Source organism: Macaca fascicularis, chromosome X (genome assembly GCF_037993035.2).
Source record: "Macaca fascicularis isolate 582-1 chromosome X, T2T-MFA8v1.1".
Taxonomy (NCBI): Eukaryota; Metazoa; Chordata; class Mammalia; order Primates; family Cercopithecidae; genus Macaca; species Macaca fascicularis.
This window is the reverse complement of record NC_088395.1, coordinates 74,513,317-74,573,056: the sequence shown is the minus strand read 5'-3', so window position 1 is coordinate 74,573,056 and position 59,740 is coordinate 74,513,317. Positions and strand designations below refer to the sequence as shown.

At 36.9% G+C, this 59,740-nt stretch overlaps 1 pseudogene; it reads right to left on the bottom strand.

The window, feature by feature from the left end:
* Window positions 1-33,278: 33,278 nt before the first annotated feature.
* Window positions 33,279-55,486, bottom strand: LOC102114863 (protein argonaute-3-like; annotated as a pseudogene).
* Window positions 55,487-59,740: the final 4,254 nt, after the last annotated feature.

Genomic DNA, 59,740 nt, shown 5'->3' with positions numbered 1-59,740 from the left:
TAATGGTTCAGCCACTTTAGAAAGCAGTTTGGAAATTTTTTCAAAATATAAACATATGCTTAACATACAACCCAGCAATTGCATTTCTGGGCATTTTTCTCAAAGAAATGCAAATTTACATGCACACAAAAGCTTGTATATAAATGTTTATCACAGCATAAGACCCCAAAAGTGGAAAACCAGATATCTTAAGTTAAACAAATGGTGGTACATCCATACTATGAAATACTACTCAGCAATAAAAAAGCATTAAAAAGGAAAGAACTATTAATACATGCAACAACTTGGATGAATCTCCAGGAATTTATTTTGAGTGAAATAACCAATTCCAAAAGGTCACATAGTGTATAATTTTATTTGCATAATATTCTGGAAATTGTAAAATTATAGAAATTGAGAACAGATTAGTGGTTACCCAGGGTTTTAGAAATATTGACCTCATAAATGTGTTGGTGAGCATTCCCTCCTCTTCTATTTTCTGGAAGAGATTATGTAGAATTGATGTTAATTTTTTAAAATGTGTTAGAATTTCCCAGTGAAACCATCTGATCCTGGATATTCTTTTTTTGGGAATTTTTACATTATTAATTCAACTTCTTTAATAGTTGTAAGGCTATTGAACTGATCTATTCCATATTGACTGAGTGGTGGTAGTTTGTGTTTTACAAGGGATTAGTCCTTTTCATCTAAGTTTAAAATTTCTGTGCATAGAAAAATCTGTCTTTTATTGTGCTTTTGATGTCTACCATGCCTTTAGTGATATCTCCTGTTTAATTCCAGATATTGGTAGTTGTGACTTCCTTTTTTTCTTTGTCAGTTTTGCTGTTAATAGGTGACTATCAATTGAATTGACCTTTTTAAGAGAACTAGATTTTTGTTTCACTGATTTTTCTCTATCTTTTTTTCTGTTTTCAATTCTTTCTTTATTCCTTTCTCTTGCTTTGGGTTTATTTTCTCTTCTTTTTCTAATTTCTTAATGTGGGAGCTTAGATTATTGATTTGAGAATTTTCATTTTTTTTTCTAACACCTACAGGCATTTAGTCCTATACTTTCCCCTCTCAGTCCTGCTTTAGTTGTGTCTCATAAATTTTGATATGTTATGTTGTATTTTAATTTTCATTAATTAAGTTTAATATACTTTAAAAAATTCCCTTAAGACTTCCTCTTTGATCTACAAATTATCTATAATAGTGTTGTTTGGCTTCTAACTGGATATTTTCTTATTATCTTTCTGTTATTAATTTCTAACTTGCTTTGATTTTGAACAGAGAACAAAATATATTAGTCCCCTTTAAATATTGACATTTGTTCTATGGCTTTGGTTATGGTCTGTCTTGGTAAATGTTTCATAAACACTTTAAATAATGTATATTCTGCTTTTGTTTTGTGGAGTGTTCTATATATGTTGATTACATCCTATTGGCTGATGATGCTGAGTTTTTCTATATTTTTGCTGATTTTCTTTCAAGTTGTCACATCTAATTTCCCCAATGTCTTCTTGTAGTTATTTTATAGTTTGAAGTCTTCAACCTAAATCTTTAATCCATTTTTATTTGAGTTTTGTATATGCCAAGAGATAATTGTCTAGTTTCATTCTTCTGTATATGGATATCCACTTTTCTCAGCACCATTTATTGAAGAGACTGTCTTTTTCCCTGTGTATGTTCTTTGAACCTTTGCTAAAAATGAGTCGACTATAGGTGTGTGGATGTGTTTCTGCATTCTCTATTCTGTTCCATTGGTCTATGTGTCTGTTTTTATGCCAGTACCATGCTGTTTTGATTACTATAGCTCTGTAGTATAATTTGAAGCCAAGTAATGTGATTCCTCCTGTTTTGTTCTCTTCACTCAGAATAGCATTGGCTACTCTGTGTCTTTTGTTGTTCCATATAAATTTTAGAATTTTTTTTTTCTATTTCTGTGAAGAATGTCATTGGTATTTTGATAGGGATATCACTGAATCTGTAGATAGCTTTGAGTAGTATGGACATTGTTTTTTTTTATTCTTTGATGTCCTCTTCAGTTTTTTTCATCAGTGTTTCATAGTTTTCATTGTAGTGATTTGTCACTTTTTTGGATAAGTTAATTTCTAGGTAATTAATTTTATTTGTGGTTATTGTAAATTGGATTACTTTAAAAAATTTCCTTTTCTGATTGTTCACTTTGGGCATATAGAAATGCTCCTGGTTTTTGTATGTTGATTTTGTATTCTACAACTTTACTGAATTTGTTTATCAGTTCTAGCAGTTTGTTAGTGGAGTCTTTAGATTTTTCCAAATATAAGATAATATTATCTGCAAAAAAGAATAATTTGACTTCTTTCTTTCCAGTTTGGATGCCCTTTATATCTTTCTCTTGTCTGCTTGCTCTAACTAGAACTTCCAGTACTATTTTGAATAACAGTGGTGAATGTGGGCATCTTTGCCTTGTTTCAGATCTCAGAGGAAAGACTTTCAGTTTCTCCACATTTGACCTGTGGGTCTGTCAGATATGGCTTTTATTATTAGGAGGTATATTCCATCTATACCCACATTTTTGAAGGTTTTTGCCATAAAGAGATGTTAAATTTTATCAAATGCTTTTTCAGCATTGATTGAAAGAATCATTTGGATTTTGTCCCTCATTCTGTTGATATAATGTATCATATTGATTGATTTGTGTTTGTTAAACCATCCTTGCATCCCAGGAATAAATCTCAGTTGGTCATGATGAATGATTTGTTAAATGTGTTGTTGAATTAGCTTTGCTAGCATTTTGTTGAGGTTTTTCGCATCAATGTTTATCAGAAATATTGGCCTGTATTTTTCTCTTTTTGATGTGTCTTTGTCTGGTTTTGGTGTCAGGGCAATACAGGCTCATAAAATCAGTGTGGAAGTATTTCATCCTCCTATATGTTTTGAAATAGATTGAGTATGATTGGTGTTAATTCTTTTATAAATGTTTGGTAGAATTCAGCAGTAAAGTCATTGGGTCCCAGGCTTTTCTTTATGGGACACTTTTTTAAAATGACTTTTATTCTGTTATTCATTGGTGTGTTCAGGTCTTGGATTTCAATCTTGGCAGGTTGTATGTGTCTCAGAATTTGTTTATTTCTTCTATATTTTCTAATATATTGGCATATAGTTTTTCATAGTAGCTACTAATGATCCTTTGAATTTCTGGAGTATCAGTTGTACTGTCTCCCTTTTTATCTCTGATTTCATTTATTTGTATCTTCTCTCATTTTTTCTTAGTCTGGCTAAGATTTGTCAATTTTGTTTAACTTTTAAAAACACAACTTTTTGTTTCATTGATCTTTTGTTCTTTTTTTATTTCAATTTTATTTATTTCTGTTCTGATCATTATACTTTTTTTTCTTCTAATTTTGGGTTTAATTAATTCTTGCTTTTCTAGTTCTTTGATGTGTATCATTAGGTCATTTATTTGAAGTTTTTCTTCTTTTTTGATGTAGGCACTTATAGCTATAAACTTCTCTATTAGTAATGCTTTTGCTGTGTTCCATAGCTTTTAGTATGTTGTGATTCCATTATTAGTTGTTTCAAGAAATTTTACAATGTCTTTCTTAATTTCTTTAGTGACCCATTGTCATTCAGGAGAATGCTATTGAATTTCCATATATTTGTATAGTTTCCAAAATTCCTCTCTTTATTGATTTCTAGTTTCATTCTATTGTGGATGGAGAAAATACTTAATATCATTTCATTCTTAAAAATATTTTAAGGTTTGTTTTGTGACCTAATATATGGTCTAGCTCTGAGAATGATGAATGTGCTGAGGAAAACAATATGTATTCTGAACCTGTTGGATGAAATGTTCTGTAAATTTCTATTAGGCCTATTTGTTCTATAAGAGGCAAATTTTCTTTGTTTTTCATCATCTGATAATATTTTACCCTCAATTACAGAATTATATTTTTCCTGAAAGTAGAATTCTTGTTTGACAGTTTTCTTTTAGCACTTCAAAAATGTGTGTCACTTTCTTTTGCCTTCCATTATTTCTGATGAGAGACTGCTGTCATTTATATTAAGTTTTTTTTAAAAGATAAAGTGTAATTGCTTTCTTACTTCTTTCAATATTTTCTTCATCTTTAATATTCAGATGTTTGATTATGGTATGTATTGGCATAGTTTTTTGTGGCTTATGCAGTTATGAGTATGCTCATCTTATTTATTTGGGAGGTATATGTCTTTTGCTAAATTTTTGAAAATTTTAGTAACTGTTTATTTAAATAATTTTAGCTTCTTATTCTTTCTCCTCTCCGTCTGAGGCTGAAATAATATATAACCTGTTTTTTTTTCTTTTTAGTTATACAGATCTCTAAGATTCCATTCATTTTTCAGTCTATTTTCTGTCTGCTGTTAAAATTTAATAATTTCTATTGCTTTATTTTCAAGTTCATGGATTCTTTTCTCTAATTTCTCTCTTCTTCTGTAAAGCTCATCCAATACATTTCTCATTTCAGTTATTGTATTTTGCAGTCCCTGTTCTTGTTTCTGTTTTTCTTTATATCTTCTATATTTTTGATATGGCATTCTTGTTTTTTAAATTTGTTTCAAACATGTTTGCAGTTACTTTAAGCATGCTTATAATACCTGTTTTAAAATCTTTGTTAGAAGGATTCCAACATTTGTGTCATGTCAGTGTTTGTGTCTATTGATTGTCTTTTCACATTCAAGTTGAGATTTTCATGTTTCTTGGCATGGTGGGTGATTTTCAATTATATCCTGGACACTTTGAGCATTATGTTATGAATCTCTGGATCTTATTTAAATTTTGTATTTTAGAAGATTTTCACTGATACCACCCCAGCAGGGCAAATGAGTGCCCCTTATTACTGCCAGGTGGGCATGGAACTCTAGAATCCCCACTCAACCTTCATTGATATTCAATTTTTAGTGAAGAAACTATTTTTTTTTTTTTTTTGCTGCTTGGTAGACGTGGGATTTAGACTCCTCGCTGTGCCTCCAGTGGCATCACTCTGACCGGGAGGTAGAGGGTTGTCTAAAAATTGTTTCCTACATGGCCTCCACTGAGATTGGGGTGGATTGGGGGACCTCTTTACAACTAAATGAGGTTGAAAGTTACCATCATGGGTGGTGAAATTTCTGACTCTCCACTAGGCACTACCTCAGTAGGAAACGGGAGGTGCACCTTGTATTGTTAGGTAGGGGTGGAAATTCAGTTTCCCCATGCAATCTCCACTGACAACAAGAGTTGGGCATTGTTAACATCCATTGGAAATCAACGTTGCACTTTCCCATTTAGCATTCTGTGACATCACCTTTGTGATGTGAGGCAGGGTCCCTCTCTTCAGCTAAGAGAGATAGGAAGTCCAAGCTTCCCACATGTTTTTTAATGGTGAAAGTGAGATGGGGCTACATGTTTTTTGATACTCTTTGGCTGGAGTAAGAGGTTATTATCTCAAAGTTTTCTGTCTTGATTGGCTGCCCCTTTTCCTTGTCCATTGGATAGAGAGAACTGGCTTTTTTTGCAGCTTCTTGTTTTTGTTTTGTCAGTCATTTTTTGTTTTGTTTGTCATTTCTGGTTTGTCAGTTTCTCCAGCACTCAGTTCTGGATATATGAAGCAAAAGGAAATCCAAGGGACTCTTTGCAATGTTAGCCACAGATTCTTGAGGTCCCTAGCATCTCTGCCTTCTTTGCTCAGTTGTTCATGGTCCTCTCTCTTGGTTTTATATATAATGTTTAATTAAGCTATACTTAAATAAGGAATAGAGACAAGTGCATCTATTCCATCTTGCTCAAAAGTGGAAGTCAAAACTGTGTGCAGATTTTGCATATGGATAGACAAATAGGCCAGTAGAATAGAACAATAAGTCTAAAAATACATAAAAATTAATTGTAAGTGCACTGTGTATCTAAATATGCGAAGTAAAATGATAAAATGTGTATAAGAAAATGAAGAAGAATATCTTAATGATTTATGTATAGGACATTATAAAGCTTTAGATATAAAAATTAATAAATTGAATCATGTTTCAATTAAGACATCAATAAGAGAGTGAAAAAGAAAGACGGGGTGAGATAAAATATTTGCCATAAATACAATTGGCAATAATATATTCGGAATATATAAAAACATCTCTTACAAATTAATAAGGAAAAAATAGACCATTTGAAAGAAAAATGGGCAAAGCCTTAAGGCAGTTCAGAAAAGAGGATATCCAGATGGCCAATAGACATATAAAAAGTGTTCAATTTCCTTAGTCAAGAGTTAAATGCAAATTAAAACTACAAAGTGTTCTCCAACCATAATGAAATCAAACTAAAAACCAATTACAAAAAGACAAGAGGAAAATCACCAAATACTTGGAAATTAACAACACACGTAAAATAATACATGGGTCACAGAGGAAATCTGAATGGAAATATTAAAAATACTTAGAACTTAATGAAAATGAAAATATAACATTTTTTGTGGTATGCAATCTGTGTGATGCAGCTAAAGCAGTGCCACAAGAAAACTTTATAACACCAAATGCTTATGCCGGAAAAGAGGAAAGGTCTCAAACCAATAACTAGATTTTCCACTTCATGGAACTTAAAAGCAAACAGTAAAATAAACTCAAGGCGAGAAGAAGAAAGGAAATAATAAAGATGAGCACAGAAATTAATAAAATGGAAAATAAAAAACACAAGAGAAAATCAGTGAAACAAAAAGTTACTTTTTTGAAAAGATCAACAATGCTGACAAACTGTAGTAAGACAAAGACAATGAATAGGAAAGGTATAACTTACCAATATCAGAAATGAAATGGGATATAATTCCAGATACTGTAGCCATTAAAGGGATAATAAGGGATATGACAAAGAAGTCTATAACCACAAATTTGACAAATTAGATGGGATGAACCAATTTTTCATAAACCACAAACTACCAAAACCCAATATGACATATATAATCTGAATAGTCCTAAAGAAATTGTCTTCAAAATTTAAAAGGATATGAAAAAAAAAAAAGAAATCTCTACATTCAAGTGGTCTCACTCAATACTATACCAAATATTTAAAGAATAACTTGAACCAACTTTACATGGGATGTGGAAAGCATTGTTTTTGACCCATTGTAGTTTATGACAGAGCAGAGAAAATAAATCTTAAGCAAATAATTATAAGTATAGTGAGTATTAGGAATTATCTGTACACTCCCATGGCACATTGTACTTCTACATAGTCATCCTTCTATACAACAGAGGAATCAAACCTTTTTTTTTTGAATAGTGATGGGAGCAGAATTGGGCTAGAGAGGAAGTATAGGGAAGATGTTCTTAAGGAATGATGTTTAAGTGTTATCTTAAAGATAAGTAAGAGTTGGTCAGATAAAGAATGAGGGGAGAATATTCCAATGAGTGAGAACATAATGTTCACAGCTGTGGCATATATGAGGGCATGGCATGGAGTAAGAATTGAGAGAGGTCAAATGTGGCTGGAGTGACAAAAGAGAGGATGTGAGTAGAAATAGATAAACCTTGGAAGCTAAACATGACACTGTAGGTTAAGATTTGGGATGTTATCTAATGAGTATTTGGAAGCCATTGAAGCAGAGAAGAGATAAAATCAAATGCTCATTTTAAAAGATCATTTGGCTAACATGTGGAGAAGGATTGTAGGGACATATGAACTGATATAAGAAATAGTTGAGGATGCTATTTCATTAGGCCAGACTAGAGGTGATAGTGGATTGGCCTAGATTCCCAACTGAATATATGGAGAGAGGAATATGGAAGAAATATATTTTCAAGATAGAATAGTTGGACTTACTGATAGGTTGTCTCTGGTGGGTTGTCTTTGCATGACAAAGTAGTGTTGCCATCAACGACATCATCCCCAGTATATGTATAATGCCTGGGACAGCACCTGGTACATAGGAGGTGCTCTGGAAATGTGAGCGCCCTTTTCCTTTAGTAATGTAATAAAAAAAAGCAAAAAACCAAATTCCAGCCCTCTCGTTCTCTGGACAGCAGTTGCTTCATTGAAGGGAATCTTGGGAAACGATCAACCCCTGAGGTCGAATTTTTACTACCCTTTTTCCTTTCCTTGGGAATGAAAATTGTCTCATAAAGGCTACAACTGGGTATAGCGAATCCTTTCTCTGAGAAGGTATAGGCCTTCCTGATGGGGATTATTGTCCTGAAGCAGGTGGCAAGTTGATGATCAGCCTTGGATGAAACCTCCAGAAAACTGTGACATTTTCATAACTTGGGTCAAAGGAGGTGGCCCTAGAATCCAGTCCTGACTTCCCCTATGGTCTTCTCAGCTCCAGAGCCCCCATGGCTGGTAAGGGATATTTGGCCAGTGGCTTTACCTATGCCAGGGCAAACCACCACTCTTTTCTTAAGTGATTGTCCTTTCAATGTCTGGACTTTAGGTCACCCAATTATAACATGAAAGTTTGGGAATAGAATACTTCCAAATTCTGACGGTATGTGATTCTAGATAAAGAGAAGTAGTCAAGTGGACGATATAAGATAAACAAAGTCACTTAGCTACTAAAAAAATTATCTTTGACAGTAAAGAGAGTGGAGGGCAGATGAGTGCAGAAGATTGAGATCTTTCTTAAATGACAGCATGCATAAAGCACATGGCACAATCCTGGCAAGCAAATGTAAGCAAAGCCTTGCACCCACCAGTAGACTCCCAGGCTTTATCCGAGTGCACCTCAAATATATGTTTGGGCTCTGACTATAGTGCCCATCCTGATGCTTTACAATTGATTTATCATCTCTGGCTAGTCTGAAAGCTTTTCTCACTTAACTGATGGCTAATTTTCTCATTAAGAGAATACACAAAAAATGCAATTGTGAAAATCTCAAAAATTTCTTCTAGACAACCAAAAAGAAAAATGTAAGTCTAACTCATCACATAAACAGCATCATTTAATGAGAAGAGGGAGAGACCTTGTGGGTGGGAGCTTGTTAAAACATATTTGAGTTTGATATAAGAAAGCACATTGCAGCTACCTGTTTTATTCCGTTTGTGCTGCTATGACAAAATACCTGGGACTGGGTGATTTATAAAAAACAGAAATTTATTTTCTCACATTCTGGAGGCTGAGAGTCCAAGATCAAGGCACCATAATGTTCAATTGTCTGATGAGGGCTGCTGTCTGCTTCCAAGATGGCATCTTATTGCTGTATTCTCCAGAAGGGAGAAACACTGTGTCCTCACTTGGGGAAGGTGGAAAGGTAAGAGGGACAAATACTGCATGAAGCCTCTTTTATAAGGGCCTTAATCTCATTCATGAGAAAGAAGCCCTCATGGGCTAATTACATCTTCTTTTGTTTGTTTGTTTGAGATGGAGTCTCGCTCTGTTGCCAAGGCTGGAGTGCAGTGGCACGATCTCAGCTCACTGCAACCTCCACCTCCTACGTTCAAGCAATTTTCCTGCCTCAGCCTCCCGAGTAGCTGGGATTACAGGCACATGCCACCACACCTGGCTAATTGCTATATTTTTAGTAGAGACGGGTTTTCACCGTGTTGCCCAGGCTGGTCCCTAACTCTTGACCTCAGATGATTCTCCTGCCTCGGCCTCCCAAAGTGCTGGGATTACAGGCATGAGCCACCATGCCTGGCCAACCTCTTGCAGGCCCCCATCTCTTAGTGCCATCACATTAGTAACACCTAACTTTTGAAGAGGACACATATAAATCATAACACTTCCTCAGTGTGAGAATGGGACCCATCACCACAGGTAGCCACAGAAAGAATTTTGGAAGGTACGTTTATATATATTTTATGGTACTTTCTTGCTTTGCAGGTTATATTTGTTAGGAAGCTTTAAGTTGCAAGGAAAATAAATGTCTGGATTAGTTTAGGTCAGTTCTTGTTATGTAGAGGTGCTTTGGGGTATGTGGAGGGTGTGGTAGTGAGGAAGAATTGTGTAACCTCAAAGAGAAAGAGACTAATAACTTAGCATCATTCAAGGTATAATCACAGTCCCAGTGATCCAGGTATCCATTTGATACCCCTAAAGAATATGTTATTTTCTCCCTACTGTCTTCTCTATGTACATGTCATGATTATACTTCCAAATTGAGAAGGAGAGTCTGATTGGTTTAGTTCATCACTGGGCTTCACATAGGGTTTGTCACATATGATTCTGACTCCTTCTTATTCAGTTCTTTGATCAGAGGAATCTTGAGGCCCAAGGGTATCTTCAAGAATGTCCACAGTCTCCCTGAAATTTTTAGCAAAGTGTAATCAGTGTACAGTTTCTCAGGAGAAAAATATTTTATTAGAGGTTAAGAAAACCTATTCTAGAAGTGTTTTAGTTTGGGCATGGATCCGTGATTCAATAACATGTAGCCAGGGGCTGGCTATCAGGGCCCTATATCATATAATATAAAATTCTTGTGCTATATGAAAAAATCTTTTTAGAGCTTCCTGTTCAAAAGGAATCATTGTAAGAGGCAGGCATATAGAGCGTAATGTATTGTACATCTGCTCAGTAGGTTCTGTCTAATTTCCAAATTCTGAAATTATAAAACAGCATCATCATCATTATCATCTCTATTTATTGAGTATTTACTATGGACTAGATACACTGATATCCTCTGAGACAGGCACTATCAGAATTTTCATTACACATATGAAGACATTGAGGCTTAGAGAAGTTAAATAACCTACTCAAGGTTACATAGCTAGGAATTGGTACAGCTAAGATTTGAATCTATGCAGTTTCTAACTTCATAGCTATATCTCTTAACTACTAAATCTTAAACAATATTTACAACTCATTTTTCTAAGTATTTATCTGCTTAAAAGCCCCAATCAAAATAACAGAAATTGAATAAAAGCATAACCAAGAACCTGAGATGAAAAATACTACAACTTCTTACTCTTAGTGTAGTTGCTAGATTGAAGATACTCTCATTTGGTTCATCATCAGGGAAAACATAGCATCACACCAAAGATATTAAAATATGTATACTATTTGTCCAGCAAATCTGTTTATAGAAATATTTTTAGGGAAATATTAAGTATGCCCACAAAGACTTGGCTATGATGGCCCTTACAACATTGTTTTTAAAATTATTATTTCAAAATTTTAATACATTAAAATTTCCTTCTTTGGTATATAGTTCTATAGGTCTTGTAACCACTTGCATAATCAGTATGTAGAAGTTCCATGACTTCAAAAGTTATTTTGTGTTGATACTTTGTATTCAAGCCTTCCACCTACCTCCAACTTCTGTGAACCACTCTTATAGTCTTGCATTTTCTAGAATGTTTTATAAATAAAATTGTACATTATGTAGTCTTCTGTGCATGGTTTCTTTTTCTTAGCATAATGCATTTAAGATTCATGCATATTTTTGCATGTTTTATTGCTGAGTAGTATTGCAATGTATGAATGTACCAGTTTGTTCATCCATCATCAGTTGAAGTGCTTTTGGATTGCATCAAGTTTTGGTGATTATTAACAAGGCTGTTGTAAATATTAACTATATATGTATTTGTCTTAAGTTTTCATTTCTCTTGGGTAAAAGGGGACGAGTGGAATTACTGGATCATGTATTGAGAGTATGTTTACTTTTATTTATTATTTTTTCCAACTTATTTCAGATTAAGGGTCTACATATGCAGATTGGTTACCTAGGTATATTGCACAGTGCTGAGGTTTAGGGTGTGAATGATTCCACCACTCAGACAATGAGCATACTGTCCAACAGTTTTTCAACTCTTGCCCCTTTTTTTTCTCCCCTCTCTACTAGTCCCCATTGTCTATTGTTGTCATCTTTATGTCCATGAGTACTTGATGTTTAGCTTCCACTTATAAGTATGAACATATGGTATTTGGTTTTCTGTTCCTGCATTAATTCACTTAGGATAGTGGTCTCCAGCTGCATCCATGTTTTTGCAAAGAACATGATTTCATTCATTTTTTTTTTTTTTTTGGCTCTGTAGCATTCCATGCTTTATATGTACCACATTTTAAAAATCCAGTCCACTGTTGATAGACACCTAGGTTGTTTCCTTGACTTTGCTATTGAGAGCAGTGCTGTGATGAACATGCAAATGCATGTGTATTTTTGGTAGAATGATTTGTTTTCTTTTGGATATACAACCAGTAATGGGATTGGTGAGTTGAATGGTAGTTTTGTTTTAAATTCTTTAAGAAATCTCCAAACTGCTTTCCATTAGTGGCTGAACTAATTTATATTCTCACCAACAGTATAAGCATTCCCTTTTTGCCATGTCCCTGCCAACATCTGTTGTTTTTTGACTTTTTAATAATAGACATTCTGACAGGTGAGAGATGGTGTCTCATTGTGGTTTTGATTGACATTTCTCTGATGATCAGTGATAATGAACTTTTTTTTTCATGTTTTTTGGCCACTTGTATGTCTTCTTTTGAGAAGTGTTTGTTCATGTTTTTGCCCATTTTTAAGTGGGGTTACTTGTTTTTTGCTTATTCAATTGTTTAACACACATATATATTCTGAATATTAGACTTCTTTTGGATATAGAGTTTATGAATATTTTCTGCCATTCAGTAGGTTGTCTGTTTACTCTATTGATAGTTTCTTTTGCTGTAAAGAAGTTCTTTAGGTTAATTAGGCCCTACCTGCCAATTTTTATTTTTGTTGCAATTGCTTTTGAGGACTTAGTCATGATTTATTTTCTAAGGGCAGTGTCCAGAATAGTTGATATAGTCTGGATATTTTTTGCTACCCAAATCTCATATTGAATGGAAATCCTCAATGCTGAATGTGGGGCCTAGTGGGAAGTGTTTGGATCTTGGAAGTGGATCCCTCCTGGCTTGGTACTGTCCTAATGATAGTGAGTGAGTTCTCGGGAGATCTGACTGTTTAAGCATGTGGTGTCCAAGCCACACAATCGCCACTGTCTGTCTTGCTCCTACTCTTGGCATGTGATGTGCCTGCTCCCCCTTAGCCTTCTGCCATAATTGTAAGCTCCCTGAGGCCTCACCAGAAGCAGATGCCAGCATCATGCTTTCTACACAGCCTGCAGAACCATGAGCCAATTCAACCTCTTTTCTTTATAAATTATCAATTCTCATTTATTTCTTCCTAGCATTGCAAGAATTGACTACAATAATGTTTCTTAGATTGTCTTCTAGGATTCTTATAGTTTAAGGTCTATGATTTAAACATTTAATTCATCTTGAGTTAGCTTTTTTTATGGTGAAATGTAGGAATACAGTTTTATCCTTCTGCATATGGCTAATTAGCTGTCCCAGCATAATTTATTGAATAGGGAATTATTTCCCTACTGCTTATTTTTATCTACTTTGTTGAATATTAGATGGATGTAGGTGGGTGGCTTTATTTCTGGATTCTGTGTTCTGTTCCATTGGTTCATGTGTCTGTTTTTGTACTAGTACCATGCTGTTTTAGTTATTATAGCCTTATAGTATAGTTTGAAGTCAAGTAAAGTCATACCTCCAGCTTTCTTCTTTTTGCTTAGGATTGCTTTGGCTATTTGGGCTCCTTTTTGGCTTCACAGAAATTTTAGAATAGTTTTTCCAGTTCTGTGAAAAATGACACAGATAGTTTGATAGAAATAGTATTGAATATGTAGACTGCTTTGGGCACGATGACCATTTTAACTATATTGATTCTTCAAATCCATGAACATGGAAAGTTTTTCCATTTGTTTGTGCCATCTATGATTTCTTTTACTAATGTTTTGTAGTTCTCCATTTAGAGATCTTTCACATCTTTTCTTGGATGTGTTTCAGGTATTTTATTTTATGTTTCTGTGTCTATTGTAAATGGGATTGCATTCTTGATTTGGCTCTCAGCTTAAATATTATTGGTGTATGGAAATGCCAATGATTTTGTAAATGTATTTTGCATCCTGAAACTTGATTGAAGTTGTTTATCAGGTCCCAGAGTTTTTTCAGGGAGTCTTAGGGTTTTCAAAGTATAAAATCATATCATCTGTGAAGAGAGATAATTTGTCATCTTTCTTTCCTATTTGGATGCCTTTATTTCTTTCTCTTGCTTGATTGCTCTGGTGAGCACTTCCAGTACTATGTTGAATAGAAGTGATGAGAGTGGGTACCCTCGTCTTTTTCCACTTCTCAAGAGGAATGCTTCCAATTTTTGCCCATTCAATAAAATGTCAACTCTGGGTATGTAATAGATGGTTCTTTTTGTTTTGTGGTATGTTTTTCAATGCCTAGTTTTTTGAGGATTTTTATCATGAATGGATGTCAGATTTTATTGAAAGCTTTTTCTGTATCTATTGAAATGATTATATGGTTTTTGTTTCTAATTTTGTTTATGTGGTGACTCAGATTTATTGATTTACACATGTCAAACCTTGCATTCAAAGAATGAAGCCTAGTTGATCATTATGAGTTAACTTTTTAATGTGCTGTTGAATTTGGTTTGCTAGTATTTTGTTGAGGATATTTGTGTCTATGTTCATAAGGAATGTTGACCTGTAGTTTTCTAGGCCTGTGTCTTTGCCAGGTTTTGGTATCAGGGTGATTCTGGCTTTGTAGAATAAATTAGGAAGAAGTACGTCATCCTCCATATCTTTAAATAGTTTCTCTACAGCAGGTACCAGTTCTTCTTTGTACATCTGGTAGTATTTGGCTGTGAGTTCATCTGGTTCAGGATATTTTTGGTTGATAGGTTTACAAAAATAATTAATTCAGTTTCAGCACTTGATACTTTTCTGTTCATAATTTTAATTTTTTTCTCATTCAGTCTTTGGAGATAGTGTGTTTACAGTAATTTATTCATTTCCTCTAGATTTTCTAGTTTGTGTGCATGGAGGTTTTCATAATATTCTCTGAGGATCTTTTGTATTTCTGTAGTATTGGTTGTAATGTCACCTTTGTTGTTTCTGATTGTGCTTATTTGGATCTTCCCTTTCTCTTTGTTAATCTAATTAGTGTTCTATCAATCTTGTTTTTTCTTTTAACGAATCAACTTTTGGTTTTGTTGATTCTTTGCAAGGTTTTTTTTTGGCCTCTATTTCATTTAGTTTCATGCTGATTTTAGTCATTTTTCTTCTGCTAGCTTTGGGATTTGTTCATCATTGTTTTTCTACTTCCTGTAGGTGTGATGTTAGATCATTAATTTGACCTCTTTCTAAGTTTTTGAGAGAGGCATATAATGCTATAAACTTTCCTCTTAACAATGATTTTGCTGCATCTCAGAAATTTTGATATATTGTGTCTGTTTTTATTTCTTTCAAAGAAGTTTTTGATTTCTGCCTTGATTTCATTGTTTACCCAAAACTCACTCAGGAACAAGTTGTTTGTTTCCATGTAATTGTGTGATTTTGAGGGACCTTTTTGGTATTGATTTCTATTTTTCTTCCAGTGTAGTCTGAGAGAATGGTTGGTATGATTTCAATTTTTGAAAACAATTTATTGAGACTTCCTTTATGTCTGAATATATGGTCAATCTTGGAGTATGTCCCACGCACTAATCAAAAAATGTGTGTTCTGCAGTTGATGAGTGGAGTATTCTGCAGACATCTATTAGGTCTAATTGGTCAAGTGTTGAGTTTAAGTTCAGAATTTAGTTTTCTGCCTTGATGCTCTTTCCAATGCTATCAGTGTGGCGTTGAAGTTCCCTACAATTATTGGATGGCTGCCTAATTCTTTTTGTAGATATAAAATAACTTGTTTTTATGAATCTTGGTGCTCCAATGTTAGGTGCATGTATATTTAGAATAGTTGAGTCTTCTTGTTGAATTAAACCCTTTATCATCATGTGATACACTTCTTTGACTTTTTTTTCTTTTTTTTTTCTTTTTTACTATTATTGGGTTAAAGTCTGTTTTATCTGATATAAGAGTAGTGATCCCCGCTTTATTATTTTTTTTTCCATTTGCATGATAGATCTTTCTCACACCCTTTACTTTGAACCTATCGGTGTTGTCCTGTGTGAGAGCAGTCTTGTGAAGATAGCAGATGTATGGGCCTTTTTAAAAAATCCGATTTGCCCCTCTGTGCCTTTTAAGTTGGGTGTTTAGAACATTTACATTCAAGGTTAATATTGGTATCTGAGCTTTTTTATCCTATTGTGAAGTTGCTAATTGTCTGCTTTGTAGGTTTTGTTGTGTTTTTGCTTTATAGGATCTGTGGGCTATGTACTTAAGTGTGCTTTTTGTGGTAGCAGGTATAGTTCTTTTGTTTCCATGTTTAGAGCTCCCTTAAGGGGAGCTCTAAAACCAAAACCAAAACGGCAAGGAAGCTCTAAACATCTTGAGCATCTCTTGTAAGGCTGGTCTAGTGGTAATGAATTCCCTTAGCACTTGCTTATCTAAAAAACATTTTATTTTTCCTTAGCTTATGAGGCTTAGTTTGGCAGAATATAACATTCTTGGTGGAATTTCTTTTCTTTCAGAATGCTAAAAATAAGCCCTCAATCTCTCTTGGCTTGTAAGGCTTCTGCTGAGTGATCCACTGTTCACCTGATAGGGTATTCTTTGTAAGTGATTTGTTTTGTTCTAATTGCCTTTAAGACTTTTTCTTTAGCATTAACCCTGGACAATCTGGTGACTATATGCTTTGGGGATTGCTTTGTATAGTATCTTGCAGATGTTCTCTGTAACTTTTGTATTTAAATGTTTATGCCTTCAGTAAGATTAGGGAAGTTTTCTTGAATTATTTTTTCAAATATATTTTCCAGGTTGTTTGCTTTTTCTCTTTTTCTCTCAGGAATGTCAATAATTTGTAGGTTTGGTTACTTTACATAATCCCATAGTTCTCAAAGGCTTTGCTCTTTTTAAAATAATTATTTTTTCTTTATTTTTGTCAAATTGAGATAGTTCAAAAGACTGGTCTTGAAGCTTGGAAATTCTTTCTTCTGCTTGGTCCAGTCTCTTCATGAAGCTTTCAATTGTATTTTTAAAGTTCCTGACCTTAATTTTTCAATTTCAGAAGGTCTAGTTCATTTTTTTTAAAAGATCTTTATCTCTTCCTTCATTTCCTGGATTACTTTAGAAGTTTCTTTGTGTTGATTTTCAACTTTGTCTTGGATCTCAATGAGTTTCCTCACAATTTGTACTTTGAATGATTTATCTGTCATTTCTGAGTTTTTATTTTGGTTATGGACCATTGCTGGAGAGCTAATACAATCCTATGGTGGTGTCACTGCATTCAGATTTTTCATGGTGCCAGAATTCTTGTGCTGGTGACTTCTCATGTTCAGACACTGGCACTTCTAATATTTCTAATCATTTTTATAGGTGTAGGATTTTTTCTTTTGCTTCCCTATAATGTTATTTGTGTTGTTATTATTATTATTTATGTTATTTTCCCTTTTTTCTTTTCCTGAGGTGGGTGTGACTGTAGAGAATGCTGTTTAGGGTCTTTTGGCTTTGCTTCTATAGCCTTACACACTTCTTTTAGTAGGTTTTATATTGGGCTGTGAACTTTGTCCTGCAAACCTGTAGATGGCACTCACAGGTAAGAGCCAGCTGTAGCCATTGTGGCAGGGTACATACTTGCTCCTTGTTTACTGACAGAAGCTTTATTTTGCCTCAGGCAATGGGTTTATTCATAGGATGCACAGTGGTCTGATTTCCCTGCTCAGCCCCAAGGGGTCAGGGCCCATGAAGGGTGGGGCCAGACAAGGCAGGTCTGCCTGCAGGTCCCCAGATGGCAGGCACAAGTACTGGTACCAAGGAAGAATCCACTGGGTGGCCACCAAGTGTCCAGATGAATGCCTAGGCATGTAGCCGGGAAACTTCCTCAGTTCCAAGTTTTCTGCACAGGGGTGAGGGAGTGGCCTAAACTCCTAATCCAAGAGAATGAGTGTCTCAAATGCCTGGAGATTTTCCTGGGTGTGGAGCAGATATGACCCCTCTACATGAAGATCTCCACACAAGAGAGGTAGGGTGACTCAGGCTGCTGCACCAGGTAAGCAGGTGGTCTGAATACCTGGAGGAGTGGGGAGGCTCAGGCTGATGAAAGCGACAAGTAGGTGCTCCAAATGCCTGGTGATCTGCCTGGGCATGAAAGAAAGGGTCTCCCTGCACCCAGGATCTCTGCACAGGAAGAGTAGTGTGGGTCAGGCTGCTGATCCATGTGGGCGATGCTCCAAATGCTGTAAATCTATGTGGATGTGGAACAGAGAGGGCCCCTTTGCACCAAGATCTCTGAGCAGGAGGGGTGGGGTGACTCAATCTGCTGGACCAAGCAAGTGGGTGCTCCAAATGCCTGGAGATCTTCCTGAGCCTGTAGCAGAAAGGGTTTCTTTGCACCCAGAATGGTTGGGATTCTACTTCTGGGTATATATCAAAAGGAAATGAAATCAATTGATGAGGAGATACCTGCATGCCTAAGTTCCTTGCAGCATTGTTGACAGTAGTCAAGATATGTAAACAACCTGTTGATAAATGAATACATTAAAAATATATAGAATATAGATAGAAAAATTTGGCATATTTACACAATGGAATATTGTTTAACTAAAAAAAGAAACAAAATTCTGCCATTTGGGACAACATGGATGAACCTGGAGAACATTATGCTAAATGAAATAAGCCAGATATAGAAATGTAAATACTGTATGATTTTGTTTATATGTAGAATCTGAATTTGGGCAAGATGGCCAACTAGACACAGCTAGGTGGAATAGCTGCCACTGAGGGATCAGGACAACTGGCATACTCCTAACAGACTGTCAAAGGGAATTCACTGAGAGCGGATGGAGGGAAGACACAGAAGCTGGGCTTAAGGGAGAGGAAGTGTTCTGGTGGAAAGGTGGCTGGAATGTGGCTCACAGGCTTTGATGTCCACCAAAGCTTCGACTGAAATGGCAGTATGATAGAGAAGGAGGGGTGGAGTGCACTCCTGAGAGCATCAGTGACAGGGCAGGGTGCATGTGCATGTGCATCCTGGCAGGACAAAAAACTTACACTGGGACTCATTTCTGACCCCCAATGACTCTGGGGGAATGCATGAATTGAACTGGCAAGAAGTAACCCACTCTTACCACAGGCCTTGGGAATCTTGGCAGAAGAGACTCCCCCTTCAACTTGACCACCATAGACACCTTTGAGTTGACAGAGAGAGCTGCTTAGAGAAGTGGTAGGGACAGCACGCCAGCCGATGTGGAGATCAGAAGGTTTGGTGTGGGAGCCTCTGTAGCAAAGCATGTCCAGGGATGCCCATTCCCCTAGTCTTGACTTGCTCTCATAGAAGACTTTATCCCTAAGGGAACTGTCAGACCAGAACTCTGCAGGGCAGTCTTGCCCATCAAATGGGGCTAGTGTGACCTGACCACTTCTTGATGTGCTGGCTTCACTGGGGGCCCCAGCCTGACCGTACCTGCTTACAGTATAGCTTCTGAAGCCCTGGAATGCTGTATCATAGCTCCTGCACTGGTGGACCATGCCTGACCAGTGGACAGCCCCAGCAGGGCAACCACCAAGGCCACATATCATCCTGCCCACTCCTTCCACCCACTGTGCTTCCCCAAGGCCCACAGCCATTCTCTACATTGCTTTGCTGGCATATGTGTGCATGAGTGGATCTTGTCTTTCCTGTCCTGCCAGCATGCACGTGCACCTTGCCCTGTCACAGATGCTGGCAGGAGTACACTTCACCCCTACTTTTCCATCATATTGCCATGTCAGTCGGAGCCTTGGTGGGCACCAGGGCCTGCCAGCCACATTCCGGTCAGCTTCCTACCAGAATGTCAACACTGCCACCAGATTGAAACTAGGCACAGAGAACAGTTGGCCTTCCTACCACCCCGAGTAGGCACCACCGCCTGCACTAATGTGCACAGTGAGCACACACAGATCAATACCCAGCATTGCCCAGCTTCCTTGCTGACACCACCACTAGTGCAAACACACACATAGTCACCAGTAGGAGGCCCCTGCACCCCTGCCTCCACCACTGTAGTAAATGCCCACATGGAGGCAGGCACCCTGGCACCTGCTAGCACCCTGCTGCAGCCAATAAGCATGCACCCACTGCACTGCCACTGCCACTGCTGGCACATATGAATGAGGAAGGATTCCACTGCCACCACCCTACAAAATGCTTTGGCTGGCACGGAGGGTAATGACCAGTGGTCCAGAAGCACCTTGGCCTTCCCAGCACAGTGAGTTCCTAACATCGAGGAGCCAGAGAACAAAGTTGGGGCCCGAATCAAGTCCCCCAGAGTTACAGCACAGAGTCCAGGAACTAGGAAATGAATCTTAGCCCCCTAAAATCTTCCACAAATGAAGCCAGTTGATTGAACCCAACTTATACTACAATCAAATCCTCAAGGTCATCAAGTAGAATAAAAGAAAAAAATCTGATTCAAAGGATAGCAACTTCAAAGGTTGAAAGAGCATCAGCCCACAAAGATGAGAAAGAACCAGCAGAAGAACTCCAACAACTCAAAAAGTCAGTTTCATTCCTCCAAATGCCTGCACTGGCTCACCAGCAAGTGTTCTGAACCAAGCTGAGATGACTGAAATGACAGAAATAGAATTCAGAATATGGATAGAAGAAAATATGATTGAGATGCAGGAATATGTTGAAACCCAATCCAAGGATGCTGAGAATCATAATTAAATAATACAGCAGCAGACAGACAAAACAGCAAGTATAGAAAAAACACAACCTACTTGATAGAGCTGAAAAACACACTATGAGAATTTCATAATGCAATTACAAGTATTAATTGCAGAACAGATCAAGCTGAGGAAGGAATCTCAGAGTTTGATGACTGGTTTTCTGAAATATGACAGTCAGACAAGAGTAGAGAAAAAAATGAAAAGGAAATAACAAAACCTCCAAGAAATAAGGGATTATATAAAGAGATTAAATCTATAACTCATTGGTGTCTCTGAAAGAAATGGGGAGAATGGAAGCAATTTGGAAAAAAGCATATTTCAGAATACCATCCAGGGGAGCTTCCCCAACATAGCTAGAGAAGCCAACATTTAAATTCAAGAAATACAGAGAACTCCTCCAGTAAGATAACTGAAAAGAAGATCATTCATAATATCATTCACACATAATCTTCAGATTCTGCAAGGTCGAAATGAAAGAAAAAATGTTAAAGGCAGCTACATAGAAAGGTAAGGTGACTTACAAAGTGGAGTCCATCAGACTAAAAGCAGAACTCTGTAAGAGCAGAAACCCTATAAGCCAGAAGATATTGGTGGGAGGTGGGGGGCGGGGCAGGCAATATTCAACACTCTTAAAGAAAATAAATTTTAACCAAGAATTTCACACGTGGCCAAACTAAGTTTCATAAATGAAGGAGAAATATGATTCTTTTCAGACCAGCAAATGCCTAGGGAATTTGTTTTCACCAGACCTGCCTTACAAGTGGTTCTGAAGGAAGCACTAACTATGGAAAGGAAAGAACAGTAACATCCACTACAAAAACACACTTAAGTACACAGACCAGTGACAATATAAAGCAACCACACAAACAAGTCTGCATAATAGTCAGCTAAGATTATGATGATATAATCAAATTCACACATATCAATACTAACCTTGAATGTAAATGGGCTAAATGCTCCAACTAAAAGGCACAGAGTGACAAGCTGGATAAAGAATAAAGACTTAATGGTATAGTGTCTTCAAGAGACCCATCTCACACACAATGACACCCATAGGCTTAAAATAAAGGGATGGAGAAAAATCTACCAAGCAAAAGGAAATCAGACAAAAAAAGTAAGGGTTGCACTCCTGATTTCAGACAAAGCAGAATTTAAACCAACAAAGATCAAAAAAGACAAAGGAGGGCATTACATAATGGTAAAGGGTTCAATTCAACAGGAAGACCTAACTATTCCAAATATATATGCACCCAACACAGGTGCACCCAGATTCATAAAGCAAGTTCTTAGAGACGTACAAAGAGACTTAGGTTCTTACACAGTAATAGTGGGAGACCTCAAAACTCCACTGACAAGTGTTAGACAGATTATCAAGGCAGAAAATTAACAAAGATATTCAGACTGATTATCAAGGCAGAAAATTAACAAAGATATTCGGGACCTGAGCTCAACATTGGACTAAATATATCTGATAGACTTCTACAGAACTCTCTATCCACAAACAACACAATATACATTCTTCTCTTAGCCACATGGCAAATACTCTAAAATCAGCCACACAACCAGACATAAAACAATTCTCACCAAATGCATGAGAACTGAAATTATACCAAACACACTCTCAGATCACAGATCACAGCACAACAAAAATTAAAATCAAAACTAAAAAAACAAAAAAAAACAAAAAAACAAAAAAACACTCAAAGTCATGCAATTACATGGAAATCAAATAACCTGCTTCTGGATGACTTTTGGGTAAATAATGATATTAAGGCAGAAATCAAGAAGTTATTTGAAACTAATGAGAGCAAAGATACATTATACCAGAATCTCTGGGACACAACTAAGGCAATGTTAAGAAGGAAATTTATAGCCCTAAATGCCGACATAAATAAGTTAGAAAGATCACATATTAACAATCTAACATCATAACCAAAAGAACTAGAGAACCAAGAGCAAACCAACCCCAAAGATAGCAGAAACAACAACAACAACAACAACAACAACAACAACAACAAAGTCAGAGCTGAACGGAAAGAGATTGAGACCCAAAAACTTTTGAAAGGGCAACAAGTCTAGAGTTTGGTTTTTGGAAAAAATAATAAAATAGGTCCCTAGATAGACTAATAAAGAGGAAAAGAGAGACAATCCAAAGAAACACAGTTAAAAATGACAAAGCATATAGTACCACTGACCCACAGAAATACAAATAACCATTTGGGAATATTATGAACAGCTCTATGCACAAACTAGAAAACCTAGAAGAAATGAATAAATTCCCGGACACATACACACTCTCAAGACTGAACCAGGAAGAAATTGAATCCCTAAAATAATAAAAATCTCCAAAAATGAATTAGTAATCAATAGTCTACCAACCAAAAGAAGTCCAGGACCAGAAAGATTCACAGCCAAATTCTACAAGATGTACAAAGAAGAGCTGGTACCATTTAGGTTGAAATAATTGCAAAAAATGGAGAAAGAGTGACTCCTCCCCAACTCATTCTATGAGGCCAGCATCATCCTGATACCAAAACCTGGAAGAGACACGACAAAAAAAGAAAACTTTAATCCAATATCCTTGATAAACATTGATTTGTAAATCTTCAGCAAAATACTTGCAAACAAAATCCAGCAGCATATCAAAAAACTTATCCACCATGATCAAGTGGATCTACAGCTTATCCACCATGATCAAGTGGATCATGTTGGATCACCCTGGGATGCAGGGTTGGTTCAACCTATGCAAATCAATAAATGTGATTCATTGCATAAACAGAAGTAAAGACAAAACAACAACAATAACAACAACACAAAATTACCTCCACAGATGAAGAAAAAGCTTTTGATAAAATTCAACATCCCTTCATGTTAAAAACTCTCAACGAACTAGGTATTGATGGAATACACCTCAAAATAATAAGAGCTATCTATGACAAAACCCACAATCAACATCATACTGAATGAGCAAAAGCTGGAAGTGTTCCCTCTGAAAACCGGCACAAGAAAAGGATGCCCTTTCTCACCACTCCTAATCAACATAGTGTTGCTTGGTAGGTATTGGAAGTCCTGGCCAGGTCAATTAGGCAAGAGAAAGAAAAAAAGGGCATCCAAATAGGAAGAGAGGAGTCAAACTATCCCTGTTTGCAGACAACATGATTATATACGTAGAAAACCCCATAGTCTTAGCTCCAAACTTCCTTCACCTGATAAACAACTTCAGAAAAGTCTCAGGATACAAAATCAGTGTCCCCAAATTACTAGCATTCCTATACACCAACAAACAAGTCAAAAGCCAAATTAGGACACCACATGTTCTCACTCATAGGTGGGAACTGAACAATGAGATTACTTGGACTCGGGAAGGGGAACATCACACACTGGGGCCTATCATGGGGAGGGGGGAGGGGGGAGGGATTGCATTGGGAGATATACCTGATGTAAATGACGAGTTGATGGGTGCTGATGAGTTGATGGGTGCAGCACAGCAACATGGCACAAGTATACATATGTAACAAACCCGCACGTTATGCACATGTACCCTAGAACTTAAAGTATAATAATAATAATAATAATAATAATAATAATAAAAGGAACACAATCACATTCACAATTTCCTCAAAATAGTATAACACCTAGGAGTACAGTACAGCTAACCAGGGAGGTGAAAGCTCTCTACAAAAAGAACTACAAAGCACCGTTTAAAGAAATCAGAGATGACACAAACAAATGCAAAAAAACATTTTATGCCCACAGACAGGAATAATCAATATCATTAAAATGACCATACTACCTGAAGCAATTTACAAATTCAATACTATTTCTATCAAATTACCAATGATATTCTTCACAGAACTAGAAAAACTATTTAAAATTCATATGGAACCAAAAAAGAGTCAAAATAGCCAAGGCAATCCTAAGCAAAAACAAAACAAAACAAAAAACACAAAACCCAAACTAAAACAAGACAAAAACAAAGCTGGAGGTGTCACATTACATGACTTCAAACTATACTACAGGGATTGACTTCAAACTATAATACAGATCCCTGGTACAATAACCAAAATAGCATGATACTGGTACAAAAACAGACACATAGAATAGTGGAACAAAACAGAGAGCCCAGAAATAAGGTTACACACCTACAACCTGTCTGATTTTCAACAAATCTGACAAAAACAAGCAATGGGGAAAGGCCTCTCTATTCAATAAATGGTACTGGGATAACTGGCTAGCCATATGCAAAACATTGAAACTGAACTCCTTCCTTACACCATGTACGAAAATCAACCCAAGATAAAGACCCTGGAAGACAACATAGGCAATATCATTACTGACATAGGAATGGGCATAGATTTCATGACAAAGACACCGAAAGCAATCACAATAAAAGCAAAAATTGACAAATGGGATCTAATTAAATGTAAGAGCTTCTGCACAGCAAAAGAAACAACAGAGTAAACAGACAACCTACAGAATGGGAGAAAATTTTTACAAACTATGCATCTGACAAAGGTTTAATATCCAGCATCTCTAAGGAACTTAAAGAAATTTACAAGAAAAAGCAAATGACCGCATTAAAAAGTGGGCAAAGGACATGAACAGTTTTCAAAAGAAGACATACATGCAGGCAACAAGCATTTTAAGAAAAAGCTCAACATCACTGATCATCAGGGAAATGCAAATCAAAACCAAAATAAGATATTATCTCACACCACTCAGAATGGCTATTACTAAAAAGTCAAAAAATAATGAGTGCTAGTGAGGTTGCGGAGAAAACAGAATGCCTATGCACTGTTGGTGGGAGTGTAAATTAGTTCAACCATTGTGGAAAGCAGTGCAGTGATTTCTCAAAGATCTGAAAATAGAACTACCATTTGACCCATCAATCTCATTACTGGGTATATACTCAAAGTAATATAGATCATTTCATCATAAAGACACATGCTATATATATATTTATTGCAGCACTATTCACAATAGCAAAGACATGGAATCAACTTGAATGCCCATCAACGGTAGACAGGATAAAGGAAATGTGTACATATGCACCATGGAATACTATGCACCCATAAAAAGAATAATATCATGTCTTTTGCAGGGACATGAATGGAACTGGAGGCTATTATCCTTAGCAGGCTAACAAAAGAACAGACAAAGACTGCATGTTCTCACTTATAAGTGGGAGCTAAATGATGAGAACATATGGACACATAGAGGGGAGCAACACACACTGGGGCCTACCAGAGGGTGAATGGTGAGAGGAGGGAGAGGATCAGGAAAAATAACTAATGGGGGGTACTAGGTTTAATACCTGAGTGATGAAATAATTTGTATAGCAAACTCCCATGACTTAAGTTTACCTATATAACAAACTCACACATGTACTGCAACCTTAAAATAAAAGTTATAAAAAAGAAATAAATGGGAGCATTGCATACATGTAAGAAAGGTTAATAAAAATAGATAATTATTGACTCAAAAAAGCATCTAAAAAGTCGAATGCATAGAAACAGAGTAGAAGGCTGTTTCATAGGGATTGAGGGAAGAAGAAATTGAGGAGATGTTGGTCAAAGGGTATGAATTTGCAATTATAAGATGAATAACTTTCAGATACCTAATTCACAGCATGGCTACTTTAATTAGTAATAACATATTGCACACTTGAAATTCGGTAAGAGAGTCTGTCTTAAGTATTCTCACCATACACACACACAAATTTTACTATGTGAAGTGATGAATATGTTAATTATCTTGATAGTAGTAACCATAATCATTTTACAGTATATGTGTAAATCAAAAAATCACATTATACATCTTTAATATAAGCAATTTTTATTTGTTAAATATACCTAAACAAAGCTAATAAAATATACAATTTAGTATATATATACCTGTGAATTTGCAAATTTTAATCTTTCAACTAATTTGGGAAGATTTTGGAAATAATTTTCTAAAATATGCTTTCTGCACAATATCTTTTTTCTCTTCTTCTAGAATGCCAATGACATGAATGTCATACCTTTCGATATTATTCCACGGGCTTCTGAATATTAGTTCACCCTTTCAACGTTTTTTTTTTCCTCTGTTATGCCAATTGGATAATTTCTATTGGCCCTTTGCTCTGTCATCTCTATTCTACTATTGATCCCATACAATAGTTCTTCTTTTAAATGAGATATTGTATTTTTGTTCTAAAATTTTCATTTGGTTCGTTTTTATCTGTTAGAATGCCTTTCTATTAATTTTGAAGTGTTTACTTCATAAAGTATGGCCATAGTATTTGCTTCATTTCTACATTGGGTCATCTTGTGGTTGACATATATTGATCTTTCTTTTCCTTGAGAATTGGTCACATTTTTCCTTGCTCTTTATACATTCAATAACTTTGGATTTTATTCTGGACATTTTGAATATTATGATGAGACTCTGGATCTTGTTAAAACTCTCCAGATAATGTTGATTTTTGTTTTGTAGGGCTGTATCTGAGGCTTTTGTTGGTTAATCCACAGAATCAGGGGATCACCTAAACAAATTTCTCTGTTTTGGGATTTCTCTCACACGGTCTTGATCCTAGGGGCCCTTTTTCTCTGTATTCTAGTTAGAAAGATAAAATTTGAGAACTACAAACCACTGCTCAGTGAAATCAAAGAGGACACAAACAAATGGAAGAACATACCATGCTCATGGATAGGAAGAATCAATATCGTGAAAATGGCCATACTGCCCAAGGTAATTTATAGATTCAATGCCATCCCCATCAAGCTACCAACGAGTTTCTTCACAGAATTGGAAAAAACTGCTTTAAAGTTCATATGGAACCAAAAAAGAGCCCGCATCTCCAAGACAATCCTAAGTCAAAAGAACAAAGCTGGAGGCATCACGCTACCTGACTTCAAACTATACTACAAGGCTACAGTAACCAAAACAGCATGGTACTGGTACCAAAACAGAGATATAGACCAATGGAACAGTACAGAGTCCTCAGAAATAATACCACACATCTACAGCCATCTGATCTTTGACAAACCTGAGAGAAACAAGAAATGGGGAAAGGATTCCCTATTTAATAAATGGTGCTGGGAAAATTGGCTAGCCATAAGTAGAAAGCTGAAACTGGATCCTTTCCTTACTCCTTATACGAAAATTAATTCAAGATGGATTACAGACTTCAATGTTAGACCTAATACCATAAAAACCCTAGAGGAAAACCTAGGTAGTACCATTCAGGACATAGGCATGGGCAAAGACTTCATGTCTAAAACACCAAAAGCAACAGCAGCAAAAGCCAAAATTGACAAATGGGATCTCATTAAACTAAAGAGCTTCTGCACAGCAAAAGAAACTACCATCAGAGTGAACAGGCAACCTACAGAATGGGAGAAAATTTTTGCAATCTACTCATCTGACAAAGGGCTAATATCCAGAACCTACAAAGAACTCAAACACATTTACAAGAAAAAAACAAACAACCCCATCAAAAAGTGGGCAAAGGATATGAACAGACATTTCTCAAAAGAAGACATTCATACAGCCAACAGACACATGAAAAAATGCTCATCATCACTGGCCATCAGAGAAATGCAAATCAAAACCACAATGAGATACCATCTCACACCAGTTAGAATGGCGATCATTAAAAAGTCAGGAAACAACAGGTGCTGGAGAGGATGTGGAGAAATAGGAACACTTTTACACTGTTGGTGGGATTGTAAACTAGTTCAACCATTATGGAAAACAGTATGGCGATTCCTCAAGGATCTAGAACTAGATGTACCATATGACCCAGCCATCCCATTACTGGGTATATACCCAAAGGATTATAAATCATGCTGCTATAAAGACACATGCACATGTATGTTTATTGCGGCACTATTCACAATAGCAAAGTCTTGGAATCAACCCAAATGTCCATCAGTGACAGATTGGATTAAGAAAATGTGGCACATATACACCATGGAATACTATGCAGCCATCAAAAAGGATGAGTTTGTGTCCTTTGTAGGGACATGGATGCAGCTGGAAACCATCATTCTTAGCAAGCTATCACAAGAACAGAAAACCAAACACCGCATGTTCTCACTCATAGGTGGGAACTGAACAATGAGATCACTTGGACTCAGGAAGGGGAACATCACACACTGGGGCCTATCATGGGGAGGGGGGAGGGGGGAGGGGGGAGGGATTGCATTGGGAGTTATACCTGATGTAAATGACGAGTTGATGGGTGCAGCACACCAACAAGGCACAAGTATACATATGTAACAAACCTGCACGTTATGCACATGTACCCTACAACTTAAAGTATAATAATAATAAATAAATTTAAAAAAAAAAAAAAGAAAGAAAGATAAAATTTCCCTTAAAGTTTTAGCCACTTTATGGTGCCATGCAGTTACAAACAACTGAGGCCATCCTCAAAGCAAAGTAATGGGAGGAAAAAAAGTAAAAAAATTAACAGAGTATTATTTAGACATTCTTTGAGCCACAGGGTCCCATATTCTCAGTTTCTCTAACTAGAAAGATGACTTTTCTCTTTAGGTGTTAGGTATCTGTACCATGGCTGTTGTAGTACAGTTCCATGACTAGGATCACTCTTGAGGCAGGGCCTGGAGAGAAAGAGAGGAAAAATGAATAAAACCAAGGATAATCCCCACACTCTCTGGTTCAGGGTAGTTCACTTTGCCATTCCTCTTGCCAGCAAGACACAGTTTCTTCGAGGATTTTCACTGTCCCTGCCTGCTAAAACTCACTCCCATATGAGTCATTCTTTAGGATTTGACTACCTCCTGAATCTGCCTACCACCATAAGCTTTTCAGAGTTAGAGATTTGCTTTTTGGATTTGCTTTTTGTATTTTTGTCCAGAGATTTTGGTTGTAATTAATGGATGATATATGTTGAAGGTGCTTGACTTATCATTGCTGACACCAGAATTTCTCCAAGGATTTTTTAAATTGAAATTTTAATTAAGGTATTATAGGTTCACATGCAGTTGCAATAAATAATATATTAAATAGACATTTCCCAAAGAAGGCATACAAATGGCCAAAAAGTATGTGAAAAGATGCTCAACATCACTAATTGTCAAGGAAATGAAAATCGAAACTACAATGAGATATCTCACATGTGTTAGGATGGCTATCTTTTTTTAAAAACATGATAGATAAGAAGTGTTGATGAGGATGTGGAGAAATTGGACCTCTTGTATACTGTTGGTGGGAATGTAAAATAGTGCAGCCATTGTGGAAAACAATGTGGAGGTTCTTCAAAATTAAAAGCAGATTTACCACATGATCCAGTAATGTCACTTTTGGGTATACATCCAAAAGTATTGAAATCAGGATTTCAAAGGGATACATGCATTCTCATATTCATTTTACCATTATTCATAATAGCTAAGAGGAGACACAACCTAAATGTTCATCAATAGCTGAATGGATTTTTAAAAATGTGGTACATACATACAATGAAATATTACTCAGCCTTAAAAAGAAGGAAGTCTTGCCATTTGTGACAGCATGGAAAAACCTTGAGGTCATTATGCTAAGTGAAATAAATCAGATATAGAAGGATAAACACTGAATGATTCCACTTACATACATTACCTCAAATAGTCAAACTCATAGAAACAGAAAGTAAAATGGTGGTTTGTTGCCAGGGATTAAGGAGAGGGAGAAATGGGGGAGTAGCCTTCAATGGGTACAGAGTTTCAGTCATGTAAGATGAAAAAGCTCTACTGTGCAACAATATGAGTAATCTTAACAATACTATATTGTATACTTTAACATTTGTTAAGAGGGTAGCTATCATTTTAAGTGTTCTTAACACTAAAAAAAAAAGAAATACAGAAAGACCCCTTGTACATTGTAACTGGTTTCTCTCATTGATAACATTTTACAAAACTATAGCATAATAATACAACTATGCTAACATTGATACAATTTGCTGATCTTATTCAGATTTTCCCAGAATTTTACTCCTCTGTGTGTGTGTGTGTGTGTGTGTGTGTGTGTGTGTAAGTTCCATAAAATTTTATCAGCTGGATAGATTCATGTCCATGCACCACAGTCAAGTTATTAATCAGTCTCAACACTACTGTCCAACACCACTTTTAAGCGGTGATTTTCATGTGGTGTTTTGAAATTAATCAGTTTTTGTTTGTCTGGGAAAGTTTTTATTTTTCCTTCATGTTTGAAGGATATTTTCTCTGGGTATACTGTTCTGGGATAATTTTTTTCCCTTCATCACTTTAAATAAGTCATGCTACTCTCTCCTGACCTGTAAGATTTCCAGTAAGCAGTTTGTTGCCGGACATATTGGAGTTCCTTTGACGTTATTTGTTTCTTTTATCTTGCTGCTTTTGTGATCCTTTCTTTATTTTTGACCTTTGGGAGTTTTATTATTAAATGTGTCGGGGTCGTCTTATTTAGGTTAAGGCTGCTTCGTGTTCTATTACCTTCTTTTACTTGAATATTGATACCTTTCTCTAGGTTTGGGAAGTTCTCTGTTACCATCACTTTGAATAAGCTTTCACTCTGATCTCTCTACCTTCTCTCTAAGCCTCTTAGATTTGTCTTTTGAGGCTATTTTCTAGAGTTTGTAAGTGTGCTTCATTCTGTTTCATTATTTTTTCTTTTGTCTCCTCTGATTGTATTTTTTTTTCTATGTGCAACATTGTTTTAATAATTCACATTGATACATATAGATCTGGTCCATTCATTTAACTGTTATGTACTACACCACAGTATTATGTAACTATTTATGTACTGTTTATTCATTCTACTACTGACAGGAATTTAGGCTGTTTCCAATTTTCGGCTCTTTCATATACTGTTTTAGGCACACATGCAAGATACCTCTTTATGGGTTTTAAGATGCGCAATTTCATCTTTACTTGAGAACTGCTCTCCTGGGTAGTTGTACCAAATGGTACTTCTACAAACAATGTGTAAGAGTTTCTTTTACTTCATCCTCACCAACATTTGGTATTTCATAAGATTTTTCTTTTCAACTTGCACTTTTTGCAAATCATAAGGCTTTTTAATTTCACAAATCTGATGGGTATAAAATAGTAACACTGATTTCATTTGCAAGTTCTTGATTATTAACGAATCAGAATCTTTTCATGTGTTTACTGGCTATATGGGTTTCTTATTTTGAGAACTACCTATTTTTCAATTCATCTGTCTTTATATTTTGTAAAGTTCTCAGTTATATGAGCTACAAATTTTCTAATATTTTTAGCCTTTTTTTTTTTTTTGCATTACACAACTTTTAAATTTTGGTCAAATTTATCAGTATTTTCCTTTGCAGTTTATACTTTGTACTTTGTTTGGTGTTAGGAATATTCTCTCATTTTTATCCTAAAAGAATTTTGAAGATTTGCTTTTCATATTTGAGATTATAATGCACCTAGAAATAAATTTCATGTCTGATGTAAGATGGATCTAATTTTTTTAAAACAGTTAACAACTGTGTAAACACAATTTATTAAATATTCTAGTTTTACTCTTTCCCTACTGATCTGAAACACTACATCAGATAGTTACAGTTTCCATAAACATACATGTGGCTAGTTTCTAGACTCTGCTTCATTAATCTGCCTGTCCCTGCACTTAAAGCCATGTGGCATAACTGTTACAGTTTTATAGGAAGTAGGGCAATTCCTGCTTTATTTTTCTTTAAAATTGTAGTGGATTTTTTTAGTCACTTATTGTTCCATATAAATCTTAATATCGACTTATCAAGTGTTATTCTATACCCTACTGGAATTTTATTTTATTATTTTATTTTATTTTTATTTTTTTTTTGAGACAGGGTCTCACTCTGTTGCCCAGGCTGGAGTACAGTGGCGAGATCACAGTTCACTGTAGCCTTGACTTCCTGGGCTCAAGTGATTCTCCCATCTGAGCCTCTCAAGTAGCTGAGACTACAGTCACATGCCTCCATGCCTGGCTAGTGTGTGTGTGTGTGTGTGTTGTTTTAGCCACGGGGTTTCACCATGTCGCTCAGAACTCGTGGGCTCAAGCAATCCTCCCACCCTGGCCTCCCAATGTGCTGGAAATACCGGCATACCCACCGTACCTGGCCCCTAATTTGAATTTTAATTAAAACTACATTTATAGATTAATTTGGGGAGAACTGACATTTTATAAAATTAAGTCTTCTCAATAAGGGTAATGTGTTTCATTTATTTAAATTTTCTCTTAGATCTTTCAATAAAGTTTTATAGTATCTTAAGATACCTCAGAAATCATTTATTCCTGAGTACCTCATTTTCAAACCAAACTCTTGGTCTCATTATACTTGTTAAAGCTCAGCTAAGATACACATACTACCACACATATTTCTGTGATTTTTCAGGCTCATTTGGATGCTCCTTCTCCTGTGCTCTTGGATTTATTTATTCATTCTTTGCTTAATATTACCAAAAGTTGTGCTGGGCATGGAGGATACACTGGTGAATAAAATGACAATCCCTTCACGGAGCTTTCATTCTAATAGGAGAGACAGAACAATAAACATTCATAATTCAGGGTGATACATGCTATTATAGGGGAATTACACAGTGCTATGGGAATACAGAAGCAAATACCTAACTCAGACTTGGGGGATGGCTGGATGGAGGGAAAAGGGTGTCAAACACTGCTTCTCAAGGAAGTAACATGTAGACCAAAACTTGAACTAGTGACTGAAAAGCCTCCTAACTGGCTCCTCCGATTAGTTTTTTTCTTCTCTATCTATCTATTCTCCACACTGCTGCCAGAGGTCTTTTTCATCAATATTAAGTGTCATTTTCCACACAGCAGGCCGAACAGACTGATGGAATCCAAACCATACTTCCCTGCCCCCTCCCAGAGGGCGGTCATATCCTTCTGGAACTGAGAAAAAGGAATGCCCCATAGGTGTGTATTCACGGCGGGCAGATGTCGACGCACCACATCAACTGCATGGACAGGGTTAGTGCTGATTGGCTTGTCTAATTCCAGTGACTCAAGCAAGGTCCGTCCTGTCAGTACTTCATGCAGTAGGTGCCAACTCACCCAAGAGACACATTTGATTGACACCTTAAAAGGTCGATCTTTTCCACCTTCTCCAGGTAAAGTAACGTCTAAATATATCCCTGTAGTTGCCACAGGAAGTGGATTGGCAGTGTAAAGAATTCTTTTTCCATCATAAACTGGTCTACGGTCTCCAAACATAGTCACTTCAAAATGCTGAACCGTTGAGTCAAACACCTCCATGGTTTAATATCTTGGGACATTGTCTGGTTTAATATCTTGTCTGGCCACTTGTCTGTCTGGTTTAGTATCTACCTCATAGAGGTAGACATCAATCTTTGGGATTTCAACCTGAAAACAGCCAGCAGTTTAATGGGTTTACCCATGGTGCCATAGCCAAGTCTTCTGGGCACCACGGGTAGGGGCTGGGCCCCAGCGGGTCCTGCGGAGCCGATTTCCACTCACCGAGCTTGGGGGAGGGCTTTGAGACAGAACGGAGCCTGCCACTGGGGGCAAGGAGGCGGCCGGGAGAGCGACACAGAGCAACGGGCACTCTCACTCGGCCCCGAGGCGGGGGCGGCGACGGCTTTCCTTGAGCAACTGCACTCTGAAAGCCCCGGGTCGGAAGTGTCTCGAATGGAAGATGGCGCGGGACTAGGTGAGAGGAAGAGGAGACGTGAGGGGAGGACAGAGGGGAGTCCCGTCCGGAAGTTGCATCGCCCGCGGACTCCACGGTCCCACCCCTCCTCCAGGACTGCCGGTGGCCGCCGCCGACCTGCCTTGGGCCTCCCCCTGACTGTGTATTTTCAAACAGCCTATCTACAAGCTCAATTATTATTTCTTCTTTTATTTTTATTTCTGCTGGTAAGGGACTCTAATGGATTCATCAGTATGTCAATTTCATTTTTCGGTTCCAATATTTTTGCTTGATTTTAAAATATTTCAAATATTTCATTGTGGTTTTGATTTGCATTTCTCTGATGGTCAGTGATGTTCAGCATTTAGTCGTGTGTCTGTTGGCTGCATAAATGTCTTCTTTTGAGAAGTGTCTGTTCATGTCCTTCGCCCACTTTTTGATGGAGTTGTTTGATTTTTACTTGTAAATTTGTTTAAGTTCTTTGTAGATTCTGGATATTAGTCCTTTGCCAGATGGGTAAATTGTAAAAATTTTCTCCCATTCTGTAGGTTGCCTATTCACTCTGATGGTAGTTTCTTTTGCTGTGCAGAAGCTCTTTAGTTTAATTAGATCTCATTTGTCAGTTTTGGCTTTCGTTGCCACTGCTTTTGGTGTTTTAGTCATGAAGTCCTTGCCCATGCCTATGCCCTGAAAGGTATTGCCTAGGTTTTCTTCTAGGGTTTTTATGGTTTTAGGTCTAATATTTAAGTCTTTAATCCATCTTGAATTAATTTTTGTATAAGATGTAAGGAAGGGATCCAGTTTCAGCTTTCTCCATATGGCTAGCCAATTTTCCCAGCACCATTTATTAAATAGGGAATCCTTTCTCCATTTCTTGTTTTTGTCAGGTTTGTCAAAGATCAGATGGTTGTAGATGTGTGGTATTATTTCTGAGGGCTACATAGCATCTCACACCAGTTAGAATGCTGATCATTAAAAAGTCAGGAAACAACAGGTACTGGAGAGGATGTGGAGAAATAGGAACACTTTTACACTGTTGGTGGGATTTTAAACTAGTTTAACCATTGCAGAAGACAGTGTGGTGATTCCTCAAAGATCTAGAACTAGGAATACCATTTGACCCAGCCATCCCATTACTGGGTATATACCCAAAGGATTATAAATCATGCTGCTATAAAGACACATACACACATATGTTTATTGTGGCACTATTCACAATAGCAAAGACTTGGAATCAACCCAAATGTCCATCAATGATAGACTGGATTAAGAAAATGTGGCCATATACACCATGGAATACTATGCAGTCATAAAATAGGATGAGTCAATGTCCTTTATAGGGACATGGATGAAGCTGGAAACCATCATTCTGAGTAAACTATCGCAAGGACAGCAAACCAAACACCACATGTTCTCACTCATAGGTGGGAATTGAACAATGAGAACACTTGGACACAGGGTGGGGAACACCACACACCCGGGCCTGTCATGGGGTGAGGGAGTGGGGAGGGATAGCATTAGGAGACATACCTGATGTAAATGACAAGTTAATGAGTGCAGCACACCAACATGGCACATGTATACATATGTAACAAACGTGCACGTTGTGTACATATACCCTAGAACTTAAAGTATAATAATAATAAAAAAATTCAATTTCTTTGTTAAATTTATCTGACAGGATTCTGAATTCATTCTCTGTGTTTTCTTGAATTTCACCGAGTTTCCTCAAAACAGCTATTTTGGATTCTCGGTCTGAAAAGTCACATATCTCTGTCTCTCCAGGATTGGTCACTGTTGTCTTATGCAGTTTGTTTTGTGAGGTCATGTTTTACTGGATGTTCTTGTTGCTTGCAGATGTTCATCACTGAGCATTAAAGAGTTAGGTGTTTATTATCATCTTTGCAGTCTGAGCTTGTTTGTATTCATCATTTTTGTGAGGGCTTTCCAAGTATTCGAAGGCACGTGAGTGTTGTGATCTAAGTCTTTTGTCACTATAACCTTATTTGCTTTAGTGAACACTACAAGCCCAGTAATGCTGTGGCTCTTGCAGACTCAGAGAAACACTGCCTTTGTGGTCTTGGGTGAGTTCCAGGAGAATTCCTTCGTTGCCAAGTAGGCACTCTTGTTCTCTCTTTTTACTTTCCCCCAAACAAATGGAGTCTCTCTCTCTGTGCTGAGCTGTTAGGAGTTGGTGGAAGGGTGACACAAGTATTGCTGTGGCTGCCACCACAAGGACTGTGCTGGGTCAGACCAAAAGCCTACATAGCACTGGATATTGCCCAAAGCCCATGGTGACCACTGCCTGGGTACTGTCTATATTCACTCAAGACCCAAGGGCTCTACAATGAGCAAGTGGTGAATCCAGCTAGACTTGTGTTCTTCCCTTCAGGGCACTGAGTTTCCTCAGCCCTGGGTGGGTCCAGGAATGCTGTCTTGGAGCCAGGGCCTGGAACTGGATACTTTAGGAATCTTCCTGGTGCTCTGTTCTACTGTGACTGAGGTGACATCCAAGCCACAAGACAAAGTTCTTCCCAGTCTTCTCTCTACTTTCCTTAAGCAAGAGAGTCTCTCTCTATGGGCACTACCACCTCAGACCCATGGTGAGTACTGCCTGACTACTACTGATGTTCACTATATGCCCAAGAGCTCTTTCATTCAGCCTGTGGTGAATGCTGCAAGGCATGGGTCTCTCCCTTCAGGGCAATCGACTCCCCACTGGCCCAAGGGAGGTCCAGAAACACCATCCAGGAGCCAAGGCCTAGAATCAGGGACTCCAGGAGACTGCTTGGTGCTTTATCCAACTGAAGTTGAAGTAGTACTTAACTGCAAGACAAAGTCCCCTTTGCTCTTCCTTCTCCTTCCTTCAAGCAAAAGGAGATAGCTACCACCACGGTGGCTTGCCATAGCCACCACAGCTGGTTTTGTGCTGGGTCACACCTGAAGCCAGGACAACTCTGAGTCTCACCCAAGGTGAGTATTGCCTGGCTACCATTGTTGATTATTCAGGGCCCAAGGGCTCTTTAGGCAACGGTCTATGAATCCTGCCAGAACTGGGTCCTTCCCTTCATGGCAGTGGGCTTCATCCTGGCCCAGCATGTATCCAGAAACATCATCTGGGATCTGTGACCTGGAAAGGGGGGGTGCTTGGGACTCTGCCTGGTGCCCCATTCTACCGTGGTTGAGCTGTTATCCAAGTTGTAAGACAAAGTCCTCTTTACTCTCCCCTCTCTTCTCCTGAAGCAGACAGGAGTCTGTCCTGGAGCTGCAAGCTCTGCTGACTGAGGTTGGGGAGATGTAATGCAAGTACTCTTTTGGCTGCCCTAGCTGGTGTCTCACTAGGTTGTGTGTACGCAGAGTCCATTGAATCTGAGCCCAGCACATCGCCAAGACTTGACCAAGAATTGTAGTCTTTGTGTTTTAGACTGCCTTCCAAGTTTATTTCAAACTGCAGAACACTTTAGCCCATAGTGGCAGGACTTACTGGAAATTACATTCTACCCACTGGGATGGATGATTCTCTTCTGTCTAGTGCTGGTCTAAATGCTCCCTCCATGGCCTCTGTGTGAGTTCTGCCCCATGTTGCTTTTTACTATGACAAGATAGCACTGAGTTCCAATGCCAAGTCTCACAATCACTGTACTCTCCTTGCCCCAAATGCACAGATTCTTTCTCTGTGCCATGTGGCCACTGCTGAGGGATGGGGTAGTGGTGGTGTAAATTAGTCAAGACTGTCTTTCCTACTCTCTTCATTGATCCTTTCCTAAATATGATGTTAAAATTAGGTAATGCGATTACTCACCGGATTTTTGATTCTTATGAGGGAGCATTCTTGTGTAGCTAGTTGTTAAATTTGGTGTTCTTTGGCAAGGTGGGATAATCAATGGAGATAATGGCTATATGGCCATTTTTCTCTGCCTCCCCTTGGATCATATAGATTTTAAAATCCTGCCTGACAATCTCTGTCTTTTGATTGGATTGTTTAATTCACTTGTATTTAATGTTATTGTTCATATTTTTGCATTTACATTTGTAATTTTACTTTTTATTTTATATATATCTCATACTGTTTTTTGTTCCTCCATTCCTCCTCTAGTGATTTATTTTGCATCTAATGAATATTTCCTAATGCAGCATTTTAATCTCATTAATGAGCTTTTTTGTGATTTTTAGTTTTTTTTTTACTGGTTGTGCTAAGATTACCATATATCTTAACTGATTAGAATCATGTTCAGATTTACAGTAGCTTAATTCCACAGCATATAGAAATGTTACCCCTGTATAGCTATATTTCTTTTCCCTTTTTAAATTGTATTTTAGTTATATATATTTCCTCTATTGATGTTAAAAAGCCAACAATACATCGTTATAATTATCGATTTACCATCTTTTATCCTTTCCTTAGCCACTTACAGTTTTGTTTCCACTCACTTATTTTGTGCTGTTATTGGTAAATATATTACATATATATTACTTTTTATATGATACCCAGCAATACATTATACACATGTTATTTTAGATAATTGCTTTTTAAATCAGTTAAGAGAGAAAATGAGTAAAGTATATATGTTAAGAGTGTCTACTGTAATTACATAAGTGCCTTTACGGGCACCGTTATTTTTGTTGTTGTTCATTTGTATTTAAATTACCGTCTGTGGTCACTCGCTTTCAACCTGAAGAATATTTTTTAGTATTTCTTATATCTTATTCCATTCAGCATGCTATAACAAAATATCATAGACTGGATAGCTTATGAAAACCAGAAATTTATTTATCACAGTTCTGGAGGCTGGGAAGGCCAAGATCAAAACACCAGCAGATTTAGTGTCTGGTGAGCACCTGCTTTCTTATAGGCAGTGCCTTCTCAAATAGTGGAAGGGAAGAACAAGCTCCCTTGGGCCTATTCTAGAAGGACACCAATCCCATTTATGACCTAATCATTTTCCAAAAGTCCCATATCCTCTCACCTGGTTAAGATTTCAAAATGTAAATTTGGGGAGGGACACAAACATTCACATTATAGAAGCAGGTCTACTAGCAATGAACTCTCTCAGTTCTTGCTTGTCTTGAAAGTCTTTATTTTGCCTTAATTTTTAAAACAGTTTTGCTGGATATAGAATTCTTGATAGTGTTTTTCATTGAGCACTTCGAATAGGTTATCTGACTGCCTTCTGGCCACCATTGTTTCTGCAGAGACATCAGTTAATCAAATGTTAATCTTATTGTGGTTTCCATAAGTAGTATGCCATTTTTCTCTTGCTACTTTCTGGATTTTCTTCTGCTTCTTTTATTTTCAGCATTTTTATGATGATATGTCTGTTTTTGACTTTCTTTGTATTTTCTATTGGAGTTTATTGAGCTTCCTGAATAAATTGCAGAAGTTTTCAACTATGATTTCTTTCAATATATTTCTTTTTTCTCTCCTCTCCTTCTGGTACTTGTATTATGTGCATGCTGGAGTACTCAGTGGTGTCCCACATTTCTCTGAGACTCTGTTGGTTTTTCTTCATTATTTTTTCTCTCTGTCCTTTGTAACCTCTATTGATTTAACTCCAAGTTGGGTAATCATTTTTTTTCTACCAGTTCAAATTTAGTGTTGAGCCCCTCTAATGAGTATTTTATTTCAGCTACTATACATTTCAAGTCAATAATTTCTATTTGATTCTTTTAAATAATTTCTATTTATTCATATTATCTTTTTGATCAATGTCGTCATACCTTCTTTTACTTTTTTACTTGAGCTTTCTCTTAGTTCTGTGAACATATTTATAATTACTACTTTACAATCTTTTCCTCTTACATCTGACATCTGGTCACTCTTACACAATATTTTTTACTTGCTTTTTTCCACTGTGTGGGTCATAGTTTCCTGTTTCTTTGCATTTGTTGTAATTTTCTGGGGAGAACTAGGTATTTTAGATAATATGTTTTAGCACTTCTGATACTGGTACACTCACTCCTGGGGCTTGTTCTTATTATTTACTTGTTTATTTATTTAGTGACTGACAGAGTTATTTTGGGGAATTCTGCTTTCCATGAATCCTTCACAGGGAGTTAAGTTTGTGAGGTTGCTTCTCAGAGAGATGCATGTTTGGGTATAACACAGTCACTTGAAGGTGGCAGGGCTGTCTTCCGCTCTTCTGTGAACATACCCAGCTGTTACGCTCCACTTATTGCTGCCCTGTTGGTCTATCATTTATTTACAACAAGGCCTGGGTTATAAAAGTACTCTACAAATGAATCTAATCACACTGTGGCTCATTTTATGGAACAGTGGTCAGTGTTTTCTATTTGTTCTGATTTCAGCAAAATGCCTCCCAGATATCTTATTCCCTAGTTCTCTCCTCAAAACTCAGTCTACGGTTTAGGCTGTATCTTCATTAGATCTATGAATCTCCTCTCATTTCCTTTCACTATAACCTCCACTGGTTGTAGCATCTGGGGGGGCAATGCGAGAAATGCTGAAATCCCGCTTCTTCTGGGTAGAAAGACCTCCCACTGGGAACTGAGGAAAGAGGAGGTCCTGTGTCCTTGGCTGCAACAGTTGGGAGTTGAGTCTTCACCTTGCTAAACCGGAAGCAGGATGAGAGAGAGCAGTCTTGGTTCAAATACCACAGACCTTCCTTTTTTAAAATAAATATTTGTAGATTTTATTGAATAGATGTTTCTTCATTTGCTCTTTGTCCTTTGGACAATTTACAAAATTTTATACGATTTTTTTTTAAAAAGTAATTTTCACCGGTTTCACTGGTCAGTGAAGTTCCTTCCACTGTTATGCTAGAAGTCAACATTTTACTGTTGAGTTTTGAGAGTTATTTTTTTTAATGTAGAGGATGCACACGTAAATTTAGAGGATTTTTTAGATGTAGAGGAAAGCCATAAGTGCCTAGGTGTAGGTAGTGAAATTAAAGTGAAAAGAGAGATCCTATTTATTTATTTATTTATCTGAGACAGAGTTTCACTCTTGTTGCCCAGGCTGGAGTTCAATGGTGCAATCTCGGCTCACTGCAACCACCGCCTCTCGGGTTCAAATGATACTCCTACCTCAGCCTCCCGAGTAGCTGGGATTACAGGCATGCACCACCACACCTGGCTAATTTTGTATTTTTAGTAGAGATGGGTTTCTCCATGTTGGTCAGGCTGGTCTTGAACTCTTGACCTCAGGTGATCTGCCCACCTCAGCCTCCCAAAGTGCTGGGATTATAGGCGTGAGCCACCATGCCTGGCCTGATCCTGTTTTTTAAGTATAACAAACTTATCCATCAATATATATCTTGCCTTAAATTTCTCTGAATTAACAGTTCCTCTCATGGGAAGGAGAAAACATGGAATTAGTGAGATTGTGAAAAAAAGGGTGAAAGACATCTTCTTATGTGTTAAACCCACAACATGAGGAAAGTGGCATACGTTTTCCACCTCTGCACAATATTCGTGTTGCTTTATAAAATGAAAGAAGTAGGTTACAAAATAGTACGTACACTATGATTATATTTTTAGAAATAAAAACTCAAACACAATATATAATTGTAAATAAATGCACATTAAATGTTCAGAAGAATAAATATCCCAATTTTAACAGTAATCATCTCTAGGAATTGAATTATTTCATTTTATTTTTATTTTGTTGTTTCAATTTTCTTATTCTACAGTGAGCATGTAATACTTCTGTATTTTTTAAAAATCAAAGTATTTTAAAAGTATCTAAATCTTTGTAAAGATACAATGGATGTCCAAGTAAGTCTGTGAGAAATAGGAAGGCTCCTAAATACTAGTTAATTCACCTCTTCATGTTATAATGTGAAAACCAAGATCAAGAGAGGAGAAGAGACTTGGCTAAGATTAGAATTTTGATATTTTGACTTCTAGTCCACTAATCTTTCTTACTACCCATGTTTAATCAAACAACTAGGTACAAACTTATTTGAAAAGAGACAGCAGTCACCTGGTTTGTCTATAATCACTATTTCCAAGGAACAGGCTAAAGATTTATCTCACATTGCACATCCAATATGAGCTCATCTTAATCCTTACCATAGCCCTGCACTTGAAGAATGGACATTTTCTCCTACTCAGAGGCAACAGAGACTTCAATAAGTACTCAAAGTTCATAAAGCAAATGGGAGGCCCACTCAGGGTCTAAATCCAGACAGAACACTCTCCTCCAGATGTTTAGCTGAAAACAGTTATGAGGATCTCTAGCTTATGCTTCAGGTAATGAACTTGCCAAGGCTAGATAGTTCTTTATGTCACTTACGAAGCCAAGTTATTGGAAAACTCCTTCTCTGGGTGTCTGAGTCAGATGTGTTATCAATCACCTACTATAAATTGTTAAACAATTAAAAGTGATATAAAGCAAGCCAGCTGAAAGCCAGCAGAAACTATTTCCCTTCTGAGCATGCTGGGAGAAGGTTCCCTCATCTTCTCTCAATATACATGCAGGCAAAACAAAGTCATTTTACCACTGTGCCCTGCTTCCCTCTCACAATGTTTTTCTTGGAGATGTGAAAGCTGAACAGTGTAGGCCTTGACTGAATGGAAGAAAGACAGTGAACCAGACAAGGAAACCTTCCTTTGAGGGCACCTAGCATGGCAGTGGGATACAGTGGAGAGTGTACCAGTTTTGGGAGCACACAAAGTGAATTTGAATCTTTCCCCTGTCAAGCATTGATAGTAGAACCTCAGCTGGATCCTCTCATCTTTCTGAGTCTCAGTTTTCCTTCATCTAACAAATGGTACAAAATGGATTTCAGCCTTCTCACTTGCTCCCATCTTTTTTGTTTCTCTTTTAAATGCCTCTTCCCTTTCTTCCAATAATTTGGCACTGGAAATTCTGCCCCTTCCTTGGATTGTAAGCTTGCTCAAACATTCTCAGGCCTCTTGAGCCCCAAACCAGTGCTTTGTGGTTTGTAGTCTGCAAACTGCAAATACAAAGCAGATTTCCGCTGCATGCTTACATATCGCAGTGCTTTTCGTGCCTCCAGCAGTTCAAACAGAACATTCCTAATGGAGTGGACTGGGGGGTGCGGCTTACCACCAATCACTGAAAGCTTCATCCACTGGAGAACAGATGGACTCTAAGGCTGCCAGCTCCTTGGCCCTGGAAAAAAGGACTTGCCAGGAGAAGACTGATCCCACTGTGGATGTAAGCTACCCTTATCCAGAGGCCCATTGCAGAGCACAAAGAACATTAGACTAAGAATTACATAGTCCTGCAATGTGCCCTTGCGCAAGTCACAACCCTTCTCTGGAACACAGATTTTCCTTTTGAAAATGAGGATAATAACCTCTGATCCACCTATTTCACAGGGCAGGATTCCAATAAATCATAGGCAGGCGTGCTTTATAATATTTACTGCTCTGTTTACACGTGTTATTATTATTATTGCAGAGGGATCAACCTACATATCCACCTCTGAAAGTTTGAGCAGGTAGAGCCTAAGACCAGGACAATTTGTTAAACCAGGGTTTGAGGCCTCTTGAGAAACACAGTGAAGAAAACGATGTACCTGATGATGAACTTCAGACTCTGAAACAAAGAGAGGACAACAAATGAGCCAATTTAGGCAAAGCCACAAAAATTGCTCCAGGAAGGTAGGATGCTCATCCTAGGGAAATAGAACAAAAACATGTACCTAATCTTAGAACCAAGGGTTACTCATCTGTGAAGGATGTTTAGTAGCATAAAAAAAAAGTAGTGTTCTGTCTCTAAGGAGCTTCTTTGACACTGAAAAAACTTGGATGCTTTTTGGGGACCTCCAAATAACTGTGGTTTCACAAAAAAGGGCTGTTCCAAGGCTAGCCATGAGAACTGAAGTCTCTTTGGGGAAGTATCCTTCTCCAAAGGATGAGCAGAGCATATTTGGCAGAGTTAGCCTTAGAGCTTGAAAACAGAATGGGAAATCAACATCAATAGGCCCCAAAGAAAGTGAAAGAAAGAAAAAAATACATAAAACAACCTTGCAGCAAGGGCCTAAGAGTGCGTGGTTTGGTTCAGAGAAGTTTGAGAAAATAAGGGAAAATTTTAGCATAGGTCAGAATCCAGTGAAGACAGTATAGAGGCAGGGATGGGATAGTTAAACTCCTAGAAAGTGCGCCAGACATAGGCTAGAAACCTACAATTCTCTTCTTGTGCTTCCTTGCTTCTCTCTATATCCCTAATATCACAGCTTCCTTACTTGGTCTTCCCAGTGCTGCATTCTCCAAGGACCTTGTCTCCAGAATGTTCTTGTGAAATGGCACTGTTGAGATACTCCTATCTAGACTGGACCAGCAAACCTTAACAGCTTCCACCTTGCCCCAACTTAAGCCTCAGTTACTTTCCACAAGGCCCTTACATCTATCCTTTTTAGGTCAGTGGATTTCTGCAGGTTTTACTTCAGTACTTCATTTTTGTGTTTTTTTTTTTTTTTTTTTTTTTTGAGACAGAGTCTTGCACTATTGCCCTGGCTGGAGTGCAGTGGCATGATCTCAGCTCACTGCAAGCTCCACCTCCTGGGTTCAAGTGATTCTCCTGCCTCAGCCTCCCAAGTAGCTGGGATGACAGGCACCCACTACCACACCCACCTAATTTTTTGCATTTTTAGTAGAGACAGGGTTTCACCATGTTGGCCAGGCTGGTCTTGAACTCCTGACCTCGTGATCCACCTGCCTCAGCCTTCCAAAGAGCTTGGATTACAGGCGTGAGCCACTGTGCCCGGCCCAGCCAGTACTTCATTTTTAATCCTTTTGCTTTTATCAAAAAGATGAAACAACTTTTGTCATGTGAAAGAAGAAATCTTTCAGTGTACATTTTTCTTTACAAGAGAGGAAGGGAAACCCTAGGAGGTGAAAGGACCAGTCCCAAGGGCAACTAGAACAGCTGTGGCAGAGCTGAGAAAGCATCCTGGTTCCCTGACTCCTAGTTCCATGTCTCTTCACCCCATCTTGTTGCCTCTAGCATGCTGCATCTGTCTGTTTACAAATCACCACATGTTTAGCTAAATAATCAGTCACATATAAGGAGTTAATTTTCAATAAATAGTCAGTGATTTTTATGTAAAACATATTTCTAACAAGTAGTCCAAGTCAGAAATCTGGGCAGAATTTCTGACTTCTTCTCCCCTCAATGCCCTCTTTGCCAATATCTAATCAGTCATTAAATTTCACCTGTTCTCTGCCCTAAGTAACAATGAGATCATCTCCATCCCCCATCTAGGCCACCACCACTTCCACTTAGTGTCCTAACCTGACTTTTGCTTTTGTTTTGATCTCCATTTTGCACCTTTCTGCCTCATGTCCAAATTCTCGCTTTCTATCGAAGTCCCAGGGTGACAAATAAATACCATTTCATATACTGACAAATAAATTCTTCATGACTGTCTGGTGCATCATGTTGGAAAGGATTATGTGGCTCTATCAGGGCTTATTGGAAGAGAGTACTACGACCGTTTACCACTGTACATGACTGTATATCATTGGAGTGGGGGTTGGGAATTTGTGAGTGACAGTATGTGATGTGTATATTTGTTGTCTTTGTTTGCCGGTATACATGACTGTATTTCATTGGAGTGGGGGTTGGGGGTTTGTGAGTGACATTATATGGTCTGATTTGTTGACTTGGACCAGCTGCTTTGGATAAATGGTTTGAGAGAGTGGTTGGCTTTGATTTTAGCTTATTTGAAATATTGACTTTTGGATCAACCCCAACCCTCACTCTCACTTTGACTTATCCCACTCCCTTTGGGACAGTCTACAGGAAATTGTTCTTGAATAATGAATAAGCTTTCAGGACTTCATGACCCAGTCTGTACCAGGAACTTGGACTTCTGTCTACGTTGTGGATGTTGGGAGAGCAGGGGAGAGGTGCAGGGTGCAAAGGATAGGAAAGCTAAAACCAGTGTGTATAAGCTACAAACCGTGTATATTCTCTGGTTTGTGTATGCCCAGCCAAGTGCCAGGAAAGAATTGGTAGGATTAAAGGAACACAAAATTTCTGCCCTGTGCAAACTCAGTCTTCATGCCTAGGTTCAAATACCTGTTGGATCATTATTGGAGCTCATAACTCCACGAATATCTTTTTTTTATTTGCTAAGCTCCTAGAGAGATGTAAACTCCTAAGAAATAAATATCTTATTTTACTATTTCCACAACTAGGCCTAAAAAGTACTTCCTCCAATTTTCACATTTCTCAGGAAAATCCATTCTTCCAAATGCATAGAAAAAGATGTGGACTCTTTTTGCCCTGGCAATGATGTCCCTCCCCAAATAACCCTTTCCATAGTTGTATCAATTAGGAACTGAACTTATCCACGAATAAAAAACTCTCCATAAATGGTAATTATTAGGGATTTAATTAGTCGTACATAACAAGAAACCCAGAAGTAGATGGTTCCTTGATTCTCTGAGAGATCTAAGCTTTTGATCTTCCACTCAGCCCAGTCTACCACAGAGAGTTGCGACAATTTTTATTGTCCAGTGGTGCCCAGTGAGCAGGTAAGTGAAAGCTAAAACAGACCTTTCACTCGTAGACAATAACTTCTCTCCTTTCTCACAGAGGCATTATCTAGTTTAGCTATTGCCAACCATATCTTGCCTGTTCTACTCCACTAGTTGATATGACTGTTTTTATGCCAGCACCATGCTAATTCAATTACTGTAGCTTTGTAATAACTTTGGAATTCAGATAATGTGAAAATTCTAGCTATATTATTTTTCAAGATTATTTTGGCTATTTGATGTCTATTGAGATTTCATAGGAATTTTAGGGTGGATTTTTCCATTTCTACACACAATTTTATTGGGATTTTGATAGGAATTGCATTGAACATACACATCATTTTCTGTAGTATTGACCTCTTAAGCATATTGTTTAAGCTGACCCCTAAATATTTTCTTATTTTGATGCTATTGTAAATAGAATTGTTTTATTTACATCCTTGTCAGATTTTTCATTGTTAATGTATAGAAACATAATGGATTTTGGCATGTTGTATTTATATTCTGCAACCGTGTTGAATTTGTTTGCATTAATAAGCTCAAGCTTCCATAACAAAATGCTGCAGTTTGGGTGGTTTACATAACAGAAATTTCTTTTCTCATAGTTCTGGAGGCTCCAATTGCAAAATCAAATTCCAGTTGATTTGGTTTCTGGTGAAGTCTCTCTTCCTGGCTTGAAGACAGCTGCTTTCTCATTATATCATCACATGGCCTTTCCTCAGTGAATGTGCTTGAAGAGTGAGCTCTCCAGTGTCTTTTCTTATAAGTACACTAATTCTATCAGATGAGACCCCCAAGTTTTGACCTCATTTAACTGTAATTACTTCCTTACTCCAAATACAGCCACACTGGCAGTTAGGGTCTCAAATATAACTTGTGAGGGTAGAGGGAGACACAAAAATTTAGTCAATTTATTAGTTCTAACAGTTTTTCCCCTGGGAATCTCTAGAGTTTTCCACTGATAAAAATCACATTATCTCCTCCAACTAACCTCAACAGCATATACATTCTTCTTATCTGCACACACCATACTCTAAGATCGGCCACATTCTCAGCCATAAAGTAAGTCTCAATAAATTTAAAAATTCAGAATCATACCAAGCATATTCTCAGAACAGTGAAATAAAAATAAATATCAAGAAGGCCTCAAAAAACCACACAATTACATTGAAATTAAAGGACTTTCTCCCGAATGACTTTTGGGTAAACAATGAAATTAGAGCAGAAATTTAAAAAAAATCCTTGAAATTATTTTTTTTTCTTGTCTATTCACTCTAGCTAGGACTTCCAGTATCATAAGGAACAGAAGTGGTGAGAGCAGGCATCCTTGTCTAAAAAAACCTATCTTAGAGGAAGAGCTTTCAGTCTTTGACCATTGAGCATGACTTTAGCTGTGGGTTATTAACATGTGGCCTTTACTATATTGAAGTAGTGTCCTTCTATTCCGAGTTTGTTGAGTATTTTTTTTTTTAATTACGAAAAGGGTTTGAATTTTATCAAATGCGTTTTCTGCACCTATTGAAATGATAATGTGGGCATCTTTTCTTCATTCTGTTATTGTGGTATATTATATTGTTTTGTTTTCATATGTTGAGACATCCTTGATTTCAAAAAATAAGCCCATTTTGGTCATGGTGTATAATTCTATTAATGTCCTTTTGAATGCATTTTGTTAGTTTTTTGTTGAGGATTTTTGAATCCATACTCATAAGGGATATTAGTTTGTATGTTTTTTTTTTTCTATAGTGTCACTGTATAGATTTATTATCAAGGTAATGCGGGCTGCATAGAATGAGTTAAAATGTCTTCCTTCTTTGATATAGTTCAGATGTTTTTCCCCTCCAAATCTCATGTTGAGATGCGATCCCCAATGTTGGATGTGGGGCCTGATGTGAGGTGTTTTCGCAAAGGGGGTGGATCCTTCATGGATGGCTTTGTGCCCTCCTTGTGGTAGTGAGTGATTTTTCATTCTCTTAGTTTATATGAGAGCTGTTTAAAGAACCTGGGAACTCCTCCCTTCCCTCTTACTCCTCTCACCATGTGACATGTCTGCTCTTACTTCCTCTTCCACCGTGATTGTAAGCTTCTTGGGGTCCTCACCAGAAGCAAATACTGACACTATGCTTCTTGCACAGTCTGCAGAACTGTGAGTGAAAATAAACCTTTTTTCTTTATCAACTACCCAGCCTCAGATATTCCTCTATAGAAACCCCAAACAGACTAATACACTTCTCTTCAATTTTTTGCAAGATTTTGAGAAGTATTGGTGTTAATTCTTTTTAAAATGATTAACAGAAATCATTAGTGAAGCCATCTGGTTTTGGGCATTTCTTTTTTGGGAGGTTTTTATGATTTGGTCTTGGTGTGTTCTGTGTTTCTAGCAATTTTCTCATTTAATCTCTATTATCTAATTTGTTGGTATGCAATTGTTTATAATACTTCTAATAATTCTTCTTATTTCTGCAAAATCAATATTGATGTCTCCACTTTCATTTCTGATTTTAGTCACTTGAGTCTTCTCTTTTTCATTTTCAGTCAATCCAGAAAACGGTTGTCAATTTTGATGATTTTTTTCCCAAATAACCTCTTCTTCACTTCATTGGTTTTCTCTATTTGTGTTTCATTTTTATCTGCTCTGATTTTTATTATTTCTTTCTGCTGTTTTCGAGTTAATTTTTTTCTTCTTTTTCTAGTTCCTGAAGATGTCAAGTTGAGTTGTAGATTTGATATTTTTTCAGTGTAATCATTTAGACTTATAAATTTTCATTTTAGCCCTCCTTTTACTGTATTCCATAAGCTTTTGTATGTTGTGTTTAAATTGTTATTTGTCTCAGGATATTTTCTAATTTCTCTTGTGATTTTTCCTTTAATCCATTGGTTGTTTAAGATTGCGTTGTTTGATTTTCACATATTTGTGGATTTTACAGTTTTCCCTCTGTTATTCTTTTCTATTTCCATTTATTTGTTTTCAGAATAGATGCTTTATATAATTTCAAGCTTTTAAATTTATTAAGACTTGCTTTGTGAACTAAACATGGTCAATCCTGGAGAACGTTCCATGTTCACTTGAGAAAAATGTGCATTTGGCTTTTGTTGCATGGAGTGTTCTATGTATGTTTTAGGTCCAATTAGTCTGCAGTGCTGTTCATATTCTATATTGCATAATTGATTTGTGTCTGTTGTTCTATTCATAATTGAAAGTAGCATTTTAGTCTCCTAGGACTATTGTAGAACTGTTTGTTTCTCCCTTCGATTCTGTCAATGCATGTTTCATACTTTTAGTAGCTCTGATGTTTGGTTGCTGTATGTTTATAATCATTATATCTCAGTGAATTGACTCTTTTATCATTATGTAATGTCTTACTTTGTCTCTTATAATAGTTTTTATCTGAAAATCTATTCTATCCTATATTACTATAGCCATTCCTGCTCTCTTCTGGTAACTATTTGTATAAAATATTTTTATACAATTTTTAAATTTTTAATACGTAGTAGGTGTGTGTGTGTATACACACACACACACACACACACACACACACACACACATGGTGCATGAGATGTTTTGATACAGGCATGCAATGTTAAATAATTACATTATGGGGAAAGGGGTATCCATCCCCTTCTTTGTGTTACAAACCATCCAATTACTCTCTTTTAGTTATTTTAAAATGTACAACTAGGCTATTATTGACTACAATCACTCTGCTGTGCTCTCAAATACTAAGTCTCATTCATTCCTTCTAACTACTTTTTTACTCATAACCATTAACCATCTCCAACTCCCTCTCAGCCCCCTACTACCTTTTCCAGCCTCTGGTAACCATCCTTCTACTCTCTATGTCCATGAATTCAATTTTTTAAATTCTTAGATCCCACAAATAAGTGAAACCCTGTGATGTTTGTCTTTCTGTGCCTGGCTTATTTAATTTAGCATAATGAACTCCATTTCCATTGATGCAAATGACAGGATTTCATTCTTTTTTATGGTTGAATAGTATTCCATTAAGTATAAGTACCACATTTTCTTTATCCATTCATCTGTTGGACACTTACATTGCTTCCAAATCATGGCTATTGTGAACAGTGCTGCAACAAACATGGGAGTGCAGATATCTCTTCAATATACTCATTTTCTTTTTGGGGGTTATATATTCAGCAGTGAGATTGCTGGATCATATGGTAGCTCTATTTTTTGTTTCCTGAGGAACCTCCAAACTGTTCTCCAGAGTCATTGTACTAAATTAGATTCCCACCAACAGTGTACAAGTGTTCTCTTTTCTCCACAAGCTCGCCAGCAATTGTTTTGCCTGTCTTTTGGATATAAGTCATTTTACCTGAGATTAGATGCTGTCTTATTGTAGTTTTGATTTGCATTTCCTTGATGATGAATAATGTTTAGCATCTCTTCATATGCCTGCTTGACATTTGTATGTCTTCTTTTGAGAAATGTCTATTCAGATATTTTGCCGATTTTTTTTTTTAATCAGATTACTAGATATTTTTCTTATAGAGTTGTTTGAGCTACTTGTATATTCTGGTTATCAATCCCTTGACAGATAAGTAGTTTTCAAATATTTTCTCCCATTCTGTGGGTTGTATCTTCACTTTGTTGGTTGTATCCTTTGCTGCGCAGATTTTCAACTTGATATGATCTCATTTGTCCATTTTTGCTTTGGTTGCCTGTACTTGTCAGATATTGCTCAAGAAATTTTTTCCCCACACCAATGTTTTAGAGATTTCCTCCAATGTTTTGTTGTAGTAGTTTCACTGTTTGAGGTCTCAGATTTAAGTCTTTAATTCATTTTGATTTGAAGTTTGTGTATGATGAGAGATAGAGGTATAGTTTCATCCTTCTGCATATGGACATCCAATTTCCCCAGCACCATTTATTGAAGAGGCTGTCTTTTCTCCAGTGTATACTTGGCACCTTTGTCAAAAATCAGCTCTCTGTAGGTGTGTGGATTTGTTTCTGGGTTCTCAATTCTGTTGCATTGGTCTATGTGTCTATTTTTATGCCAGTAACATGCTGTTTTGGTTACTATAGCTCTATAATATAATGTCAAGTGATATGATTCCTCCAGTTTTGTTATTTTTGCTTAGGATAGCTTTGGCTGTTCTGGTTTTTTTTGTTGTTGTTTTTTGTTTTGTTTTGTTTTGTTTTTGTTCTTGTGGTTTCACATAAATTTTAGATATTTTTTTCTATTTCTGTGAAAAATGTAATTGATATTTTGATAGAAATTGCATTGAATCTGTAGATTGCTTTGGATAGTATGGACATTTTAACAATATTGATTCTTCTAATCCGTGGACATGAACTATTTTTCCATTTTTTTGGGATCCTCTTCAATATTTTCATCAATGTTTCATAGTTTTCATTATAGAGGTCTTTCATTTCTTTGGTTAATTTCTAGGTATTTAATTTTTTTGTTTGGTTATTGTCAATAGAATTACTTTTTGATTTCTTTTGTAGATTCTTCACTGTTGGCATTTAGAAATGCTACTGATTCTTGCATGTTGATTTTGCATCCTGCAACTCATTGAATTTGTTTATCACGTCTAATAGTTTTTTTTTGTGAGGAGTCTTCAGGTATTTCTAAATATAAGATCACATCTTCTGCAAACCATATTAATTTCACTTGTTCCTTTCCAATTTGGATGCCCTTTATTTCTTTATCTTGTCTGGTTTTTATATGAAATATTTTGCTATACTTTTATTTTCAACCTATGCATGTTCTCAGATCTAAAGTAAGTCTCTCAAAAGACACAATAGAGTTGTACCCCGTTTATTTATTCATTCTGCCACTCTATGTCTTTGATTGGGATGTTTATCCATTTAAGTTTAAAGTAATTACTGATAAGAGATGACTTCTTTTTGCCATTTTATTATTTATTTTCTGTATGTCTTATAGCTTTTTGTGCCTTATTTTCTCCATTATTGCTTTCCATTTTGATAGTTTTTTTTTTTTTTCTGTAGTGACAAGTTTGCATCTATTTCTGATATTCTTTTGTGTGTCTTCTGTAGATATTTTCTTTTTGGTTACTATGGGAATTAAGTATAACATTCTAATGTTATAATAATATAGTTTAAACTGATACCACCATAATTTTAGTCACACACAAACATTCCACTCCTTTTTCACCTTGCCCTTCCCCACTTTATATTATTGATGTTACAGATTATACCTCTATATATTATGTGCCTATTTACATATATTATACTTATTTATCTGTTAAATCCCATAGAAAAATAAAAAGTGGAGTTACATACCAACATTAAATTAATACTGATTTTTATATTTTTCCATATATTTACCTTCACTAACGGGCTTTATGTTTTTGTGGTTTTCAGTTCCTGCCTATAATCTTTTCATTTCAACCTGAAGAATTCCCTTTAGCATTCCCTGTAAGGGCACTGTAGTGGTAATGAGCTCCCTCAGCTTTTGTTTTTTGGGGAATGTCTTAATTTCTCCTTTATTTTTGAAAGACAGTTTTGCAAGATGTAGAATTTTTAGTTGGCAGGGTTTTTGTTGTTGTTGTTGCTGTTTTTTCAGGTCCTTAAATACATTAGCCCTGTTGACCTGCAATATTTCTGTTGGGAAATCCACAACCCCATTGAGAATTTCTTGATCATTACAAGGTACTTTTTTTTAATGTTTCCAAGATTCTTTCCATGTTTTTGGTTTCCAATAGTTTGATTATAATGTGTCTTAGTGTAGGACTCTTTAGTTATATCCTATTTGAAGTTCATTGAGCATCTTAGATTTGTAGATCCATGTCTTTTCTTAAATTTGTGAAATTTTCAAGCGTTATTTTTTTCACACCTCTCCTTTTCTCTCTCTCTTCTCCCTTGGGGATTCCTATAATGCATATATTATTTACTTTGATGCTGTACCATAAGTCCTTAGTCTCTTGTTCACCAGTTTTTCTTTCTTTGTATAAATTTAAGAGGTACAAATACAAGTGCAATTTTATTATATGGAGATATTACATAGTGGTGAAGTCTGGGCTTTTAGTTGTATCCATCGCCTGAATAACATACATCGTCACCATTAAGTAGCTTCTCATCATCCACTCCCTCCCATTCTTTCAAGTCTTCAATGTCTATTATTTCCCATTCTATATTTATGTCTATTATTATTTAGCTCACACTTATAAGTAAGAATATGCAGTATTTAACTTTATGTTTCTTAGTTGTTTCACTTGAGATCATGGCCTCCAGTTGCACCCAAGTTGCTGCAAAACACATGATTGCATTATTTTTAATTGCTGAATGATATTCCACATTTTTTTATCCAGTCACAGACATTTAGGATGATTTCATGTCTTTGCTATTGTGAACATTACTGCGATAAACATGTATCTTTCTGAATAGTACTGTGATAAACACATGAGTGTATGCATCTTTTTGATATAATGACTTCTTTTCTTTGGGTACATACCCAGTAGTGGGATTGCTGGATTGAATGGCAATTCTATTTTCAGTTCCTTAATAAACCTCCATACCGTTTTTCCATAAAGTTTGTACTAATAATTTACATTCCCACTAACAGTGTATAAGCACTTTTTCTTCACATAATTGCCAACATCAGTTATTTTTAAATTTTTAAATAATAGCGATTCTGACTGGTGTACAATAATATCTCATTGTGGTTTTAATTTGCATTTCCCTGATGATTAGTGATGTTGAGCATTTTTTCACTTTTGTTGATCATTTGTATGTCTTCTTTTGAAAATGTCTATTCATATCCTTCACCTACATTTTGATTGAATTATTTGTGTGTGTGTGTTTTATTTTAGAGTTTACAAAGCACTTTAATCTTCTTTCTTTCATTTCTATTTTTATTTTTATTTTTTTATTTATTTATTATTATTATTATACTTTAAGTTCTAGGGTACATGTGCATAACCTGCAGGTTTGTTACATATGTATACTTGTGCCATGTTGCTGTGCTGCACCCATCAACTCGTCAGCACCCAACAACTCGTCATTTACATCAGGTATAACTCCCAATGCAATCCCTTCCCCCTCCCCCCTCCCCATGATAGGCCCCGGTGTGTGATGTCCCCCTTCCCGAGTCCAAGTGATCTCATTGTTCAGTTCCCACCTATGAGTGAGAACATGCGGTGTTTGGTTTTCTGTTCTTGTGATAGTTTGCTAAGAATGATGGTTTCCAGCTGCATCCATGTCCCTACAAAGGACACAAACTCATCCTTTTTGATGGCTGCATAGTATTCCATGGTGTATATGTGCCACATTTTCTTAATCCAGTCTGTCACTGATGGACATTTGGCTTGATTCCAAGTCTTTGCTATTGTGAATAGTGCCACAATGAACATACATGTGCATGTGTCTTTATAGCAGCATGATTTATAATCCTTTGGGTATATCCCCAGTAATGGGATGGCTGGGTCATATGGTACATCTAGTTCTAGATCCTTGAGGAATCGCCATACTGTTTTCCATAATGGTTGAACTAGTTTACAATCCCACCAACAGTGTAAAAGTGTTCTTTCTTTCATTTCTATTATGTGGGCTCCCTCACCTTTCTAACCATTGGTAAACTCAAGAGAAATGATGCCTGAAATAGTGTATCATTCCCAAATCACCAGGGACATATTCAGTAAAGGATTTTACAATCTCAAGAGAACCATATTCCAACGGAGTAGCAGCACACAATAGTATGTAGCACTGTGGACATTGCTGCACAGGAGAGCTCACTCAATAGGTTCTATGGAGCTGTTTAGAGAGTTCGAATGTCCCACTACTTACGGTGAAGGGAAACTTGAAAGATGCCGTACTGCTTTCCAGAATCACTGATGTGCAGGCAAATCATACCCATAGTACGGTAAAGAGCCACCAGAAGGGATTGGGAAGACCTGGCTGCCTACAAGCCATTAATCCCCTTCCAGGCACACACATGAAATTTTCAGAGGAAGATAACACATCTCATCTATTCTCCAGTCTAATAAGGCTGGCGTTACCAGATGCATGAGTCAATGATCAAGACAGAACTCTTTCCCATACTTCAGATTGACATTGAATAATTTGGCCCTAGGAAAGAGAGTTCCACATTGATATAATATCTCTCATGGGCTGGGCGTGGTGGCTCATGCCTGTAATCCCAGCACTTTGGGAGGCCGAGGTGGGCAGATCACCTGAAGTCAGGAGTTTGAGACCAGCCTGGCCAACATGGTGAAACCCCGTTTCTACTAAAAATACAAAAATTAGCTGGGCGTTGTAGTGCATGCCTGTAATCCCAGCTACTTGGGAGGCTTAGGTGGGAGAAGTGCTTGAACCCGGGAGGTGGAGGTTTCAGTGAGCTGAGATCACGCTACTGCACTCCAGCCTGGGCGACAGAGTGAGGCCCCATCTAAGAAAAAAATAAATAAATAAACATCCCTCATGAATTAGAAACTGGCTACAACTATCAATGTCTGGTCTTGCCTTCAGTATCATAGCGCTTTGCATAGCTAAGGCAACTCTACGTCAACTATGAAGAGCATTAACTCCTGGAGCACCACCACAGCCAAAGCCAACAGCTCTTTTTTCAATGTTACTGTTTGCAGCAAAGCTCCAGCATTTGCTTGAGCTAGCTTTGGCCTTGTGCCTACTATGGAACCCTGTGCCCCTAACATCCTGTTTCATGGTATCAGCAGCATTAGCTGTGGATCCAACAATCTGAACTATCTTTAAATTTTTTTAATTTTTAATTTCTCTGGGTACATGGTAGGTACATGTATTTATGGGGTACATGAGATATTTTCATACAGGCATGCAGTACATAATAAATGCTTCATAGAAAATGGGGTATCCATCCCCCAAAACATTTATCCTTTGTGTTACAAACAATCCAATTATATTCTTTTTGTTGTTTAAAAATATACATTTGAAGTATTTTGACTACACACAGCCTATTGTGTTATCAAATACTAGGTCTTATTTATTCACTTTAAATATCTTTTTTTGGACCCATTAATCATCCCCACCTCCTCCTCATCCACTACTACCCTTCCCACCCTCTAGTAACCATTCTTCTACTTTCTATGTCTATGAGTTCAATTGATTTGACTTTTAGATACCACAAATAAATGAGAACAGGTGATATTTGTCTTTCTGTGCCTGACTTATTTCATGTAGCATAATAAACTTCATTTCCATTCATGCAAATGACAGGATCTCATTCCTTTTTTATGGCTGAATAGTACTCCATTGAGTATAAGTTCATTTTCTTTATCCATTCATCTGTTGGACACTTAGGTTGCTTCCAAATCATAGCTATTGTGAACAGTGCTGCAACAAATGTGGGAGTGCATATATCTCTTAGATATACTCACTTCCTTTCTTTTGGGTATATACTCAGCAGTGGAATTGCTGGATCATATGGTAGCTCTATTTTTAGTCTTTTAAGGAAACTCCAAACTGTTCTTCACAGTGATTTTACTAATTTACATTCCCACCAACAGTGTCGAGGGTTCTCTTTTCTCCACATCCTCGCCAGCATTTGTTATTGCCCATCTTTTGGATATACACCATATTAACTGAGAGATAACATTTCATTGTAGTTTTGGTTTGCATTTCTCTGATGATCAATGATGTTGAGCATCTTCTGTTTGCCATTTGTATGTCTTCTATTGAGAAATGTCTATTCAAATCTTTGCCTGTTTTTAAATTGGAATTTTAGCTTTTTTTTCCTTTGTATTACTCTATACATACCCTAGTTATTAATCTCTTGTCAGATGGGTATTTGCAAATATTTTCTCCCATCCCATGGGTTGTCTCTTCACTTTGTCGATTGTTTCCTTTGCTGTGCAGAAGCTTTTTAACTTGATGTGATCCCATTTGTCAATTTTTGCTTTGGCTACCTGTGCTTGTGGGGTTTGATTCAAGAAATTTTTGCCCAGAACAATGTCCTAGAGAGTTTTGTCAATGTTTTCTTCTTACAGTTTCATAGTTTGAGGTCTTAGATTTAAGTCTTTAATCCATTTTGGTTTGATTTTTGTATACAGTGAGAGAAAGAGGTCTAGTTTCATTCTTCTGCATATTGATATTCACTTTTCCCAACACCATTTATTGAAGAGACAGTGTATGTTCTTTGCACCTTTGTCAAAAATGAGTGCACTTTGGTGTGCAGACTTGTTTGCTGGGTTCTCAATTCTGTTCCATTGGTCTATGTGTCTTTTTTTTTTTTTTTTTTTGGCAAGTACCATACTGTTTGGTTTACTATATCTCTGTAGTATAATTTGAAGTCAGGTAATGTGATACCTCCAATTTTCTTCTTTTTGCTCAGGATAGCCTTGGCTATTCTGTATGTTTTGTGATTCCACATAAATTTTAATGTTGTTTTTTCTATTTCTGTGAAGAATATCATTGGTATTTTGATAGGAATTGCATTGAATCTGTAGATTGTTTGGGGTAGCATCCACCTTTTAACAATATTGATTCTTTTAGTCTATGAACGTAAAATATCTTCCAATTTTTAGGTGTCTCCTTCAATTTTTTTAGCAGTATTTTATAGTTTTCATTGTAGAGATTTTTCACTTTATTGTTTAAGTTAATTTTTAGGCACTTGATTTTATTTGTGGCTACTGTGAATGCGATTACATTCTTAATTTCTTTTTGGATTGTTCCCTGTTGGCATATAGAATGATACTAATTTTGTATGTTGGTTTTGTATCTTGCAGCTTAATGAATTTGTTTATCAGTTCTAATAATTTTTTTTTGGTGTAGTCTTTAGGTTTTTCTAAATAGAAGATCATATCTCATGCAAACAAGATTAGTTTCACTTGTTCATTTCCAAGTTGGATGCCCCTTACTTCATTGTTTTGATTGTCTTTGAGTTAAAGCTACTTGGTGTTCTATAGCCTTCTTTTACTTACAAATTGATATATTTCTGTAGGTTTGGGAAGTTCTCTGTTATTATTTCTTTGAATAAACTTTCTATCCCTATCTCTTTCTCTACCTCCTCTTTAAGGCCAATAACTCTTAGATTTGTACTTTTTAGGTAATTTTCTAGATCCTGTAGGCATACTTTATTGTTTTTTGTTCTTTTTTCTTTGTCTCCTCTGACTGTGTTTTTTCAAATAGCCTGTCTTTAAGCTCACTGATTCTGTCTTCTGCTTGATCAATTTTACTACAAAAGACTGGTATATTCTTTGGTACGCCAATTGCATTTTTCAGCTCCAGGATTTCTCTTTGATTATTATTAATTATTTCAATCTTTTTGTTAAATTATTCTGATAGAATTCTGAATTCTTTCTCTTTGTTTTCTTGAAATTTTTTGAGTTTTTTCAGAACAACTATTTATAATACTCTGTCTGAAAGGTCACGTAGCTCTGTTTCTCCAGAATTGTTCCCTGGTTCCTTATTTAGTTAATTTGGTGAAGTCATATTTTCTTGGACAGTCATGATACTTGTGGATGTTCATCTATGTCTGGGCATTGAAGAATCCAGTATTTATTGTAATCTTCTTGGTCTGGTCTTGTTTGTATCTTTTCCTCTTGGGAATGCTTTCCAGATATTTGAAAGGACTTGAGTGTTCTGATCTAAGCTTTATCTGTTTTACAGGGAACCCCAAGCCCGGTACTGTGGTTCTTGCAGACTTGTAGAGGTACTGCCTGAATGGTCTTGGACAAGATCTGGGAGAATTCTCTTCATTACCAGGCAGAGACTCATGTTCTCTTATTTTATTTTCCTCCAAATAAAGAGAGTTTCTCTCTGTTCTGAGTCCCCTGGAGCTGACGCGAAATGACACAAACATCCTTGATGCTCCTACCACTAGAACTTGCTCTGGGTCAGGCCTGAAATCAACGAAGCATTAAGTCTCACCCAAGGCCTGCTGTAACCACTCCCTGGCTATAGACTATGTTCTTTCAAGGCCCTGGGGACTCTACATTCAGCAGGTAGCAAAGCCAATTAGGCGTATGTCCAGGGTAGCAAGTTCCTCTAGGTCCCACACAAGTCCAAAGTTGCTGTCTGGGAGCCAGAGACTAGAGGCAAAAACCTGAGAAATCTACCTGGTTTTCTATTTTACTGCAGCTGAAGTGGCACTAACACCACAAGATGCAGACCTCCCCACTCTTCCCTCCCCTTTTCA